Source organism: Artibeus jamaicensis, unplaced genomic scaffold (assembly GCF_021234435.1).
Source record: "Artibeus jamaicensis isolate MK-2021 breed Jamaican fruit bat unplaced genomic scaffold, CSHL_Jam_final contig_923, whole genome shotgun sequence".
NCBI classification, from domain to species: Eukaryota; Metazoa; Chordata; class Mammalia; order Chiroptera; family Phyllostomidae; genus Artibeus; species Artibeus jamaicensis.
Window position 1 is genome coordinate 13,185,029 of NW_026522014.1, and position 72,089 is coordinate 13,257,117.

At 40.6% G+C, this 72,089-nt stretch overlaps 2 protein-coding genes across 3 annotated transcripts; one reads left to right on the forward strand and one right to left on the reverse strand.

Annotated features, from left to right (window-relative positions):
• Nucleotides 1–8,150: 8,150 nt before the first annotated feature.
• TSPAN13 (tetraspanin 13) lies at nt 8,151–39,986 on the forward strand. The gene is made up of 6 exons (XM_037163884.2): nt 8,151–8,428; nt 32,015–32,182; nt 32,823–32,903; nt 33,551–33,664; nt 35,162–35,275; nt 39,776–39,986. Exons 1-6 carry the CDS (start codon nt 8,366–8,368, stop codon nt 39,848–39,850), a joined length of 615 nt encoding a protein of 204 aa, XP_037019779.2. The 5' UTR covers nt 8,151–8,365; the 3' UTR covers nt 39,851–39,986.
• A 6,084-nt stretch (nt 39,987–46,070) lies between these two features.
• On the reverse strand, nt 46,071–56,765 carry AGR2 (anterior gradient 2, protein disulphide isomerase family member). 2 transcript variants are annotated; one of them, XM_037163899.2, is made up of 8 exons: nt 56,715–56,765; nt 53,969–54,120; nt 53,656–53,719; nt 53,482–53,534; nt 52,061–52,134; nt 50,012–50,075; nt 47,531–47,614; nt 46,071–46,329 (listed from the first exon to the last, which is right to left on the reverse strand). In XM_037163899.2, the coding sequence occupies exons 2-8, from the start codon at nt 54,105–54,107 to the stop codon at nt 46,280–46,282; spliced, it is 528 nt and encodes a 175-aa protein (XP_037019794.2). In that variant the 5' UTR covers nt 54,108–54,120; nt 56,715–56,765; the 3' UTR covers nt 46,071–46,279. The 2 variants fall into 2 exon arrangements, with proteins under 2 accessions (XP_037019794.2, XP_037019793.2); XM_037163898.2 differs by having other exon boundaries at nt 56,697–56,759.
• Nucleotides 56,766–72,089: the final 15,324 nt, after the last annotated feature.

Sequence of the window (72,089 nt, forward strand, 5' to 3'; positions counted from 1 at the left end):
AGATAATATGGATTAGGGGTATCCCCAAATTTATATAGCATTCAAAATGAATTGTGAGTATAAGTATTTCTTTTAAAGATTTTACTTATTTATTTTTAGACAGAGGGAAAGGGAGGAAGGAAAGAGGGAAAGAAACATCAATGTGTAGTTGCCTCTTGCCCACCGCCCCCCACCAGGGACCTGGCCCACTACTCAGGCATGTGTCCTGACTGGGAATCAAACCAGTGACCCCTTGGTTCCCAGGCCAGCACTCAATCCACTGAGCCACACCAGCCAGGACATCAATATAAGTTTTAAAGCAGACAAAAAGAATCTAAAGTATGGATAGTAAAAGATAAATTTCAATTAACTATGCTAGAGAAAGGACAAATACCTTTCTTTTCTCTCTGTAGAAGATGTTACAACATTGTTATCATGTAGAGAAGAGATCAAAGAGTAAGAAGACAAAAAAGTAGGAAAAATGTATCATAGTCTTGTATAAGGTAGTTAATTAATAAAACCTTTATGATTTTTTTCAGGACTTTGTGAGGTTCGTAGTACTTATTATTTATTTAAAAAATGTGTAATCTGTTGCACTTCCTGTATGCATTTCAGATAAATATTTACTTTTGCACCTTATTTTGTTTCTTGCACTTTGATGTTCCTTTTCTTAAAGCGCTCCTCCAAAATTTCAAAACACTGAGGTCAACAGAACATTCTAAAAGCTTTCAAAAAGAGGAACAAAACCTACAAATTGTCATAAACAAAGCATCTGAAATCAGAATGTTTGGGCCTTGGCAGCAACACTGCAAGATAAAATTTAATGGAGAAAGCCCTTCAGACTTCTGAGGAAAAACCATTTCCAACCTAGAGTTCAGCACACTGGGAGGCCATCAGTGACATGAAAGAGAAGAATAAAAACATCTTCTGACTAGTGTATAAAGTCAAAATATTGACCATGCTTCTTTCTTATTTAAGGAAAGTGCTACACAGTGTGTTCTAGTATATTTACGCTTGTGTAAACAGGATATGACTTAGCTCAGATACACTTTTATTTCTAAAAACTGTCTTTTTGCCCTAACTTGTACCTGGCAGACTTTACCAAAAAGAAAAAAAAATCACGAAGACACAGTTGGCACTTTATGGCAGTAACAGTGAATATACAAAGCCTTCTAAAGTGAAATGACACAGGTCACCTTATTATCCACATATCCTAATCAATGGTTACTCTTCTAACAAAAACTGTTTGCAAGAAAGTAAGTTCTAAAAACACATGAGTGGTTTTGTTATTTTTTCTGTAGTAACTGTTTAATAATGTAAAATCTCAGATTAGGCATATTTAGGCTTTAAGTATTCCCCCCCTCAACTTTTTTAATCACAAAGTAATCAGTTTAATAACAAAGTAATCACCCAGGAACATTATCAACACCCCAAGAGTCTCCCACTCAGCCTTTCCACACGGGTCCCCAAATGCATGACAATCCTGACTTTTATGGTTATCATTTTCATTCATAGCTGTATTCTTTAACATTCATCCTAAATACTGTCATTAAATTTTATGTTTTAAGTTTTATGTAAATGGAATTGTACAATCTACCTTTGTGTATTTCTTTTTTCTTTTACTCAATTCTGTGTTTGTAAGACATTCATATTGTGAGGTAGCTGTATTTTGTTCATTTGGCTCTTGGACAGGTTTCCATTATGTGAAATGTACTATAATTTAGTTATCCGTTTCAGTAGTGATGGATATCTGAGTTGTTTCCAGCTTGGATGATTTCCAGGGCACTAGGAGCTGCATTAGACTCTATCAATCTCACTTTTAGAATTCATAAACTGTTTATAGGTAAGAGACAGAAGAATAAATTTTTATAAAATCTAAGAACACTTAGTCACCCGATAAATGCCAGGTTTTCTTTCATTTCCTCAAGCATAATGACAGCTTACCTAAATAAACTCAGTTGACTAACTCTAATTGCTCCTTTTCCTGTTTATTCTGATATATTTGGATTCATTAAAACAGTATTATTAGCTTTCAGATGAATTTACTGAAGTAGTCACTGGACTAAATAATTACAATACATATTGATCTACAATATTCAAAAGGAAAAGATTCAGGACTTGGAATCAAAATAGGGTAGGTTTCCAGAAAGTGTTTCTATGTGTCATATAACATTAAAACTATTGTCACTTCACTCTAAAGTGTAATATCATTCATGCACAGTTAACATGTTGATAAAAAAAAATTGGAAGACTGGGTGTTTAGAAAAAGAGGCAAAAAGTAAGCGGATCATCATGTCATTAAAGCTAATGTGGCCCCTCATCAAAGTCAGCTGATCAGTGGTCAGGTTGGACTTATCTGGCCTTCAAGCTAGTTTTGCCCGTTAGGCCTTGGAATTGTATACAGTGGTGTAAGGGCTGGATATACCGCTAAAAATGTTCGCAGGAATTCGGAATTGAGATTTCAGTGCCATGTTATATAAGATAGGTATATATACGCATACGCTTTGGTTCAGTTGGCATTATATGGAAAGGGGAAAAAGCTAGCAAAAGCAAGAAAAAACTTCAAGTTTAATCTGTGACTGAAAAAAGAAATCTTCTGAAATTGAATTATGATCTGAAGACCTTTGGTATAAATAGTGAAACATCCTGCATAGCAAAAGGGAGACTGAATATTACTATATTGAGGAAAAATGCATTGCATTTAATTGCTAAAATTTGGCAAGACATCAAAAAGAATAACAGAAAATAGAGCAAGAGATAGAGTTGGAAGGAAAGAGAGAGGTGGCTATTGATCAGCTTCTCTGTCTTATTCTTGGCCAAGAAACTCCCTTTTCATGATTCACTAAATCCAAAAGATGGCAGGTCAATGCAAAAAAAAAGCTACTACAGTTCTTTCCTTTATTTGCCAAGGAGACAGAAAAATATCAGAATAATGGACAAAATTTTTGCAATAAAATATCTATCATTAGAAATATTTTTACTGGATCAATTTTAGTTAAAACTACTGACAAACATTTAAAAGAATAGTATTTAATTTATTTAATAATAATATTGTATTGGCTCAGGAAATATACTGGGGTTTAGTGATTGCAAGGTATAGTGCAATTGAAGTGATTTAAAATTTGGTATATCACTGATATTTTATGTTACTAAAAATTGTGCATGAACAGTTTCATGTTTATTTAATTTCACATTTATATTTCTGAGGCATCTAGAAAGTCTTCTGGTAGGGTAGTTAACAGTGCTATATGAGGGCTTAGGAGGAATTTTGCTTAGGACTTATTGAACACAATCAAGTCCTGGTGCTGAATTACTTAAACTCGAATGATAAAAAAAGAATTAAAAAAAATTTGGATAATATCAAGCTAAATCTAAGCCATGAAGAGTGTTTAAATAAAGATTGTCAAAACTTGAAATGGATCACTCAGATGAGGTTAGAGAGTTTCCTTTCCCAACAAAATGATGAAGACTGAAAAATTGGAGGATGCTTTGCAACAGGGCTAGAGAAATAATTTTAGGGCACAAAGAAAAATGTCATTAGAATTATTTTTCAAGAAAATGCAGCTCTCCAAGCTTCTGAGAGGAGCATAATTGAAACCACCCCAGCGTTGCATGCCAACATCCGTGTCGGCATTTGTACTGATGGTTCCAGCCAGTGACTGAGTGCGGCAGGGATACTAAAGCGGGCTCATTACAGAGAGGCATTCACATCTCTCTGATATTATTCCTGACTTTGGCTCAGAATCCCTGTTGGCCTTGCCAAATTTTCTTAAAACTGCACTGCGGTCTCAGACCTTTTTTCCTCCCTCCCTGTCTTCCTCCCTCTTTCCTGTCCTTCTTCCCACTCCCCGTCACAGAGGTCAGACCTGGACTGTGTTCTTTTAGCTCTCCCAGCCCCCCTGCAGTTCCTTCCCTAATGTCCCACGGAGATGTTTCTCCCTACAAACCTCTCACACATCTAATCCGGTCTTGCTCTCTACTTCTCGGAGAACCTGGACTAGTGCACAAGAATTCTGTTTGCCTTGGCTCAAAAAAAATTTTTTTTTGTAAACAAAGAAGAAGGAGAAATGAGTGTAGCAATCTCCTGAATTACGTGTAAATTAAATGTAAGAAATACATGTACAACGGATTAGATTTAGTTTGTTCCTATTTAAAAACCATGAAAACTATTTGCTGAAAGACCTACTTTGAAAAGTAAATTGCAAAGATTCATTATATTGATTTTATGGACAAAGACAAATTTATTGTACAGACATAAAAGTTCCTCTTCTACATAACAAAATACACAATCTCATAGCTTAGTGTCCATGTAACTCTCTGAGAAGAACCACAGTCCAATGTTCTATTCTTTGTCTCACATAAAAAAGGCATTTTTTTTCAGCAAAGGGGCAATATGGAGACATAGTATGAAAAAAGGACATTACCTGTAATAGGTTTTATTTTCCCAAAATACAGCATTTCCCATCCTATGTGCTTTCTGCAGTATGGCCTTAACCTGCCCATCAAGAGGTGGGGTTGTGTCCTCAACTTGAGTGTCCTTGGACCAGTAGAGAATAGTGGAGGTGGCCATTCTTCCATTCTTATTTCCTACTAACTTTGGAAGATTCTCTACTATTATTTCTTTGCATATTCCTTCTGCCCCATTTTCTTTCTCTTCTCCTTTTGGACCTCCAAGCACACACATTACTTGATTGTGTCCCACAGATATCAGATGCTCTTATCCACTTCTCATTATTTTTTTCCTTTGTGTTTTAGTTTGAGTAATTTCTATTGACCTATTGTAAAGTTTAATTTATTTTCTGTTGCATCCAGACTGTTGAAATCACATTTTATTCTGATTGTATTTCTCATTTCATTTTCATTGTTTCCAATAATTCTAATCTTCCTGCTGAAGTTCTCCTGCGTTTGTGTGTTTTACATGAAGTTCTTTAACACATTGATCATGTTGAGTTTTCAGAACCTGTCTGATAATACTAACATTTGGGTCATCTCTGGGTCTGCTTCTATTGTCCATTTTTTCTTTTGACTGTATTTCTTTCTTGATCTTCTAATTCTTTTATGCTTTTGGATGTGTGTCAGATAGTGTATAAAAAAATGAGAGTGAAGTAAAGAATTTTTACCCCAGTAAATAATAAACACTTCCTTTATTCTGTCAGGCTGTTACTGTGGGTGCCCAAGTCAGTCCCATCTGTAGTTGAGTTGGGTTAGGATTTCATTTCAGCATTGTTTTCAAACATTTTAAGGGCACTATCAAGACTTTCCTGTTGCAGAAAGGAGGTCTGCATAGAAATCTCTGTGCTTTGTAACCCAGCCATCAGCTTTTTGAGCCTTGGGAGATACCTGTGCTTTACAAACCAATTGTTACCTTCTTGTTCATTGGAGAGTAGTCTTTGATCTCTGTTGATGTCCTTGGCTTTAGTCCTGTCCTGTGAGATCTCTTCATATCCTGCTGTATGTCCCCAGCCTTGAAGGGCTCTTACAGCATGCTGTAGAGGAATTTTTCTCTTCAGCAACTCCCTTAGCCTTTTGCAGCCACTACCTTAGGTCAAGACCAGATTAAAGTCCCAGGCTGCTTCGTAGGGCATTTTCTCATCTTTCCTGCCCTGAACCCAGCTTTTGGCTACTGTCATGTACTTGGAGAGAGGCTGTATGCCCTGTACACAGTTGTGGAGGGAACACTCTTGTCTGATCAGAGCCTTCAGGTTTATAACCCTTATACTGGGTGAAGGCCCATGGGTTAGAGTTGGCAAGTAGTTGTTGACTCACTTTGTAGCTGAGGCTCTCTGTGTAACAAAATGCTTTGTCTCTCTGATTCCATTGTTCAATCCTGCTTCTTCTTAGTCTTCCATATAGACTCACTTATCATTAAAGGAATTCTGTCTGCAGCTTGTGGAGATAGGAAAGTTTATCAAAGATTTGCAAAGATTTCCTGACCCAACTCACACCATCTAACACAATATTCCCAGGATTCTTGCTTGGCCCCCAGATATCTGTGATGGTCAATCACCTCTTGCCTCTCCCATCTCCCATTCCTTTGACATAAAAGAAGCCTAAACTCTGTACTTTCTTAAGAGGGATTTGAGGTACTACCAGGGCCTCCTTCTACCTTCTCAGTTAGGGCCTTCTTGATCAATAAAACTTTCCTTACTCCACACTCTGACATTTTAAGTTTTAGCCTTTTGAAACATCAGACTGGTAACACTTGGATTATAAACTGTCACATTAGTTTACATTTGGGCATTAAAAGATGGTTAAATGGTCAACTAGTTTCTTTTTATCTCTTTCTCTGGCAGTCTTCCTCCTATAGCTAATCCCCAAGAGATGAAACAACTGCGGGCTTTCTCTTCCTAAGAATGTCTCACTACTTCCCAGGTTTTAGTTACTTTAGATGTCTTCGGGGCATTAGTTCTCTGATAGGTTTTTTTAAAAAACCTATGATTTTGTAGTATATCTAGCTCCTTGTTCGCAGAAACTAAATGGTCCTTTGTAAAATTCTACATCCCAATCCTAAGGAGAAATTCACTCTGTTCATTTGTTTGTCGCAACTGCCTCCCCAACCAATTTGTTGTAGTTTGTTTTCTCTATTAGAGGCCCAACTCCTATCAACTAAAGGTCCTGGCTTCTGTGACTGCTCCCTTAAGTTGCCCCTCAGACTTAAGGGAAATGATAAGTACCTGCTTTTGCTAGGTATGAGCAGCTTAACCATCTGTTGTTGGCTTCCTTTAACCTTGTTCATACTTTTGAAGAGCCCCTTTATTAGACTCTTCTCGATCATGCTATTTGCTGACCATCTCCTTTCTGCTGGATCCCTGACTGATAGGTGACATTTCTCTGAGAGAAAAAGAGATTAAACCCACAGGGAGATGGTTAAGAGTATTATGAAGAAGGCAGAAAGGAAGTTGCCATAGTTGGTTGAATATGTTGAAGTGGTAGCAATGTTGGTGACCTCCTGAAATGGGAAGAGGAAGAAGAGATCTCCCCCTTAGTCCTTCAGTAAGCCTTTGGCTTTTAAAATGGAAATCAAAGCACCACAGTACTATTTGAGATAGAGGGTCATTTCCCAGATAGATTTTTGGAATACTTCTTGGTGTATACAAAAGGTTAATGCGGAACACAAAAGCTAAAGAATCAACAGGGCCTTCTTGATGCGGTGGGATTTGGAGAGGTAAGAAGAAGAGAGAGCAGAGAATTCCAAGGAGAGCAGAGAATTCCAAGGAGATGAATTATTCTAATCAGCTGCTATATTATTACTTAACATATATTTAGCACTTGCTATCATATATTTTACTCAACATAAATTCTTAGACTGGTTTATTTTAGTGCCTGGAACATTGTAGGTATTCAAAACTGTTAGATCTACTAATACTAGACTTCATTATTTGAGCACTTACCTTGTGCCAGGTACTGTGCAAAGCTTGACATTATTTTAGTAACTCACTTTATACGTCAGGAATCTGAGGATACTAGATGCATTTCTACACTAGACAATAAAGTGATAATTTATTGGCTGAGGTGAAGAGTGTCATTTACAGAATTTTCAGTTACTGGTGAAAAAAATTGCCATTCAGGATTTGAAGACAAAAATAACCTCTTGATTTTCTTTTGCATGCAGTCATTCATAAGTTTATTAATATTTTGCAAACCCCTGTAGGATAAATCTTGCCTGGCAAGAGTCACAACTACCTTTCCTATTTTCTGAGAGAAGCAGAGATTTCATACTCTCCTTTTCTTGTTTCATTAATTACCTTCCTTTCCTTTTTCTGCACTTCACTCGCTCTTTTCAATCTTCGACATTCATTCACTCATTGATTCATTTATGTCTTCCTTCCTTCCTTTACTAATTCAAACAAGGATTGGTGCTTTATTTTAAGATCTCATTCAAAATGGTGCCACGTCATCTGCCGGGGCCGAGAACGGCGAGGTGCTGTCCTGTTTTCTCCCTGCCAGCGCGGATCTCCATCGCACCCCGCCCTCTTCTCCTCACCTGCTTCCTGGAAAACCACTGCGAGACCGGGTCACACGCTCCGGCCCGCGGCTTCCTCCCTCTTGCCCTAGGGCTGCCCCGCCCCTCCCGGATCCCGACTGGCTGAGCGCATTTATTTGCATATTTCTACCTTTGTTCCTTGCTGGCAGCCAATCAGCAGGCGGGGCGAGGCAGGGGTGCTGGGCGGGGCTCGGGCTCCAGCTGCGGCGATCGCAGGTTCTCGAGCGAGTCCGAGTCGCCGGGGGCGCGCCGCGCACAGTTACCCCAGCCCGGGGCCCCTCCACTGGTGTCCGCGCTGCTGCTTGGGCTCCGCCAGGCCCCGGAGGCAAAGACAAAGAGGCTGTGCGGGAGCGTCCTCCAGAGCCAGATTTACCTGCAGTGCCGGGAACCACAGGCTTCAAGATGGTTTGTGGGGGCTTCGCGTGTTCCAAGAACTGCCTTTGCGCGCTCAACCTGCTCTACACTGTGAGTATCCCAAGCTCGTTCCGGGTCTGGGGGCTTTGCACCTGCTCGGTCCGGTGCTTCTTGGCTTGCCTGCTTGGACAGCGACTCTCTTCATCCCGCTCCCCCTTGCCGTCTTCCCACGCTTTGCGCGCCCCAGGCCTCGCCATCAGCCCTAGACGACGACCAGGAGCGGGCGCTTGTCGCAGTCTCTTCCTTTCCCTTATTGTGAAGCCTCTGTCTTCCTGGCTCGCTAGCCTGGTCTCTGCCACATTGCTCTACCCCGCCCCCTCACCCACTGCCTTGTCTTTCAGTTATTTGACCAGACCTTCCCACTTTTCTCTTGCTGCCCCTCTAGTACTCGCTCCTGGCTACCAAATTCATCTGGGGCGGGTGAGAAGGCTGGACAGCCGCCTCGGATTTGAGGACAATTTTTCAAAATAGAGTAATCTGAAACTGACAAGGTGGCATGTGGACCCTGTGCATCTAGGTTAGCTCTACGTGCTCCTGTTTTTTTTTAATTGAGGCCACAGAGGAGGTTCACAGGATATCCGCAGCTTCCGAAGTTTGTTTCTCGCTTACATAAAGGGATGTCTTTTGGGGGGGGGGGGTGGTCCAGTTTTGCTCATACTGGATGCTTTTTCCATATGTCTCCTCGCTTATCAATATCCTAACTCCATTTTAAACGAAATCTTCCAGTAAATACACAAGTCTCCACCCAAGTTACTTCTTTTCCTGCCAACCAGCTTGTGCCTTTTAGTTTTAACACTGCAGTCTCTATGTGATTTTTAAGGCGCAATTCTGGGTGAACAGGAGGATGGGAGAGCAAGTTGCCTTTAAATATTGCCTACCACGTCCCAGGCTTGACATACAAGACTTTCATTAGTCATCCTGACATTCATTCCAGGCAAGGGGCATTGTTTGAATCCGTAAGATAACAGACCAAAATGGGTCTTTAATAAGTTTACATAGCTGGTAGCTGGCAAGTCAGGAGTAGAACCCAGGCCGTAGAATCCAGATCTTCCCTCAGACTTCTCTACCAAGTGGAAAAAAATATGCATCTTCTGCCATGGTCCCTGCATCATATAGCCTTGCTTCCTTCTGTAAATACACCTGGCGCTTTGTAGTACCCACCCGGAAAACAAACCCAGCTCCCTTGCAATAGCAGTCAGCTGGGCCATCTGTGCAAGCTTAGGTTACATCTTTGGAATGGGGAGGCTGCCTTGTGGTCACCAACAAGACAGGGAGGCTGGGTCAGTTTACCATTGCTGGTTCTTTGTGCGTGAACAGGAAAGCTTTGAGGCAAGAGAGAAGCTGTGATAAAGTATGCTTTTCTGGGTAGTTAGGAATCTAATCAACATGGTCACCAATGGTAGACTTGTAGAAAAGAATTCTGGATATCTTGTGATACAGCTGCTTGTCATTGGAGATCCATGACAAGTTTCAGATTAAAATCCACCTTTGTCTTACCTGAAGCATGCTTATCACATTGATTATTTATTAAGTAAATGCTGACCAATACTCCAGGTGTTTTCTTTTACTAGCATGGGTGGTCTGCTTAGAACTTCAGATTGATCATTTTGTGCCCTGACCTTTGCCATCCCTCAGTGATTTAGTCACCTGTTCACAGATACTTAACCTTATAGTGCCCGTTTACCCACAGTGGCAGGTCTGCTTTCCATAGTTACTTGACTGAGGTGTCTGTATAGATTTATGTGTCATATGTATATTTTTAAAGAGGTAAGTTCTTTTTAAATCTAATTCTCTTGTTTTTAAATCATATCCTTTCTAGTCGTATTTACAACTGTACTTGAACAACAATAAAAAACTTTAAAAAATATTAAAATAAATAAATAATTAAATAAATAAAAGAAAGCAAGGTGACTCTAACATAACATATTAAGACTTTATATCTGTTTTAAATTATTGACCTTCAAAGTGTATTCTATTGATTTAATGGCTATGCAGTAAAAATTAATTGGGAATCCATAGGACTATAAAAATGGTTGGCTCTTTTAAATCCTAGACTTTGTAGACAAAAGGATATTTCTTTAAATGAATTAGTGTCTACCTCTTATACATTGTGAACAAGCTAAAATAATTTCAGCAGTTTAAGTTAGAGATGAACAAAAGGTAAAAGTTGGACCGGGTCTTAAATAGATGCTGAAAACGTGCCACGGCTATTATTTCGATTCTGCGTTTTTTCTGGTCTCTCCCTCAATATTTGAAGATGGGAGATGCCAGGTGGTTGGGGCAGAGTGAGGGTGAAGGCTTGGGAGACGTTTCGTTTTAAGGCAAGAATAGGAGAACCCTTGGTAGGTTCTGATCCCACCTGAGTCAGTGCTTCAAAATTATGCTCAAAATTGCAGGATTGGGACTGAAGTCATTTCTAAAAGTGTTTAGTAAAACCAGAATTGCATATGAAGTGGCAGGGTTAAAGGCCACGGCCTGCCGTGTCATCACTGGTGTGGAAGCGTTTTCTTGAGGAACTTAGGACTCTGACTCCACCAGCCGAGCTGTCCATGTACTCAGGCAGTCTGCTAATAAGCCTGAGATTAGAGCAGACATTCTGATCAGTCCAGAAATCATGTCACTAAAACAGGTTGGAAGGAACGTTCCCCAAACTTGTCATGGGCATTTGATCACTAGACAAAGGTGCAATTGATTTTTGTTGTTGTTATGGTTTGGTTGCTTTAATGAATAGGATCCTTAGTACTGAGCAACTTTAAATGTAACGAATACAGTTTATAAGTATGGGAAGAGGGGGAGAAGCTAATCTTCATTGTGCACCTTCAAGGTGTCGTAAGAAAGATAATGATTTGCATCAGAACGTCCCACATTTAAAGAAACTGAATGTTTCTTCTTGAGTTCCTACTATGTGCTAAAGACTGTTCTCAGTCTAGGAATACAACAATGAACCAAACTGGGCTTTGAAAACAACATGCTTTTATTGAGCCTCCTTTTTATTTACTGTATTTCCTACATACAATCTCGAGAGCTTTACTGAGTCAATAAACATGTGCTACTGGGTGCAGTTAGCTGAGAAGTGTGGGAAAGAATAAACAAATGTCAATCCATAGGCAATACCTCTCCTGTGAAGACAGGATGTAGTTGAGATTCGTGGAGTGGGAGAATTCAGTGCTGTGTAGGAGAGGGACTGCCTCAGGGTGACGTAACATCTGGGGTCGGTCTCGTGGGCTAGAGAAATTGGGGGAGTGAAGGTATGATTGAGTCGGGAAAATGTGGAAATAACATGGCTCTTTTTTTTTACAGTTTTGGATAGAAATACAAATTAAAACTACTTTGGGAAAATGGCTTATTTTATTTTTATTGTTATTTTAAAAGTAATTTTGATTGAAAATATTTTGAGAAATAGTGAAAACAACTTCTTAAAATTGTACTTAGTGATTTGTGAGAAATTTTAGGGAATACAACATAAATGATGTATATTACAATATCTATAAAATTGTGAAGATTTATAGCATCTCTCCTTGTGTTTCTTAAGCAGAGAAAAGGCTTTTAGGAATTGCACTACTGAGGTACCATGCAGTTAAGACTATGTAGGTTATATATATGGTTTTAATTAACATAAGGAACAGAAAATAAGTTAAAATATGCTCTTAAAACTAGAAATGCAATATTAAAAGTTTCAGTTGTTTGTTCTTTTTCATTTTCACTCTGACTTCTAAATGTTTTTTGTTTCTATTGACTTTTTTTTCTTTTGTATTTTTCCATACCTTTGAGTGCTTTGGTAAAAATCCCCATGCAGATAAAAAGTTATACTGATTTCTATTCATTCTAAGGTGTATATTTTAATATCTCTGAAATTGGGATTTTCTCAGAATAGCTAAACGTGCCATCTTTATCAGATAAAAAATATGTATCTGTGTACTCTATGGGGAGAAAAAGTACTGGATTCAGGAAGAAAGCCGAGGTTTGAATACTAACTCTGCAGCTTGCTTGGAATGTAACCTTGGGCAAACAGTTTACTTGAGCTTGGTCTATTCATTTATTTATTTTTCATGTATAAACTGATGATTTTTTTACTCTTCTCTTATGAAGTGTAGTGAGAATAAGTTGGGAGAATGTGGATAAATGCTTTGGGTGGACGACAGAAAAGAAGATTAAGTTGTTACACCTTCAGGTGGAAGAGTTCAATTATTTTAAATTTTCAAATTACAAAGTTGCTTGTTATAAAAAAAGATTTACACTGTTGGGATTTCTAACACACTAAGGCTGGTGTTAACTCATGTGGGCTCTGGGGAGACAGGAGCTTATACATGCAAAATAGTAATATTAATCTTGCAGCTGTTAAGACTGAGATGTCGTAGGCATAAATTTGGAATGATTTACCTGAACTCTCTTTTTTTTTTTGAGTCCTAGTTTGGTTATTAGAGCTCTCTAATTTTATTCTATCTTCACGGCAAAATGAATGAAAACTCATAGTACTTAAGCCAAAGAAAAAGCAATGGTGTTCGCATTTTTGCATTTAGCATTTTTCAAAATTCTAATCATTTTTCAAATTATTCTTGTTTGGTATTTTAGTGTGTGGTTAGGTTTATGTTACTTCTCTCTCTGTTCAAACTACTCAATGAATTTAAAATATGTAAGTGGTTACTAAATATTTACTTGCATTTTGAATTTTAAAGTGATTCATTATTTCCCCATGATGCTACATGAATCTACCTTTGTGCTGATTACATTTGTAAAATGTCCCAACTTTTGATTTAAAAACTCAGTAACAAAAATATGCCATTTATGCCGCTTCTCATTTGAAATGTTATTAACTTTCACAAAGTTTCACTACATAATTAAGAAGCATTTACAAAGAAACAATTAATTTTGGGAAAAATTATATTTCAGCCTATGTTTGGAAAGTAAGATTTGAACATCCCAGGAGCTTAATTTTACACATAGTTTCAGGTGGTTTAAAAGTGGGCCATTGTCTGCCCTGGCTGAGTGGCTCAGTTGGTTGAAGCATCTTCTCATAAACCGAAAGGTCTCAGGTTTGATTCCTGGTCAGGGAACGTGCCTGGGTTGTGGGTTTGAAGAGGTACCGATTGATGTTTCTCTCTTGCATTGATGTTTTTTCTGCCTTTCTCTCCCTCCCTCCTCCTCTCTCTAAAATCAGTAAGCACGTCCTCAGGTGAGGATTAAAAAACAATTCAAACATATTCGAATTGCTGAAGAGAACAGGCTAAGTTGAGTTTCTCTTCCCTTTTTTCTTTTTTATATCACATTTCACCCAAATTCATCCTTAACACTGTCTGATCATGGTAAAATGGATAATCCAAACCCACTTGTAGTAATGGATGGTACTCTTCGAAAATAAACCCGCGTTCTTTAGCATGCCATTCGGGGTCTGTCACCAGCTGCTCCTCCCATCTGCATCCCTTTATAGATTTCAGCCACAGAGGATTCCCATGTAGTTTGCTCTGCCTTGCCTTTCTGTCTTTGCTGATTCTCTGCCACAGCCTAGAATGCCTTGCTCTATCTTTGTGAAGTTTCTTAAATAGAGCCTTTTCTTTCTTTAGTCAGGATTGTTTCCTTAAATTTTCACTTGAGAATCTTAATCCTTGAATACAACCCCCAGACTAATTTAATCGGGATTCGGGGAGAGGGGGAGAGAGCATGTAATTATTTTTTAAAGCTTATTTTCTTTCTTTTTTAAAAAATAGCTTCCTTGCTAACTATAAGTTACAGCAAGGATAGAGAGCCCATGTTGTAGGACTTTGGTTTGCTTTGGCTTTGTGGTCGACCACGGCAGCACTGTGTTATGGGTAGCTCCGTGCTGGCTGTACCCTGCGTAGACTGCTGACCTTTTGCTGGCAGAGATGACAGCTTCCTCTCTGTTGCATCCTTCAATGAGTGGAGTTTGCCTTCTTTTTTTTTTTTAATGCAGACCTTATACCCTAAATACTTTCTGAATTGAATTTGCAGAATTGGCTAGCCCCTTATCTAATATAAATGTATTATCAGATGAACCAAAATAATTTTCTTCTATTCAGGCTAATAATAAATATCGATTAAGCATCAACAGCAGTGAACAAAACTAAACATGCTGCCTTCATGGATCTTACATTTATGGGAGATAGATGATAACCAATAAGTACGTAAATAAATTATGTATCATGGTAGAAGGTGAGAAAGGGCTCTGGAGGAAATGAGTCAGGAAAACTAAGAGTGGAGGGGCAGTGGGTGGGTAGGGGAGGGTGAGTCCACAGTTTTGTATATGGCGGTCAGGATTCGCCCGCTTGGATGAAAGACCTGAAGGAGGTGAAAGACAAACATCTGGGAGAGCATTGAAGGTAGAGGGTATGGCCTCTGAAAAGAGCCTGAGGGAGGAGTATTCCTGGTTCACTTGAGGGACAAAGAGAGTCCATTGTGACTGGGGCAGAGTGAGCACAGGGCAGAGTGGTCGCAAGCGAGTCAGAGAAGCCCTGGGACTCAGATCGTGAAGGGTCTTCAGAGCGCTCTAAGGACCTTGTGCTGTTATGCAGAGTGAAATTGGTGCCTTTGGACCTGATTTTCACCTGGCAGATTGTCTGGCCAGTGAACCAAGAAGGTACTGTAGATGGCGAACACGGAGGCAGTGGATGACTTACAAGGCCATTGCAGTCATCGAGGCAAGAGGCGAAGGCAGCCCAGACCATCTGACAGCAGTGGAAGTGAGAGAAGTAGTCAGTTTGCATATATTTTGAAGATGGGCCAATGTCATTTCCTGATGGATTGAAATGTGACATGAGAGAAAAAGTCAAGTCACACAGTACTCAGGATTTATGTGTGGCCTAAGCAACTGGCAGGATGGATCTGCTATTCAGAAGAACGGGGGAGACTGTGAGTGGAGCAGGCTTAGGGAGGAAAATAAAGAGTTCAGTGTTAAATGGGATGCCAGTCAGTTACCCAAGTGGAGATCTCAATAGTAGTTAGACTAACAGTGGAGTTCAGCGGGGAGGACTAGCTGGAGGTATAAAGGCATGGAGCCATCAACATACAGAATGGTATTTAGGGGTAAGATTGGATGAAACGAACAAGTTAGTGAGGATGGATGGAGGAGAGCAGTGGTCCATGGATTGAACCAAGGATGCTCTTAATAAGAGCTTTGGAAGATGAGGAGGAGCCAGCAAAAACGCCCAAGAAGGAATGGCTGGTCAAGTAAAGAGGAAAACCTGGTAGAGTTTGGTGTTTTGGAGGCCACATGCAAATTGTTTTAAGGACACAGAATTGCACATCTGTGTCAAATGCTGCTAAGTAAGATGGGGACTAAGGCTTGATACTTGAATTGATCAGTGAAGAAGCCATTAAAAAGAGCAAGTGCCCTTTTGTTTTTCAGGTTATAAACTATGTGCCTCTCAGCAATAAAGGCCCTGCCCAGGTGCCCCACACGGCCCTGGCACAGGGCTGGCATTTGGTTACTGGAAAGAAGGGATGACCGCAGGGCTCTTCGGCCCGTGAGTCTTACTCGTCTGCTCCAAAGAAGTAAGCAGAGCAGGTCGGAAGTTTGTTGGCAGTGGTGGGTGCCTCCTCAAACTAGTTTTCCTTGGAAAATGACAAGTCAAGTTCCCTTACTTTCGATCCCCTTTGTGTAATACCCTCCCAGAAGTTATTGCGTACCGTATTTTGTGCCCACAAGTATAAAATAATCTGCTTGACACCACAGAGAACATAAAGAAGAAGAGTATGGGACAAAGGCACGGTAGGCTTCCAGTGTCATTGGAAGAATGAAAATGAAATGAAGAACTAAGGTCTTGGCTGAAACACTGAGATATTTGGATATTTAGTAATATCTAGATTTATTTATAGAATTTTGAAATTGCCATCCAGATGTTTGGCCTCGTAGACACACAGGTTGGATCATCACTGAGTTTTTCTTCAGTATTCCAGTTAGGCAGAAGTTGAGAGGGACAGTTCAGTGTTCCGGTGTAATTCCACACTGGGAATGTTGAACCATACAGAGGGCAGACCGTCTGGGGTCTTGTTCTCTTTACATATCTGCGGGTGCTCTTACATTTTGGTGGTGTAGTCCTTCTAAACCTTACTACCGTTTTAAATTTCTTACCCTCCACTGCCACCAGAACGTCTCTCTTGCTTTGGTGCTGACAAAACCTTTTTTTTAAAATCCTCACCCAAGGAAATCTTTTTCCATTGCCTTTTTTTAGAGAGGAAGGGAGAGAGAAGCATCAGTGCAAGAGAGATACATCGATTGGTTGCCTCTCATATGCTCCCTGACTGGGAACTGAACCCACGACCTAGGTATGTGCCCTGACAGGGAATCCAACCCTCAGCCTTTCACTTACAGAATGGTGCTCCAACCAACTGAGCCATACTGACCAGGGCTGACAACACATTTTTTGAATCATTTAATGACAGGGGCATTGACTCCAGTTTTTTCAAATGTTCTAGATTCCTTTCCTCCTCAAAGTAATTCACTTACCCTGTACAATTTGGATGTTCAGGAAAAAAATGGAGCTGTCATAGAAATAATTCAGGTCTTTCTTTGCCTTTTGTTTTTGAAATGTGGGTATTTGACAAAGGAATGAAAATCCCTTTTATAGGTTACTTAGAGAAAGAATAATTAGAACATCATTAGGCTGGATTTCTTCCCTGCAAATATTATATAAGTTGGAATAAGTGTTTGCTGGTCCTCAAAACATGGTAAGTGAGATTATGAGTTCTTTCATGCAGCAGTATGTTTTGAGTACCTTTTCTGCACCAGGCACTTAACCAGGTGCCAGGGATATCAGATCAACCCGTGCCTTGATTGAGTGGCACTTAAAGTGTAGAAGAATCCGAAGAATGGCTGGAGGTGGGGAAGAGTGACTCCGGAATTACCGCAAAGGTAGTCTGGGCCCTTTGCACCCTTGGATTTGTCAGCCTGGGGTTTGGACTTTATGCTAAGATTAGACACAGAAAGCAGCCTGCGTGGATGGGATCTGATGTCATTGGCTTTAAAAAAGGCCATCAGAGACTGTGATGTTAGGAACAGGGTCCAGCTGCAGGTAATAGAAACCCAGTTACTGCTGCTCGGAATACATTGTTATTTTCATGTAGTAACACGTCCGGAAGTAGGTAGTCCAGAGCAAGTGCACAGTTTGAGCATGTTATCTAGTCCTAGTCTTCATCCCTCTGCCTCCCCCATCATCCTTGGCACGTGACTTTCTTCCTTATCACCAGATGACTTCTGCAACTGTAGGCATTGTGATTTGTTCCACATCAAAAGAAAGATGATGCTATAATAGGGTTTCCATCATAAAATTGAGACTTCTTTGGGGGTGGGGAAGACAGTGAGGTATTGACATACAGTAAGCTGCCCATGGAGGTATAAATTGGATGGGTTTTGACATGCATATACACCTGTGAACCCATCCCCACATTCAAGACCTCGAAGATACCCATCACCCCCTGAAGTTGTCTTATCCTCCTTGGGAAGCCCTCTCTCTGCTCCCAGTCTGCAGTCAACCACTAACCTGCTTGGCAGTAATATTTAGGCTGGAGTTAAATTAGGTACGAGTAGGGAGGACGTTTGCAGAAAGAAGATGGCCTAGGACATTTCTGTGGCTCTTGGTTCCCTTGTTGTTTTGCCTTTAGAGTAAGAAGTTTTAGGAAGGTTTTTTCAGCAAAAAGGGGGTGCTTCTATTTTTAAAAAGCCCATCGATGAGGTGAAGGATCTAGAGTTAGTCCAGGTAGGAAGGTTGTCACGATAGTGAAGGTAGACAGGGTCAAAACAAATTGGCAGGTATTAAAAAATTTATAAGTGCTTGCAAAATGAAACTTCTGTTAACCAGACTTCTTCATGGGTTATAGATGAGCTTAAAAGAGCATGTGGGTGAGGTAGCATGAGCTTTTAAAAGAAATGTAATTGGACATCCAATAGTTGGATCATCAAGTATGGCTGGATCAAGGGGCTCAGGAAAGGTCCACACTCTCAGCTGACCTTGTCTCTGCTCAGATTATTTTTGAGACTAGATCTTTACCTGTGCCAGGTGGCAGAATCAATTTTAATTGTCCTTACAGCTTGCTGTGCCAGAGGAGCTCATTTTAAAAACCTTCCCAATATCCTATGGGACACACTAATGGACCCTATTGGTTTATGGGCCCATCCCATGGATCAGTCGCGGTGGATAGGGGGATGAGAGCACCTCGACTGGTGAGGCCCAAATCCTGTGACTTGCTGCTGGTGGTGGTTGGGGGTGGCCAGTGAGACACTGTGATTCAGAGATTTACAAGAGATATGTGTGCTGACTTGTAAACGCAACAGCTATCCACCACAGAGGTCACTTTTCAGGGCAGCACTTTGTCTGGTTCTTCTGTTCCTAAATCTGAACTATTCTGGCAACTTCTGTATTATTTGAAAGGGTTAGTGTAATGGTTTAATACTTCAACACCCACTGAAGCTGGATTAAAAAATACATGGGCAACATATTTTTTTCTTTGTTCTGTAATGGCATTGTATATATCAAGCCAAAAGGTGCATAAATGCATGTTTATGAAACCATTTTATTTGCTACTGTGAGCTCCACGATAAAGGCTCTTCGTCCTGAGTACAGTTTCCTGCCGCCTACTGCAGGCACTGCATGGCGTGCTTGTGTGTAAATGTGGGCACATGCGAAGAAATTTTAGGTCAGGTAGAAGAAAAATAAAAAGCACAAAAGGAGTATGGTAGTTAACTAGTGGAAAACTTGTGTGACTTAGAGGACTTGACTGTTCTTTTATCCCTGACTGCAACCAGGTCTTACAGGGAGTGAGTTAAAGAGATGCCGTGACTCAAGTGCATCTCGATCGGGCTGTGGAGATAAAACTATGGTTTCTTATGCGGTATAATATTGTCTTTGGTGTTGTATCTCAGTGTTTAAAAATATTTAACCATATTGTTAGGTGCTATGATAATGATCCTACAGGGAGAAAAAAAATGCACCAAGCCAAAAGACCAAAAAGCCAGTTGTGCTTCTGTGTCACCGGCCATGTCTGTTCTGGTTTGTCACCTGTGAAGTGGAGGGAATCGATTGAGATCACTGGCCCAAGCTTTGTGCCTTGCTGGCCTGCCCTCTCGTGAGCCTTGACTGAGAACTCTGTTTCTTTACCTTCATCAGAATCCATAACCTTGCTCTGACGTGATTATAGTCCTTGTAACCTCTCTTTTAAAAGCTGTTTTTGTGGTTTACTTTTCTTTGTTTTACAGAGAAAACAGGAAAGGTCGGCTCTTCCTGCTCACAAAAACATTGCTATCAACTAGTTAACAGATCCATAATCTGTTTTTATCGGCATTCAGTCTGAACGGAAGGAAACTATTTGTCATAGGTCCAAATGTATTTTCCATTACAATTGTCTCATAAGGAAGCTGTTGTTACTGTTAAACAAAAGATTCTTGCAGTTTCTTTGTCTACCAAGTTCTAGTGACAAACAGAAGCTTTTAAATTATACAGTCGGAATTAATTTTATTGGAATTAATGATGTGTAGATCACTAGCTTGGGAGACTTCATTATAACCCCATTCTCTTCAAGATTACATACCAACCATAACATATAATTACCACTACTCAGAAATAGTATCATTATTATCTTTAAAAGTTTTCCTTTATGGTAAAAGTTAAAGAGACACTGATAATTAAATCTACTTACAGGCATATCATAAATCTTCAGGTTTTACTTTTAATTTAAAAAATGAATTATGACTATTTGGGGGAATTTGCCTAACATATTTTGGGGGGGCTTATCAGAAAATTATTAATTCAAATAAGTTTATGTTTAGACAGTTTCAGTGTTGTGCTCATACATTCAAAATTTGTTTTGGTTGGACATTTAGATCTCTCTTCCCTCTCACCATACAAAGGAGAATGCATTTGCATGTGTGTGCGTGCTTGGGAATTGGGTATGAGAAGGGGGTGGAAGGGTGGCATCTTGTTCCACATGTAAAAGCACCCAAGTGTGATAGACCTTGAGCTTTGCTTACTGTCATAAACAAGTGGAGGTTCAACAAATCGTCGCCTGCTGACTGCAGGTACGTGCCACTTTCGTTTGAAAGCCTTTCTTTTTTCTAAACGGAGCAACTTATCGGAGAGACTGTGGACAGTACTTGAAGATGCACCGGTAGGAATTAGTGTGAAATATTTGAGAGACCAAGGAAGTGTAGCAGCGTTTGGGGAGTAGTAAAAACAAAGTGGAGGAGAAACGCTGGACCTACTGACAGAGGGATGCAAAGCAGAAGAATTCAGAATTGGTGCCCTACCAAGAGAGGGGGGCTATCACTACGTTTTCATGGCTGGTTTCAATCAGGAAATGTTGCGTGTGCACAGAGAATAATGTGGTAGACTCTTGTGAACAGAACTGCCTGCTTTCACAGATGCCAGGGTTGGGCCACATCTCTTTTTTAAGAAGTTAAGTGTTACATTTAAAGGTGCACGGTCCTTCCCATTTACCATTTTTCCTCTCTCAAAAGTAGTCACTATAACGAAATCAACATTGTTGGTTTCTATGCATATTTACATATTTATGACAATTTGACCTAGTAATCAACCACAAAGAAAATATTGTATTATTTTTGTGTGTTTGAAAATTATATGTAATCAATATTATACAATTTGTTTCATTTCTTTGATTTTTGAAATTATCAACTTAGTAGAAATGGGTCAAAATCATTTGTATTCTACTGTGTGATCACACCAGAGTTTATGAATTCCCTAGTCAGGGTGTTTAAGGTTTTCAGCTTTTGCTATTTCAAGCAAGGCTGCTGAAGTCCTGAGATGTGTCTCGTTGGGGACACGGTGCTCCTTTTGGGCATTAACCTAGAAGCAGAATTGCCTGTTTAGTAAGGGATACATGTCTTTAATTTTGATAGGTGCTGCCAAATTGTTCTGTAAAGTGGCTTCAACAGTTTACCCTTCTAGTAGAATGTGAGGTTTAGAGTCTCCACATCCATGGAGTCCTCAGGCTTAATTTTTGCCAGTCACATAATTCACGTGACATGATATCTCATTATTCTAAAATTTGTCTTAACATCTGTCATGCGTTGAGCGGTATTTTGGATTCTTTTTCTGTGAATTGCCTCTTAAATGAACTCTGACCACTTTTTAGTGTATCGATTTATGGGCATTCTTTCATATATGTTTGTGCTGGAAATATAGTCCTAGGCCTAGCCTATGTTTGTCTGATGTTATTGTTAGATGTTATTGTTAGAGACTTGAACTTTTTAATGTGAGGCGTGGTGTGTAGGTAAGAACGAAGAATCTGCAGCCAGGCAGCCTGGGTCTGCATCCCGATTCTGTCCCTTCCCTGCCATGTGACCTTGGGCAAGTTATTTCACATCTTGGCATATAACTTTCCCATCTGGAAAACGGACGCTATCGTACTCCCTACTTCTTGCAGTAAAGATTAGTTCATAAGTGTAAGGCACTTAGAATACTTCCTTCCACGTAGCATATGCAAAGCTAGTATTGTTCATGCTTTTGTTTTGTTTTGTTTCTTGTTAAAGAGATTCTGGGACAGACTGAGTCATGTGGCTCTAGGATGGGAGGAATTTTTGTCTCGCACACCCGACCAGTGTAGAGCCTTCCCTTCACAGGCCAAATCTTGGTCTGTTTGGGCCCGATAAACTCTGCTGGCCTCACCCTGACAACTCCCTGAGACCTCACCCCACCACAAAAGCGTGTGAGCACCCAGCCAGTGGCAGCTAGACTCGTTACACCCTCGGACATTTGCTGAGTGATCTCGGACCCAGCACTGGCACTGGGTTTGAGCCTATATTGGTCTGGTGAATACCCCTCGCCCCTACCCAGTGACTCACTGAGAACCTATCTCATGCAACTCAAGTATTGCCAGAGGTTCTTGTAGTGCCTGACTCCAACAGGCAGCTGTTGGATGGAGGCAGGCAGAGGCTGATCTCAGTGTTCCTTGGGATTTTGCTGTCCTGCCCCCAGGCCCAGCGCTGGTAAAAGCCAGCCTGGGTGCACAGCACGGTCCTTCCTGCACACCTGGGCCCAGCAGAGGCAGCCACAAACCGTGGATCACTTTGTAGCTCCAAACCAGTTGCCCAGGACCAGCCATGGGCAGTAGCAGAGCCCCTCCCAAGAGGCCTTAGAACCAACCCATCCGGCGGCCAGCTTCAGACGACATCAGAGCAGGATCCAGTCAGCTTCACAAGCAGCATATCTAAAGGGAGGTTTCATGCTGGCACCAGACCCTGCGGAGTCAAATTCCACCCTGTATGGTCAGCACTCGCACAGCAGCTCACACACTGGTCGGAGTTGATTCTTGCAGTCAGCCAGCCTGAGGGTCTGCCCCCCACACAGATGAGTCCGTCTCAATTGAGACTCATTTACAACAGGAGGGCCCACATAACCTACACTGGGGTCATTCCTGGAGCAACTAGTACAGGTAATCAAGGAGAATGTGCCACGGGGTCCCACAGGACACCTACTACATAAGGCCACCCCATGAAGCCTGGGAATCATAACATATTTACATAGAAGCAGACACAAAGAGGCAGCAAAGTGGGGGAGATAAGGAAACATGCCCCAAATGAAAGAACAGGAGAAATCACCAGAAAAAAGAGCTAAATGAAATGGAGGCAAGCAATGTATCAGATATGGAGTTCAAAACAATGTTTATAAGGAATGCTTAAGAAACTTAATGAGAATGGCAAGGAACTTAGAACTACAAAAACATGAAAAAGGACACAGGAACCACAAACAAAAGAACCAGTCAGAAATGAAGTATACAATGTTAGAAATGAAGTATACAATGTCAGAAATGAAGAATAATACACTCGAAGGAATAAACAGTGTGTTGGATGAAGCAGAGGATTGAATCAGCAATTTGCAAGACAAGGTACTAGAACATACCCAATCGGAGCAGCAAAAAGAAAAAAGAATTTTAAAAAATGAGCTTAGTTTAAGGGTCCTTCGGGACAACATGAAGTGAATCGACATCCACATCATAGGGGCAGCAAAAGGAAAGGAGAGGCAAGCTTGGGATGAACAACCTATTTGAAGAAAATAAAGACTGAAAACTTCCCTAATATGGTAAAGGAAAAAGACACACGGGTCCAGGAAACAGAGTCTCAAACAAGACGAGCTTAAAGAGGCCCATACCAAGACTGATCATAACTGCAATGGCAGATCTTGAAGACAAAGAGAGAATCTTAAAAGCTGCAAGAGAAAGACAGTTACCTACAAAGGTGCTCCCATAAGACTGTCAGCCGATTTTTCAACAGAAACATTTCAGGCATGAAATATTCAAAGTGGTGAAAAGCAAGGACCTACAACCAAGGCTACTTCACACAGCAAAGCTGGCATTTAAAATTGAAGGAGAAATAAAGAGCTTCCCAGAGAAGAAAAAGCTAGAGGAGTTTGTTACCATCAAACCAGTTAAAAGGGCCTCCTTTAAGAAGAAGGATGAAAAAAAAGAGGAATATAGTTAAAAGACTAAAATGACAAATACATACCTATCAGTATCACTTTAAATGGCTTAAATGTTCCAATCAAAAGACATACGGTAACTGAACGACTGATTAAATGTGTCAGACATGGTTTGTGAAATTTCGTGCTGGAGATTTCTTGCTGGATGATGCTCCATGGTAGGGTAGACCAGTTGCAGTTGATAGTGATGAAATCAGGACATTAATTGAGAACAATCAATGTTATACCACACAGAAGATACTGATAGACTCAAAATATCCAAATCAATAAAGTTATTGGTGAAAATAAAAATATGTTTTTTTTTTAAGATTTTATTTATTTATCTTTAGAGGGAAGGGAAGGAGAGAGGGAGAGAAATATCAGTGTATGGTTGCCTCTCATGCGTCCCCTGCTGGGAACTGGCCTGCAACCCAGGCATGTGCCCTGACTGGGAATCGACTACGATCCTTTGGCTCAATCCACTGAGCTGTGCCAGCCAGGGCTTGGTTTTTTTCGGTTTTTTGTTTTTTAAATGGAAAAAACTACATGGACTTTTTGGCCGACCCAGTAAAAAACAATCACAAGAAAAAAACTGAAGACACATGAAGACATGGAGGCTAAATAACACGTTAATAAACAATGAATGTGTTAAGAAGATCAAGGAAGAAATCAAAAGATACCTTGAAACAGGTGAAAATGAGAACACAACAACCCCAAGTCTATGGGACACAGTGAAAGCAGTCCCCGGAAGGAAATTCATAGCATTGCATGCCTAACTCAAGAAACAAGAAAAATGTCTGCCCTGGTCAAGTGGCTCAGTTGTTGTGGAGCATCATCTTGTACACAAAAATGTTGCAGGTCCAATTCCTGGTCAGGGCGCATGCCTAGGTTGTGGGTTTGATCCCCACTCAGGGCATCGACTGGGAGGCAACTGATTGATGTTTCTCTCTCTCTTTCTCTTTGACTTGGTGTGGTGAACACACAATATAATATATGGGTGATGTATTATAGAATTGTACCCTGAAACCTTTATATTTTTATTAATCAGTATCACCCAAATTCAATAAAAGAAAAGAAAGGAATTGCTCTTCTTTCTATGGACAATAGCTTAGAATTTGCTTGTTTGTTTTTATTGCCATTGTAAAAAAGAAAAAATTCTTCTTGAAGCACCAAGTCAGGACATTTTTCTGTATGTTTTTTCCTAAAAGTTGAAATTTTGCTTTTTAAATTTGGGCTTTAAATTTATGGTGTGAGGTAGCAGCTGCTACTAATCTCTTTGAAAATGCTGGTAGTTGTTGTAGGAGTATTAATTAAAGCTCGCTGTTTCCCCACTGGTTTAGAAGCCTACCTCTGTCCAAGCCTACCCTGTCGGCTTCTTCAGATCTGCGTCAGTTTCTTGGTTTTAATTACCGAAACATTAAAATAAGTGCTGATACTGATTCAGATGATTTTTAACTTCTTTAGTTGTTTTAGTTTTATTCATGTATTCACTAGTTTTAAAAATTAAACGTGTCCAAAAGATGTAGAATCAAGTTCGGTTTGGCAGAATATGGTGAAAACAACAGCAAAGAGAATTGGGGGCCGTTTGCTGGGGGCGGTGCCTCTGCGCTGAGAAAAAGTGCAGTGAGGAACACGTCCTTCTTCTTAGACTTAAAAATGTGTGTAGCTCTTTGGTGACATCTATTCTTCTATGCAATTTAATGGATCATTGTATGAAGAAGTTTCACCCAAAATCCTGTTGAGACTTCGACTAGGAATTGACGTTGCAGGCTAAATTGGAAATGAATTGGTGCTTTATTGTTACGAGAGTTCCCACCCAGGAACATGGTATATCTTTTCACTTAATTTAGGTCTTTTTCATGTTCTTAAATTCATTGCACAGTTTTCTTCCTGAAGCTCTTGTGATACTTCTGTTAGTTATATGTACCTTATATTTGGGGTACATATATTTGGGGTACATTTGCAATTTCCTATTGCAAATTGCATCCTTAAAAATGCACTAACATTTTTTTGATGCAGCACTTTGCTGTTGATTTTGCATATTGACCCTTTTCTAGCAAATTTTTCTGGTTCTTACCAGTGTTAATAATATTTGCATTTTCTTGGATTTGCTACATAGATTCCCCCTGTTAATTTGCATGACAACAATTTGGTTCTCCCCTCAGCTTTGTTTTATGTTCGCTTTTACTCATTTGTCTAAGGCCTCCACTGCAATGCAGACAAATGCTGATAAGCTATCTCCCTTGTTCCACTCCTGAACTTTGAAAGAAATGTTTCTCAGGTTTCATTATTAAGGATAGTGTTTGTTTTGGGGTTTTGATAGCCATCATTTATCAGTTAAGGAAATTTGGGGGGTTTTACTGTTTTTTTTTCCCCCTTAAAAATTAATTTTGCTGAAGGCCTGTCAATTTTTTCTTTTTCAGTGAAGCTTTATCCTTTATATATTGCATGTTTCTCTTCTTTCCATTTTCATTGAATTTACTCTGTTTGGCTCTTTTTCAGGTCTGCATTTTTAAATATAGTTTTTTTTCCCCATGTTGTTTTTATTCCTTTTACCTTCCTAGTAAGTTGGATTTTAGTCTCATTTATTTGGTTTTATTACCTCAAGTTCTTGGGAATGCCAATTCTTGTTTTGCATCTCTGTCATGATAGATATTTTTTCTTATGTGTTTTGCGATTTTTGATTTACAACAAGTTTTCTCTTTTCCTTTGGGAATGGCATCAGGCCTAGGATTCAGAAACGCCTTTCCTGAGTCATTTTGAATGTTTCTCTGAGTTTTTCTCATCTAGCTTCCTCAGGGCCTGCGACCAGCTTCTATGTAAATTGCTCGGTTTGCAGACTGCTGCGTGCCTGGCTGGTATACATTTGCACTCCAGACACGGGCAGGCATGGTGGCCTTGACCTTTCTCACTGTAGGCTTTCCGAAGAGACTCAGAAATCTCTGCTGGCTTCTTGGGTGCAGTGGTGCAGTTTTCCCATAACCCCCGACACCAAAACCCCCGCTTTCTGGAGGTCCTGGCCACAGAGAGGTTTTAGTTCCACTTCTCAATTCTGCCGAGTTTAAAACGCAAGTTGTTCCCCTGGAAGGGTCTGTTCTGGTCCAGAAATGCTTTCCCACCCCCTCTTGGGCCACCGCCGCAGCACCAGTTACATGCTTCTAGCTCTGACTTTCAGTTCTCTCTCCTTTCTGGCCCGTGGGAATTACCTGTAGTTTTTCTTTGCTCAGCTGTGTATGTAAATGTTACAGTAGTATTCAATGTTTTAATGTATTTGTGGCAGGAAGGATTCTATGTAACTCAGTTGCCCATGTGCACAGAACCTTCTATGGCTGGCTGAATAATATCCCTTTGCCCACAATGCTGTATATCCCAATCCTTAGAACCTATGAATTTGTTACTTCACATAGCAAGAGAGACTTTGCAGATATGATTGAATTAAGCATCTTGTCCTAGATCGATTATTCTGGATTATCTGAGGGAGACCTGGATAATCACAAAGGACCTTGTAAAGGGCATTCAGGAGGGTTTATGCAGAGAAAGGTTTGCTTAGAGAAGCAAGTTGTAGTCTGAGAGATTTGAAGATGCTACGCTGCTGGCTTTGGAGATGGAATACTGGGTCTGCTGGCTTTGAAGATGGAATACTGGGTCGCAGGCCAAGGCCTGCAAGTAGCTGCTGGAAGCTACAGAAAAACAAAGAAATGGATTCTCCCCTGGAGCTTCCAGAAGGAATTAAGGCTTACAGATACCATGATTTCCGCTTAGTGAGACCCATGTTCCATGTTGGACTCTAGCCTCCAGATTTGCGAGGGAATTTGGGTTGTCTTAAGCCACTAAGCTTGTGGTAACTTGTTAAAGCAACAACAGGAAACTGGTAACGTCTTCACTGTTTTTGGAGGAGGGGTGCCTGGTATCAGTGATGAGTATAGACTGAAAATTGTATTAGAGACACAGCAGAGTGAACTTGATGAGGAATACATACTCTTGACCAAGAGGTATAGAAGGGTATAGCTTCTTTCTTTTCCTACCTAGGAAAAAATTCGTAACAGAAACATTTATGAATGTTCTAGTAGTGTTTTCAATAATAGCCCAGCCTGAGACCTGAAACTTCTCATAGAAGGGATGAAGTGCCCCCAACCCCCACCTTTTAGTAGTAGACATTGTTTTTCAAAGGGGAAAAGATTCTCATCATGAGTGAGCCTGTAAGTTGGTAGGCGTGGGAGCAGAGAATAGTGTTCTTGTGTTGCTGAAATTCTGCTCACGTAAATGAAGGATTCGTTTTGCTAGGAGGGTGCTGACAGGATCCCCGAGTGCTTCACTCCAGGTACATGTAGGGATGCCATTGGTGGTAAAACGTTAATACCAGGCAGCTTTCCATGACAGCCAGAGGTTCCCGACCTGTCCGACTCCAGATGTGCGAATTGTTCTGTATTGGTTTCCTAGGGCTGGGGTGACAACCCTACCACAAACGTGGTGGCTTAGAAACAACAGACATTTATTCTCACAGTTTAGGAGACCAGAAGTTCAAAATCAAGGTGGCAATGGGGTTGCAGCCCCCTCAGAAGGCCCTGGGGGAGAATCTGTTCCTGCCTCTTCTACCTTCTGGTGGCTGCTTGCATTCCTTGCCTTGTGGCCACACCAGCTTCTGCCAGCTTTACATTGTCGTCTCTTCTCTGTGCGTCTCTCTACTCTCCTTTTGCCTCTCTGGGTTAGGGTACTTGTGATGACTTGTCCTTTTTTTTTAGCCTACTACTTGCTCCTTTCTTGCATTTTTGCAGTCATTGGCCTATTTTAGTTACCTGCATATTTTGAAAGATTGTCCTCTGCTCTGATCCACCTTTAGAAAGTCCCTGACATAGCAGTTGTCTGTAGGGACTTTGAAGTTCTCATTCTCTCTACACCAACATGTAGAACACGAGTCAGCGGACTACAGTCCACGGGCTGTATCCACTCCACTGAGTATGACTGAAAAGCCTGCCCACTGAGAATGGTTTTACATTTTGAAATGATTCGGGGGAAAAATTCAAAGGAAGAATATTTTTATTACACATGAAATTTATACACATTTAAATTTCATGTCTTTAAATGAGGGGTTACTGGAACTCTGCCCTGCTCATTGTAGTGCACTTTTTCTGTTGCTGTTTTCCTGTCACCATTGAGTAGTTGTGGCAGAGGCCATGGGATCCGCAAGGCCAGATAGGAACTCTCTGGCCCTTTGTGGAGAAAGCTTCCGACCTTTGTTCTAGTCAACAGATATTTACTCTTTGGCTTAGTGCATAGTGGATACCAACCGTTTGTTGATGGATATTTAACTCATGCTAAGAATTTCATTATCTAGTAAGGATTTGTTATGAGTCCCAAAAGGATTCTTTAAAGCTATAGAGTTAGAAGAATTTTATGCATCATATCATCACGCTTCAGAACTTTTTGGCTCTAAGACTCAAATAAAGCAATATAGTCCTGCCCCTGAATTTAATTGAATTAATAAACAGAGGTCATATCCAGGGGGTGAAGCTGGCATGTGTGTTGGTTAATTTCATTGTCAACCCGTCTAGGATGTGATAGTCAGGTATTTGTTCAAACGCTAGTCTGAATGTTGCTGTGAGGGTCTTTTTTAAGATGTCATTAACATTTACACTGAATTGACTTTAAGTAAAGCAGTTAGCCTCTATACTGTGGTCCTCATCCACAGTATGAAATATGGAAACATTAAGAACAAAGATGGAAGTTCCCTAAGGAGGAAGGAATTCTGTCCAGCGACTCTATCAGAAATACTAACTTCACCTCCAGCCTGCCACCCCGCCCTACAAATTTCAGACTTGCTAGTCCCCACAATTGCATGAGCCAAGTCCTTGAACCAAATCTCTCTCCGTCTAAATACCCTATTGCTTCTGTTTCCCTGGAGGCCCTGGCTGACACTGCAGGTCACTGTGATGTGGTGGAAGTGTGGCCCTGCTTAGTACTCGGCCCGCAGTGCAGTGAGGGGCGCGGCCCAGCCTCCCTCCCGCCGAGACGAGAGGCCCTTCCCTGCAGCATCTCACCCTTCTTGCTTCGCACCTCCTTCGGGCTTCTGCCTTCTGCACCTCATGAAAGCAAACACATTATATTTGGATACCACAGGGTCGGAAATAAGCTCGCTTGTGATGGGGCAGAGAGGACTTTTTCTTAGTCCAAGGTCGTGCGAAGTTGTGAGAAGACTGTGAGATGATACCAAGGAGAGGCCAGCGGCCCTGCTGATAAGCAGCCAGTGAGAGAACGGGAGGGACTGGGCGGGGTTCTGGGTGCACAATTGGTGAGAAGTTTTCCCTCCCCTGTGCCTCTGAGAATAAAAGCGGTCTGGGTGTGCACCCGGCACTGGAGAACGCCAAGTGCATATAACTCTGTGACCTTGTTCTGTCATGCCACGGCTAGTTTCTCCCATTCTCGGGTTTTGCTTCTTTATAATAAACGAATAAAAACACAAATAGATGCAGGATTTGTCACTACTTAGTAGTTGGACTTGTATCTTTACATGGGTATGAAGTTTTTTATCCCAAGACATTTTTGAAATTTGTGTTTAGTAACCTGTGGTTACATGTATAAAAATTACACATTTGAGTATAAAAGATTCACTGGAATGAATTGCGATTTGCTTTTTGTATTTTGAAATGAAGCTGTTATTCAGCCTTGAAATGGTGCTAAAAATATATTTTATACATTTTGATTTCTCCCAAGTGGGTATTATATTGTCAGCTTGCTCCAGGAAATGGTTGACTTCACTGAATTGAAGATACTATCTCCTTCCTATCTCCCCACCCCCACCCCTCCCACATACCTGTTTAAGCTATATTTTCTATCAGCTAATTATAATCTCTATATGGCATGCTATTTTTAAGTGATATTTTAAAGAAAAATTGTAACTTTGAGTTTTATAGGTAATGACCAATTCTATCTCTTCACTTGCTTTAGTTTTATAAATATATAAAGTTATTAGAATATGAAATGATTTCTTATTCAGAATGCCTTTTTTACTCTGAGTACCTAAATCTCATACACTCCTCATCCTAATCTAACAGTCTCTGTCTGTACAGCAGGTCCTTGCACAGTGCAGGGGTTGGGGTACTGCCCCTCTGCTCAGATGAAAATACATGTGTAACTTTTAACTCCCCAAAACTTTTAAAAAAAGATTTTATTTATGTATTATTAGAAAGAGGGGAAGGGAAGGAGAAAGAGAGGGAGAGAAACATCAACGTGTAGTTGCCTCTCACGTGCCCCCTACTGGGGACCTGGCCGGTAACCCAGGCATATGCCCTGACTGGAAATTGAACCTCTGACCTTTTGGTTCACAGGCCTGCACTCAGTCCACTGAGCCACACCAGCCAGGGCTTAACTCCCCAAAACTCAACTAGTGACAGCCTACTGTTGACCAGAAGCCTTACTTGAGAACATAAACAGTCGATTAACACATATTTTGTATGTTATATGTATTATATGCTGTATTCAAGTAAGCTAGAGGAAAGAAAATGCTATGAAGAAAATACCAGTGAAAATACATTCACAGTACTGTAGGTATGTACTGAGAAAAGTCTGCATGTAAGTGGGCCCACACAGCTCAAACCTGTGTTACTCCAGGCTCAAGGGCCAAGTGTATGGGAATTCTGGTGGCATACACAATGGCACCTGACACAGTTTACTTCAGCAGCAACTGCATGGGAAGTTTTTTATTGTTCCCAATGACCAGGTTCTGGGGAGATAAATGAAAAGATGGGGGGAGGGGGTCCTCTCTCTCAAGTTGCCCAGAGAAGGGTACAATTAGTTCAGTTTGTTGGGGACTACGAAGGCATCACAGAATAAGTTACCATCTAACTGGACTTGGAAGGAAGTGATTTCCACGTGAAGAAATCAGTATGGTAGACCGAGATGTCAGATTGGAGTCTCAAAGTTTTATGTATGCTGTTATTTCAAAAACTTAAGTAGAACTCAGTTAGACTTAGCATAAACCAGAGGACCTCTGAGGCTCCCTAATAATTGTATAGGTTATTGTTGGTTTTTTTTTAAAGCATGCCTGAGGATTGATATAATTTGTTAGAACAATGCTGTCTCCTGAGATCTGCGTATTCTAGGGTTGAGTATTAGCGGTCATTTGTACAATACTAAGTAGGTGCCTGAAAAATGTTCTTGTTATTTTATCAAAGTGACACTTTCCCCTCTCTCTTCCCTCCCTTTTTGCTTGCTTTTGCAGTTGGTTAGTCTGTTGCTGATTGGCATCGCGGCATGGGGCATCGGCTTCGGGCTGATTTCCAGCCTGCGGGTGGTCAGCGTGGTCATTGCTGTGGGCATCTTCTTGTTCCTGATCGCCTTGGTGGGGCTGATCGGGGCTATGAAGCACCATCAGGTGTCGCTTTTCTTTGTATCCTTTTCAAAAAGGGGTTTTTCCCCCATTGAGTTTGTTCTTTTTATTGATTACTCTTTAATAACTACAACTAATTAAAAATTATCATGAGGAAATTATCAGAAACTCCTAGCAAGCCCTGTGTGCATGTGTTCAGCCCACATGAGGAACATTCTTAAGGTGAAGTTATTATGCGTTTACCACACATTCCCACTCTGCACATCGTGAAGAATGTCTTTGCAGGTTCAGTGTAGTTCTGTTTATATTTTGCAAGTGCAGTTATATTAAGCTGATTCAGTAACCTCTTTGCCCTTTCCAACATGTTAATATATGGGTGAGAGTTTCACAGTGATATGTGTGTTTACCTATTCTTATGTCCTATTTTATATATGTAAGAATTTTATTTTACTCAATGAAATTCTAACATCCCTGCTTTTAGTTAAATACTTATCATTGTTGTCAATATTTTTCTATCTGAATTTACAGCTACCGTGAATTATCGAAATGATAATTATGTGTATTCTTGTTGAATTTTCTCTTAAGTGCCATTTTTTGTATTTTCCGGGTGAATTCCTGGTAGTGCATTCTAAAGTTGACTGTACCCATGTTTTATGCTATTTTAAGAGTGTTGAGAAATACCCTTAACTGTCATTCTCAGTACATGATCATTCTCTTACTTGTATTTATTGTTCAGTTTTCTGTGTCATGCGCTTGTTTAGCCCTGAACCAGGAGCAACAGGTAAGCAAAGACTTTTTCATTCTACTTCCTTATGCCACATAGTGTCTGTAGAAAAAAGGGGAGAGAACAATTGGAATATAAAACAATTGCATTAGGCGGAATGTCATTTACTCTAGGTAGCTAAAATCTTTTGTTCCTGATTGTATTAGTGGGACTGATGGGAGCCCTAAATCTGTTGCTGTATTTTTGCATCTTTTAAATAGGATTTTGCCTACACTGGGTAAAAAGTGATAATGCTAACAGATGTTCAGCAGTCTTTCCTCACTATAATGCTATGAAATAGTTACTCTAGAATGTTTTTGGTTCCATTCTAGCAGTTAATCTTTTAAAACCTATTTGTAGAAGCATACGGGTCACAGTCTTGGGGCAATGGAAAATTTTTCTTGTTACACTCTGACAATTATGCCTTTCAGCCAGGTAGGTGGTGCTTTTAAATTGCATGCAAAATTTAAGACTTTTTATTCTTGGGATAGAGACAGTGCTTTAATTTTTGTTGCACACGGAGAGATAACCCTTTGAAAAGTTTTACTGATCTTACAAAGAGTATTTACTTTAGATACATGCAGCATTAAGAATCGCAGGCTGCCAGTTTATACACTTTGTCCAGGGATGGCGCACGTGATGTTTATGTGAAATGGATTTCCTAGGGCCAGCTTCTGGAAGTTGGTTGGAACAATACAGCAAGTGCTCGTGATGACATCCAGAGAAATTTAAACTGCTGTGGGTTCCGAATTGCTAGCCAAAATGATACCTGTCTGGCTGTAAGTACAAAGTATAAAATATTTTTTTTGGAGATGTATTATATACAAGTGAATAATGATGAACGTAGAAGAAATGGACTTCCTCATGCTCAATTGTGTTGAGCACGAGGCAAAATGCTTTGCTTATTCCGTGTACACTGCAGCACCACTGGTATTCAGACATCTACTTCTGAGAGTCCTGAATATTCCCAGGTCCTGACAAACACAGATGCTCTCGGTTCTGAGCCCCTTAATTCCTTCCCATTTAGTTCCTCCTAGAACAAGTTGTGAAAGAGAAATCAGAGCAGATGAGCATCAGAGATAGATCAGAGGAGGCATCTACATATCTGTTTTGAAACATACCCGGGTAGTAGGTGGTTTATGCTAAATTGGGCTTCTTTTTTTTTTTTTTTTTTAAAGATTTTATTTATTTATCTTTAGAGGGGAAAGGAAGGAGAGAGGGAGAGAACTGGCCTGCAACCCAGGCATGTGCCCTGACTGGGAATTGAACCGTGGTTGCTTGGTTCCCAGGCCCGCGCTCAATCCACTGAGCTACAGCAGCCAGGGCTAAATTGGGCTTCTTAAAGTAAACATTCCCAGGGTGGAGGACATCTGAAACTGGTATTTTTTCTGTCTCATTTCTTCCCCATCACAACTTCTTGCTCTTTCTTTTTGGGAGCTGAGCCAGTAAAGGACCAATGAGAGCCATCCTTTCATCCCAGGCCAGACCTGTGACCCTCCAGATGGAGGCTGAATCTGCATGAGGATGGACTTGGAGTTTGGCTTTCTTAGGAAGTGCACACATGTTTATCTTTGGGGGAAACTCCTCTTACCACTGCTCTGAGCCCTGAGCTGGATATGTCCTCAGTGAGGTTTCTTTTGTGGGATTATTATTTTTCGGTTGCTGCGTAATGTATTATCACAAATGTAATGGCTCACAAGAACACCCATTTATTATCTAGTTTTCCACGGGTCAGAAATCTAGGTGTGGCTTAACTGGGTCCTCTGCTCAGTGTCTTACCAAGACGAAACCAGGGAGGTGGCTGCAGCTGCAAACTCACCTGAGGCTCAGGGTGCTCTACCAAGCTCAGCAGTCATTGGTAGAATTCACCTCCTGGTGATCATAGGACTGAAGTCTAGTTTTCTTGCTCAGTGTCTCTGCGCTCCCAGAAGCTACTGTCAGGTCCAAACTCTGTGGCCATCTCACACCATGGTGGCATCAAGGCCAGCATGATAATGTTCCCATTCCGTTAAGATAGTTTCTAACCCAGTACAACATAAACATACATGTGACTGCCCATAGCACTCAAAAATCCCAGCCACACACACAAGGCTGGTTATTCAGGGCCACTGGGAGTGGGAATGTTGAGAGCCACTGCAGAATTTTGGACACTCTGAATAACCAAGGCCCCAGACTGGGTAAAATACTCCAGACATTAATTTTTATGTGGGTGCAGTTGTTCTCCGCTCTTTATAAATGTACTTTGAAATAAAAGCTTTTTTCTTTCCTTGATTCAGCGTTGTGTGGAAAGTGACACCGGTTGCCCACCATGTGCGCCAATAATAGAAAGCTACGCGGGGGAGGTTTTGAGATTTGTCGGGGGCATTGGCCTCTTCTTCAGTTTTACAGAGGTATGTGCAAATAACTCTGTCTCCTTCCTTTCTCAGGGATGCTGTTGTGTATGGCATTTTACCGCAGCTTGTCACTTAACTTGAAATGTATCAAGAATGTTTTCATTGAGAACCGGTGTTGTCATAGGAGGAGCCCCGGCTTGAAACCAGAGGCCACATAGATCTGGCATGAACGTCATGCAGGGCGAAATGCTTGATCGTGAAGTTATATAAAATTGAATGAGCCAATGAAATACAGAGATGAGATTCGGTTACTGCTAGGATCTCTTGTGTTTTTAGAGTTTCATAATAAATTATACTTTTATTTAAGTTGTTAGTATACAGTGTTGTCGTAGTTTCAGGTATACTGTATAGTGATTTCATGTATTTATACCGGACAATGCGATCACCCCACTAATTCTGGTAATCATCTGTCTCTAGGCTAACTGTTCACAATTTTACTGACCACATTTCCCTTCACTTTTTTCACTCATCCCCCTACTTCTCCCTTCGGGTAACCATCCCTTTGGCCTCTGTCTCCTATTCTTTTTATTTTTTTTATGCTCACCCAAGGACATGCTTATTGATTTTTTTTTTTAGAGAGGGGGGAAGGAGGAGAGAGACTGGGAGAGAAACATGGATGTGAGAGAGAAACATTGATTAGTGGCCTCTCACACACATCCTGACTAGGGACTGAACCTGCAACCTAAGGTGTATGCCCTGACTGGGAATCAAACCCACAGCCTTTTGATTTAAGGGATGACATAAATTGCAGTTTTAAATTGGATTTTGGAAGAGGTAGGACATTGTTATTTAACATATGTGTTAATATATAATAATGTACATATACAGGGTGTGGCACGGTAGGTTTGCTGGTGTATGGGAGAGTTTATTTTTGTGTTACTTATTAATGATTGCATTACTTTCCATACAAACGCTGCACACCTACTGTTGCCCCACTCTGTATAGAAAGGTCCAATTCGAAAATTAGCCATCCAGTCCCATCCCTTACTCCCCTTAGTCCCTAGCCTACAACATGCAGGTAACCATATGGCATTTCTTTTCTATAGAAATTCATATAGAACATCTTGCCTATATGACATTTATACTGTATTAATATACTTACTATATTAATACATTTATATATAGGATATGATGCTGTAAGCCAAACCATGTATATATTATTTGATAATTTTTGAGGAATGCTAATTTCTTCTACTAAACTTTCAATAGCCACGGACATCGTTGCTGGATCAGAGTTGACAGTATGTATCAAAATGAACATTTTTTTCTTTAACTCATAAATTCTACTGAGAGCACTTTATTTCATGGAGTTAATCATGATAGACATGATAATTTGATTTTATCAAATTTCGATTCAACCATTAATTCTAGATGTTCTCATTTTAAAAACTAGTTCAGTTTGATAGGTAAAAATAGTATTACAATTTTGTCCTTTTGAAAATGTTCTAGTGAATTTGACAGTGTACTTATGTGTTTTGGCCATTTGCATTTCATGTTTTGTGAATGGCCCATGTACTTTCGTCTTGGTAGAGGCCCTTTGGATCACATGTAACAAACCCAAAGGAAGGAGCTCGCAAAAATGGAATTTAGTGTGCGAGTACCAGGGAGAGTCTCAGGGCCGGTCTCAGGGCCTGCAGCGGAGAGGTCAGGACCCAGCCGGAGGTCACGAGAGGGTCTGAGAACCCAGGCACACAAGACTGCTCTCCACTCCCTTTTCATTTCCTCCATTCCCTCCTCTCCCTCTCCCTCTCACTCCTCACTTTACTTGGCTTTTTTTATTCTTTTAATTTCCTTGGTATTTTTTTTTTATTGTTGTTCAAGTACAGTCGTCTCTATTTCCTCCTTCCATCCTCCCTCCCCCCCACGCCCCATTCATTTTTGGCATTTATTGAATTTTTTAACAACCTTAAAGTAAAATTTATAGAAGATTTTAGTTTTCATGTAGATAAATTTATTGCTTGTTTTCCTCTATGGTTTATCCATTTGGTTTTTATGCTTCGAAAGCCATTCTCATTTTGATTATGTATGTTCCAAAATGATTGAAGAAGAAAATCTAGGTGGTACAAACTGTCATACTTCACAAAGAGGACAGTCTCCTTTCGGAAAACTACAAAGTGGGGCAGAAAATTATAAGCTGTTATGGGATAAGAAATAAAGAACAAGGAAGAGAAAATATGTGATTGGCTGGAGCCCCGGAGTCAGCTGCTTTGGGGTGAGAAGGGAAGGAGCTGGCTGAGCGCGGGCCTGGCCGACTGGTGTAGCGCGTTTCTGGTCCAGCGGCGCATTTCTGGTCCAGCGGCGCGTTTCTGGTCCAGCGGCGCGTTTGCAGGGCCGGGGAAGGTGTCCGATCCGAGGCCCCTGTGTGGCAGCATTTCTGGGGCGTCGGGTCAGGGAAACGAGGCGTGGGTAGGTTGGGGGTGTCAGAGAAGCAGCTGTTTGACAGTAGGGGGTGTAAGTATCTCAGGATTGTTTAACAACCAGCAGAGCTGAAATGTACGTGAAATGTCAGCCAGAGAATGGCAATGACTAGTAAGTAACACATTAGATTGGCACCTAAGACCGCAAATGCAATTAAGAACCCGGATTTCAGATTTGAACCCCAGCTCCACCTCTTGGGGCCTGTGTGACTGCTCCCCGGGTATTTAACCTCTCCATGCCTCGTCCCCTCACTGCTAAGACGAGGGTGATGAGTGCCTATCACGTGGGGCTCACGTGGGGTGTTCGGAGGGCGGTGAATTTGTGAAGCGCCTGGATCAGCCTGTCGCGAAGGACTCTGGGTGTTGCAGTAAATCCGTTTTTGCCCCGGTCGTGTAGACTCCACACCAGGCTCCACTTCCTTAAATCGGGCTTAGTTTTTTTTTTTTTTTGATTCAGTTCACAAACCATAGTTACATAAGCCCTCACCTGTTGTAGCTATAAACGTGGCCAGTCGGGAGTTACACAGTGACTCAGCAGTTGTCTTATGTAAGTCGGGAAAATTGGGGGCTTCGCATAATTTGCAAGAACTAGTGTAAGGAACTAATGAGTAGTTATGAAGTCAAATAAACAAAGTTTGGATTAAAAGTTGGCGTAGACCAAAAGTGAAAATATAATTTGAAATTCATTTGTTTCATTAGAATTGTGTACCTTTTCAAAGGTTTTTTTTTTTATTATTTTAAGTAAATTAACTTCGAGGTAACAGAAGCAGAATGAACATATTTCTTAGTTTTTTTTGAAAAAATATATATATATATTTAAAGAACTTATTTATTTATTTTTAGAAAGGGGAAGGGAGGGAGAGAAACATCATTGTATACTTGCCTCCTGTATGCCCCCTACTGGGGACCTGGCCCACAATCCAAGCTTGTGACTGGGGATCAAACTGGTGATCCTTTGGTTCAAAGGCCAGTGGTCAATCCACTGAGCCACACCAGCCAGGGTACATGTTTCTCAATTAAAAAAATAATTAGTAGGGGGGTAAATGATGATGGAAGGAGACTTGGGGTGGTGAACACATACACAATATACAGATAAGGTATTATAGAACTGTAGATCTTAAAACTGTCTAATTTTACCTAATAAATTCAATAAAAAATAAGTTACATTGGTTAAGTCTTTAGTGGAACTGGGAGCACATGGCACAATAACAACTTATTTTCTAAAATTATAAGCCCCCAGCCCCATCAACCTTGGAAAGATAGGAATTAAAACATCTTTATGATCTCTGTTAGAAAATTTATTTACTATAGAATTTTTCTTATTACCTAATTGTTGCTGAGCCCAGTTTGTTTCTGAATTATCAAAATCTGTGATATTTTAGCTACTTGGACGGTTCAGTGTTTGTGTTAGTTTCCTATTGCTGTTCTATCAAATAAACACAAATGTAGCAGCTTGAAGCAACACACGTCTATTTTACACTTCTGGAGTCAGAAGCTTAAAACAGAGGCTTCTCCTGCAGGCTGTAGGAGAGAGTGTGTTCCCTTGCCTTTTCTGTCTTCTAGAGGGGCCCGCACCCCTTAGCTTGTGGTCCCTTTCTCCATCTTTAAAGCCAGCAGTGTAGCATCTTCTGTCCCCGACTCTGCCTCCAGCTGCTTCTAGAAGTCGTCACGTCACCTGTTCTACAGCTGTATCTCTGACTTTATCCTTCCTGTCTCTATCATATAAGGAGCCTTGCGATGATATCACCAAGCCCACAAACGTAACCTCCCAACCCCTGCATCTTTAACTCAGCCACATCTGTAGAGTCCCTGTTTTGTGTAAGGTGACATTGGCAGGTTATGGTGATTGTGATCTGGATATCCTTACAGGGCCATAGTCAGTCTACCACGGTGTTTATAATAATTTTTCTTAGGACCTCTCTTTCGGGTTACTTGACTGTGTTTTAAGAAGCAAAATGTCTTCCTTTTTGAACAGATAATGCTAAGTGCTTCAGAGGTTCTAGTTTATTTTATCGATAAACCAAATGAACAAATACAATGCTTACTTTCTCTTCTTCTTTTTTTTCCCCTTTCATTCCAGATCCTGGGAGTCTGGCTGACCTACAGATACAGGAACCAGAAAGATCCTCGCGCTAATCCTAGCGCATTCCTTTGATGGGAAAACACGCAAAAAATTTCACATTCTGATCTTGTTCACAGCTAACTTTAGGTTACACTAATTTGCCTGTTCTAAAAAAATGGTATCTGGAGAATTACGTTACTGACAGTGGAATTATATATTTTTACTCTTACGTTTCTCTAAATGTTTTTCTTTTTCCATTGCTGAAACAAAACCAATAGAAACGTGTGGTCTCCTCTGAACCTCAGTGGTACCTGTAATCTACTGTGTTCACAGTGTCTGGCACTGTCCACTGTGGCCTTTCTTAGCATTTTTACCTGCAGAAAAACTTTGTATGGCACTACTGTGTTGATCTTACTGTGATTCTAAATCTACATCTCACTGAAATAACTCACTGTATGTGGCGCCGTGCTGTGTAGATAGTTCCTAGGGGGAAAAAGAGTTCAAGTCTATTAAAGCCAGTAAGTTTGAGATTCTAGTATGTTAAGTTCAGAATGGAAAATCAAGTTCCCAACTGCTTTGTCTTTTTAGGAAGTACGTATTATGGTGACAGTTAACACAAAGGTGGTTATGTAGTTCTAGTGGTCCTTTATGATTACACTAATGTATTCTAGAAGTAGCTCTGTGTTTAGGAAAGCGTGGTTTAGTTTTTTATTTTTACAGGTAAGTGCAAAGGAGAACTGCTTTGATGGTCTGTTATATAGCATTTGCTTTCAGCCTTCAAAGTGGAATGAGTCTGAGTAATTCAGAAAGTGTATCTGTGTGATCCTGGTATTCTTTTATAATAATTTGAAGTCTAAAAGACTGCATTTTAAACAAGTTACTATTAATGCATCAGCCCATGTAGCAAAAAGATATTTGATTATCTTGCAAATTGTTAAATACCTTTTTCATGATTTTTCTCAGTATTATAACAGCATCTTGTCAAATCCAAGCATATTTGAATGTGACCTTCCATAATTTGAATTTGAAATAGTATGTGGTTCTGTATATATGTTAAAAAATTAAAGGATGGTAACCTTTCTTTGTGTATGAGTGTTTGAATTAAAAGAAAGTAATACAAGAATTGACACATGAATTAAGTGAAATGAAATTCTTTTTGCATTGGGTTCTCTTTGATCTAGAACTGAGTATTGCTACTTTGCTGTATAATCCCGCTATAGATGTGAACTTTTAGAGCTAGTATCTACTGGTAGTCATCCCCAAAATCTTTTTTTAAAATGTTTGAGTTTACTGTCTTCTCCATAGTGAGAATTGTTTTTAAAAAAGCAGTCATTCATGTTTATGTGGAGAAAATATGTTCTTTCTTGTTACTGATAATTACTCATTTCTTGTCTTGCATTTCTATTTATGGTATTTTATTGGCAATTGTCCTGATGGGTTTTAGACCAAGAAAGAGAGTAAATCGTTAAATCTGTAGAATTTTAGAGTTTTGTCTGTGAGAGAGAATGTGTGTATGATGGGGGACCCCCCCAAAAATGGAGTTATATTCTGGAAGGTGGGCCCTTTGTAGTACGGGCTTCTCCTGCTAGGTCCTTTTTTCTTCATTTAAATATTTTATTTATTTTTTGGGGGTGGGGGATAAAGGGATCAATGTGTGGTTGCCTTTCAAGTGGCCCTCATTAGGGACTTGGCTTGCAGCCCAGGCATGTGCCCTGACTGGGAATCGAACCTGCGACTCCTTGGTTCACAGCCCATGCTCAGTCCACTGAGCTACACTAGCCAGGGCTTGTTTGCCGATTTCATGATGGGTTATTTATGAGTGTACCTGCCCACATTGTGCTGAGTATTCAGCAGTTTTGACCAAAAATAGGGGACATCCATTCCCCACCCTCCCTCTTCATCCCATTTTGCCCCAAGTGACCTTTGTTTGTTTCACCATGTGAAAAAAGTCCTCAAAGGGAAATGTTTTACCAGCAGGGAAGAGGTGAAACAACAAAATTGCAGAAGCACTAAAAGACAACAAAATTGATAGGTTCCAAAACTGTTTTGCATTAAATAGGGAATATTTTGAAGGTAACTGAAGTCTAAACACGTAAGAATAAATACACAATTTTAGGACTCTAAACTATAGAACTATAACGGTGGGTAATAATAGCAGGTGGTTAGCCATTCAAGAAACAAATGCACTTTTAAGCACCTGGAGCAGTGTCATCAGTTAATCTAAGCTCTCTGTTCCCTCGGGGAGATTTAAAGGTGGTAGGTCACCCAGCTTCTTCTAAGAGGGCTCCTGCCAGCTTTGTGTCTGGGTGCAGAGTTGCAGCTCCCCTCGCACCGTGAATCACACGCCTGCTGGAAAGGCCTCTCTCTGCACAGGTCTGTCCTGCATCCCACGTGGCCGCCCGCGAGCCCTGGGGGAGTCAGGCTGAGGTCAGGGTCCCGGGAGGGCCACTGCTGTGTGCACAAAAGGCCACCACAGGCACATGGTGTCCGAGGAGGGTGAGTTTTAGATCAGCCTGTCTTTGAATGACAACAAATGGCTGTAAGGAGCTCCTCTCTTCTAAACCTAGCATTTGTTAAAAAAAAACTATACTACTTTTATACATTTCTCTTATGCCCTGTTTATATATTCCATTTAGATTATTTTGTAGAACATTCACCCAGTCAGCCTTGATATTAAAGGTGAAGTTTTAGAGAATATAATGCTAGTACAAAGGAGAAATGTTAGACGATAAATTCTATCATCTGAGCCCATGTGGCATAAATTCATCCCAGATACTCTTTTAACCAGCAGTGAGCTTGGGATGAAAACCAGTTGTGCATGTTCAGCCTGAGCTACGTGCTGCCGAAGGACCTTTCAGAGACGAGGGGAAACGAGTGGCGTTTAGCTCTTAGCGTCCTTGGACCGAAATCCTCCTCCTGTGTTTCCCATAAATACTTGGAGAACCCTATTAAAGTTTATTCATCCTTTTGAGAGGCACTGAGCAACATTATGAAACGACTTTACTTTTTACTTTTTAGCTGGTATGGAAAAGTTAAAATCACATTTTTACATAATATTTCATAGGAGAAAGCTGCTTTCAGGCATCGTGATCATACAGACATGATCATCCACATGTTCATTGTTTTATGGGAGATGATCGTCATGTGAAAGACCAAGTTGCCCAGTCTGGGGTAAGCGAGGTGATTTGTGTAGAGCTGTTCTGCACTCTGTGTGTTTGGGGCAGGCAGTTACTTTTTACTCCTGACTCTATGCCAAGTACAATTACAAGACGTGCCACTTGGTGAACGTTTTCTAGACTGTTTTAGGGGGGCAGCGGGTGGGGACTGCACCTGACACCAGTGTGAGAGACAGGCAGAGAGGAAAAGAGGACAGAGCTCTTCACATTGAAGTTGTTCTGGAATGTTGGAACTGGCCATTGTAGTCATGGAAATAGCTCTTGAGACAGTGGAAGGGGGAGAATCGGGCCCACCTGCATGTGCCAGGTTCTTCTCATCTGCTCTCGGGAAAAGCGGCTTTGGGAATTCATTTTCCAAATGAAGGTGTGAGGGAGTTGCCTTTGAGTTAACAATATATGTCGAAGAATGGACTTTGATATCACTTGGAGGGTGAACAAACTTTTATTTACTTTCCTATCTTGCTTTTTACAGGTAGATGATGTCACAGCTTGACGAGTGGCTTTTTAATAGGTTAGGATGACTCGACTTGGACTTTGAAGTCCACTTCGTTCTTGAGGCACTAAAGAAAGTTTCGTTCTTTTGAGCTTAATGTGGAAAAGCATACATAACAGCGTACCATTGTAACCATTTTTAAGTGTGTCATTCAGTGTCATTAAGTACAATCACATTGTCCCACCATGCATTTCCCTAACTCTTTCATCCTCCCGAACTGAAAATCGACACCTGTTCAACAGTTGCTCGCCATTCCCCCTCTCCCTTCAGACCCTGGCCCCCACCAGTCTACTTTCTGCCTGTGGATTCGGCTGCAGTAGGTACCACACGTAACTGGAATCATAGAGTATTTGTCTCTTGTTACTGGTTTACTTACTGTAATGTCCCCAAGGCTCACTCATGTTGTAACACACGTGAGAATTTCCTTCCTTTTAAAGGCTGAATAATATTCCATTCTATGTATGCAGTACATTCTATTTATCCATTCATCCATCGCTGGACATTTGGGTTGCTCCCACCTCCTGGCTCTTGTGAACAATACGGCTGTGAACATGAGTGTACAAATACCCTTTCCTTGCTTTCATGTTGGGAACCTACTCAGAAGTGGAATTACTGAATTGCATGCTCATTCTGTATGTAAGTGAGAAACAGTTACATTGTTTTTCTATAATGGCGGCACCATTTCACATTCTTGTTATGTTACCAGCATTGCTATTCTGTATTCTTTCACTCCTTTGTACTCAGAGAAGTAGTCCAGAATGCTTTCATTTACATTTATATAAACATATAGGAAAGACTGTGAGATTAAAGGATTCTATAGGGCCTACCTTGCTAATATTTCCGTGAGACTAAAACAACAGTTTTGATGTTTGCATCTTCAGTTCTTTCTGACTTGTATATGGCCACATTTCCTGTAGTTGCAAAGTGCAAAACAATCTTAAATTCTTCACTTATCCTTTTTGTTTCACCATAATTTTTATTACATTTATAGATGTCAACATACTGCACTATGTGTTAATAAATGTATGTGATCTCTATATTTGGATGCTTTCAGTGTTTTATTATTTTTGGTTTGTTTTAATAATGTTGCCATTGGCATCTTCCCAGAACTGTTTCGCTTGAGTGACTGGTTTCTGTAGGACTGATTCTCAGAAGCTGAGACTGAGTCAAATTCAATCAGGTTTCTTTTTTTCAATGACTTGCTCCGTGTTTAAAACTTTTCTAAGGGTGATTCATTTTCCTTGCAACCTTGACATTTGACTTCCCAAAGATTTATTTACATTTTAAAAATTACATGTGTTGTAAAAATAACATTTTGTCATTCAGTAAATTTTAAGGACTTAATCTCATTTCACATCAGCCTTTTCTATTGAAAAGTAAACATTATTTTTTGTGTTATAGATGAAACCTGAATAACTTTAAGTTGTCATTTAAAATACATTTTTACACAAGTGAAAACTCTTTTTCTCTCATTAACCCTCAGAAAACTTTCTAAATGAAATATTTACCTCTTTAAGCACCTGTAGATTACCTAGTAGGTAACCTCATATGTGAAAGGACCCCAATCCCTGTGTCGACATTTTTGCTGAAGATTTGTATGTCATTAAATCAACCATATAGTTACAGAACCTATTAGTGCATAGCTGTTTGAGAGTACTATAAGCAAGAAAAGTATTTAAAATATTATCTGCCCTGGAAACATTAATACATAATGGCAAAGACTTTATTCAGAAAAGGACCTGTCTTTAAAAAAGCTATTCAAGACAAGCAATAATAATTAATATGCAAAGCATTATGCAGACCACCACAGCTGTTCGTGTAACACAAGGTCTAAATAATTCCATGGGGCTGGGTAATAAAGAATTCCACATAATAATGAGTGTGAGATAATTCACTATGTAGTGAAGAAATTAATACAGTTCTAACTTTTGTCAAGCAGAATAGCATAAAAGTAACTAACTCTGCTCCCCTATCTGATGCTACACCCTCTCAACTTTTCCAAAGATGGAGAGTGGCGTCCGATCTTTACTCCATATACAGGATATCGCTGTCCTTTGCTCTCCCTTTCTGATGATGAAAATGGGAACAATTCAACTGACTTTATTCCAGGCCAGGACTCTAAGACCTCAAGAGACCCAGTGTACTATAAGGCCACTCTTCAGGATTTCTTCACCATGGATTCATGGGTGCGGATGTTCTTTGAATGAACTCTTCACAAAATTAGTTTTCTAAAGGGGACAGCTATGTGCCAGAGGCCTTCTCTGAGAGCTCTTTATTGGGCAAAATCTGATGAAAACTGAATTACGAAAGTAAGTATGTGCATAGGAGTTTCTGGCTATAGTTGCCGGATGTCTTCCATTTAGGTAGCTGATTTTCTTAGGATGCCTTTCTATGTGTTTTTCACACTAATGTATATTCTGTTTGATGCTACTGTTGATTAAACTAATGCCTACTTCCGTCACCACTGAGAAACTGTAGTGAGCTGAGAAAACTTTGTCTTTGGTCTTCACTGCTTGAACAATTTTCATTTTGCCCTCGCCCCCTCTTTGAACATTCTGTGTTTCAAAAGATTCTATTTGGTGAATGAAGCCAATAGCTTTTCTGTGAAAAACCAAGTTGGAAAAAAACAGTTTAACACCCCCAAAGGATTTATTTTTTTAAAAAGTATGGCTCACTATGGTAGTACACAATATTGTTTTCATACATGTATACTTGAAACCAAATTTTTTAAAAAAGTAACTTGTAACATTCAACTGTAGGCTAATGAGCATGTCCACCGGCTCCCGCCTTCTCCAGAGCCTTCTGAAATCCCCTCTGGCTCCAGATCTCATACTTGCAAACTTTGTTTTTTCTCTACAATTCTGTCTTCAGCAACTTGAGTGCTTTCTTCATGTTGTCGAGAACTAATGGGCAAAAAAATTATCAGAGTCAAGGCATGACCAGAAATTATATTAATAGATACAGTAAGCCCCCAAACTTGGGTATTGTATTTATTGTTTAATACGGTGCTGTTGTAACGTAAGGTGAGAAGTTGGTCATCTTGTAATTTTTTTCTAAAATTATGTGAAATGGCTTTTATTACAATCAGTTCTCTTACATTTGTTAAATGCCTTTTCTACACAATACCATGATATTACCTGTGCAGGATACCTGCTTGAAGGAGTCCAAAGTCTTATTAAGATATATGCTATTATCCTGAGAATGATCAGTTCTTGGCATGTGCCTCGCCTGATTCTCTTAGCACCCACTGTGGTGTTGCTAATGGACCGTGGTAATCTTTTTGCCCAGGCTCTGCCTCAAAATCCTTCCAAAAATGATGAGAATTTTTGTGTGTTGCCCAATGAGAATTTCTGTGATAATGGAAAATACTCAGTGCCTTTGCATTCAGTACTTGAAATGTGATCAGTGTGGCTAAGGAACTGAATCTTAAAGTGTGAGAAATTTAAATTTATTAAGCAGCTACATGTAGCTAAAGGCTAACATATTAGGCAGTGGGTGCTGTCCTAGGCAGCCACGGGTCACTGAGCAGAGTTGGTTCCTAGGACAAAATCCAACTTTCCTCCCGGAAGGACTAATGAAGTGTCCCCAGCAGGTCCAGTCTCTCATTGAGGTGCCTCATCCCCCTTAAGTCTCCCCCCCACCCCTTTCTCTCTCTGGGGAAGTGAGTTCCTTGGCAACTGTTGGGAGCCATTTGGGGCCATCTTTCCTCCTGGTTTTTAAAACTGAACTTGAATCCAACGTCCACAAGCTAGACTAAAGTATTCCACTTTCATTATTGGGGGAAAAAATATTTAACAAAGCATGCAGATTACTGCAACTCGTGCTCAATTCTCTGATACAAGGACTTGTACGTTGGTGTGCCTGAGAGAAAAACCTGAAAGGCAGATGCCATCGTCACAGATTCTATATCAAATTTAAATTATTCGACTTCAGTTAAATTTTTTTAAGGAATCGGGTCAAAGTAATGACTACTTAGTCAAACCGATTCCCTCGGTTCCCCGAGCTGCAGTCCCAGTGTCCGTCATCGTCACGCGGCCTCTTCCCCACCCCACACCGCCCCTCCCACCACCACCGCAGCCACAGAGATGTTCAGGTAGCACTTACGCAGAGCTAGGTCCGAAGGTTCATAAGCATAGAGGCGATTTGAGTATCTTCCTGTGATGTCGGCTCGGACTGTCAGAGATGGATCTACAAAGGAAGAGGAAAAGGGGATGCAGTGCTACGTTTGCAGTAGCGCTATTTCGGGACAAAGCCCGTGCATTTGCCCACGTCCTGTGAAACGACCACAGCTGAGTCCCACCGGGCCGCTGCACCAGCCTCCGGCAGTCAGCACCCCCGGCAGCAGTCAGGATCCCTGGTGGTGCTGGGAGCCGGCAGCAGCTGTGCCCACTATTTGTGCAAAAGGTTCGGAACCCTGCTGTCCTATCTGGAGCAACCTGGAAACAGGATAATGCATATTGTTGGGCTGGTCTTTTTCTTTTGGGCAAAAACATTGGCATTCTCTACTGAGGAGTTATTTTATACTTTTGAAATCATTATGTTGTGATTGAAATGTGTTGCTACCAAGAGGAACTTAGATAATTAGAAACCCACATCCAATGTCATATCTATATCTATCTATCTACCTACCTACCTGCCTATCTAATTTTAATAAGTAAAAGAAGGTAAGCCCTAAGGACAGTGAAAGCCAAGTAACCATGTAGTACCCCTCCCTTTTTACTTATTTAAAAAAGAAATTTATGAGTCACCCCTTGTGCATTGTTTAAATCTACTTCATCATGTTCCATATCAACTTGAAATTATCAGTGAGGCAAAAAGTTATCTTTAAAATAAGGCACATCCAAAACGGAGGGAGCGCTGGGATGCACAGGGGCCTAGAGAGCTTCCCTTGATAATGGTGACGACTGAGGAGCCTACGGTACACGTCCTCAAATCCAGGTGCAGAGGACACGGGGGAAGAAGCACCTGTACATTTGCAACGTCTGTCCCCAGTATTTGAATGGTCGGGCTCTGTCATTTCAGAATACTGGACCGGGACCCACATAAATTACAAGAAGCAGACGTTCTTTTGCTCAGCAAAGACTTAAGACTTAGTACAGGTGATGCCAACACCTGGTCTGATGTTGGTAATGAATTAGTATAAAGGCTTTTAACCACCCAGCCATTGGCTCATAACCCTGCACCATGGAATCACGTGGAGAGCTTTAAAATAAAATACGGTGCCTGCTTCCCACCCCAGACATTCTGTTTAATTGGTTTGAGGTGTGGCTTGGGCAGCTTGTTTTTTAAAATCTTCCAGGTGATTTTAATGTGCAGGGGACGTGGAGAGCTACTGAGCGGGACAGCAAGCTGCCTCAGAGTTGGAGTTGGTTCTTAGGGACTGAGGGGACCAACCGAAGGTTGTGGGTTAAAACGTCCTTCACTGGGAGTGCTGGGAACAGAATTCATGCACAAGGTAGGCCTGGAACCTATTAAGTCTCTTCGAATTCCAAGGATTCTACATTTTCTAAGTCCTGACTGCATCAAATCTAGAAAGCTGTAGTTCGGCCTTTTTCCTTTCTCCCTTCATGATTTCTCTCCCTTCTTTGGTACATTTAATATGAACTTGGAGGAATTACACAGGTGAGCTACGTGTTTTATGTGATGAATTTAATCATGGATTCTCTTTAAATCATGATTTTGGTCAGAGGCAAACTCAATTAATTTTCTCAGTTATCTAAGAACTATTTATGTGGGCCCACCAGAGGGTCAGGCTGAAAATATCACTGTGGTGAGCGGAGACACATACAGTGCCTGCCATGGAGCTTGTACTCCCCTGGGGGAAAATATTTATTAAACAATTACCTAATGATTATAAAATTATAACGGAGGAAAATACAGCTATTGAAAGTAACATGTGCCACAAAAGCACGCGTTTTGGGGGCTGCAGCCGGTCCATGAAAGGCGGCCACATCTGGGGAGCCCACTGGGTGACAGGTCACAGACAGGAAGAGGAAAAACTCTCCAGCAGCAGGGACTGCACAGAAAAGGTTCCAGGGGCAGGAAGGGGCGTGGCAACTCCACCTATTTTGAACTCATATGCTTAACTTTCCTAAAATAATTATCAACAAAGAAAAAAACATCCAACACACAAATTGATAGTTTGCCTGATTAAAAATAAGTGTTCACAGGCCGAATGTACAGGGATGGACAAAAAGTAGGTTTACAGTTGTGCGTACATGGAATAGAATTGTATTATTATTTATTAGTGATTGTACTATTTCTTCTTATTATTAAGCTACTTTTGCCAACCCCTGTATTTAGGAAAGTGATCAATCAGTTAACAGGGTGATTTCTTCTCAGATGTATGTGTGGCAGAAGATGAAAGGTTAAAATTGGCACAGGAAAAAAATTGGCATCTGTGGAAATAGCTGGAAGCTCCCATTTTCCTAATGAAAATGTCTTGTGAAACTTCAGAGACTGTTCAACCATTCACTGGGGCCACGGCGGAGCGACAGATGAGGGTTGGGGCGGGCAGAGGAGGGGCCGTGACCACACTCGTGTCACTGTCTGAGTGTGTTTCATGCCCCTGTCACTTCTGCTTACCAACAAACATGATCCTGGGCACGTACTGGCCGTCCGGGGAGAGGTGCTTGTCTGTCGTTTCATACTAAGATTAAAAAAAAACAACCAGCTTTTAGTTTGTTTACTCTTTAATTATTCTCAAACTTGTTACTACAAAAATGCATCCATTATTGGGCTACACATCTCAAGATCCCGTAAAGCACATTGCTTCCACAGTGATAATATAAATATAGAGATAAGTTATATGCATGAAATAATAAGTTAGTGCAAAATGTGAGGCAGAGCAGGAGGTAAAGAGCTGAATGTATGTGATAAAGAGCAGAAAAAATTCATGAAGGAGAATTCGGAAAGAGTTACTGTGTTTGGCAAAATGTCTTTTAAAAAGTAGGAGGAAATAGATTAATGGAAAAAGCAGAAGTCACTTTTGGAGAAAGTCACTTCTGTAGAAAGATGCACAGGGTTATCTTGAGCTTTCATCTATTTGTTTCTCAAACTTTTATTTAGAGGTGGTTTTTTTGTTGTTATTATTTAGCAATACACAGCCCGTATCTCTCACTGATGCACACTCCATTGGGAACCACAGGTGGTGAAATGGGTACTGGGGACCCAGTGGCTGGAATGTTATGATGGAGGATGCACAGGTGCCATTGGTGCCCAGAGCAGGACATTTAACCCAATACGCAAGTGCTGCTTGGACTTTATGAAGTGGCTAAAGAGGAATCTTGGAAAAAAATGAAAGAAGTCAGTTACATGGAAAAGGGGGTCATACCAGGCAGAGCGGAGAGACTGGGCAAGGTAGAGGGAGTGTATAGCACTTTCTGATATGACCAGTGCTTGGAAAAGGCTGAAACAGAGGGGACCCAGGAGATGGTGGGTACAGAAGATGCTGGAGACCTGCTTCAGGGGTCGGCTCACAGTGGAGGGATCTGAGTGGAGGTACCATAATTCCAGTTGGTCTTCCAAGTGATCACCCTGCTGGCATGGGGAATTAGATGGAATTTATCTTGTGGGCATGGAGCCATTTAGTAATGGTGCAGTAAGCAAAGCAAAGTGAACAAGTCTTACACAAAACCGATGACCCTCAGTTCATAGGGAAGTGACCAATAACCAAAATATTTAAAGTTAGAACCCCAGGTCTAGACTGCAGGAGGTGAGTAGCAGAGTCCGATCTAGAATAACACTTGGGATGAAATAGAGCAGAGAGAGAAATGCAGTTTGAAAAGCCTGGACCAAGCTGAGAAACTCAGCTGTTGAATTTAAGTTAATTATAGGATACCTGGAACATGGTCGCTACACCAGTTGGAAATTGTGGCATGTTTGGGTAAGATGTGGGAGTCATCAGTGTGTGGGCATTGATTAAAGACAGATAAAGCTGATGTTGTCCACGGAGAATATGCACCGTGAAAGTAAGAGAGGAGGTTACATAGAGATTCACCCAGTCACTTAATATTTCGGGACAGGGAGAGGAAGAGCAGCCTGTGGAAGGGAGGTGAGGAACAACGACTGCTGCGGATGCTCTTTGAGGAACCAACCTGTCAACCTGTGAAGAGAACGAGAGGGAGAGACGCGGCTTGAGGGCTGATGGAGGGAGGCAGAAAGCTTTGAACAACATCAGAAGGGGTGGCGATGGGAAGTCAGTGGAAGGCAGGAGGGTAAAGCACGGTGGCAGGATTCGATGTGGACAGCCAGAGAGCTGTCCCTTCCAGGGACAGAGGAGACGAGGACTAGGAATGGGTGAGGGGCAGCCAGGACAGACTGCAGGAAGGACACAGGAGGTAATCGACCAATTACAAAAACCTTCCAATTATTACAGCAACAGAGAAACTCCTAACCACAGGAGGGCGCTTTTCGGGCACTCTAAAGTTATCCATGGCTAAATAAAAACATTAACCCGAAAGGTAGATTATTAATAAAATAAAGTGCCCTTCTTCTCTCAGTCTCTGAGACGAGTGTTTGGAACAGACCCAGCTCACCCTCTACGTGGTTAAGAGGTATAGGAAAAGCTGACTCATCCGTGTGGAATAATGAGCCCGGGGAAATGTCACTGATGAGGGAAAAAAGGAAACTTACAACCAGATTGATGAGGACAAACTGCTCTGCCAGTTTCTGGATTTCTTTATTTTCAGCAAATGCTTTCTTTAAAGCTATGATATAAAGAAAAATCATTAAGCATCCCTCTCAGCACCAGTTAAAACCATTGTTCTCTGCTACGTTTTAAGTGGAACTATATTTTCAATACAGTGTTCAACTTTGCCCTTTCAACAAATGCTTAGTGTGGTATTAACTAGGCTATTGGCTGCTTTTGCTTCTTGCCATTCACTCATTCATCCATCCACCATCCACTCAGCCTATAATTAATTTCTGAGTGGCTACTCTATGGTAGGCACTGTTTTATGCCCTGGAAATAGACCAGTGAATAACAAGTGATGTGCTTCCTTCACGGAGCTCAAATGCCTGTGTAGAAGCAGATCATAAGGAAGTAAACCAATACACATCTCAGCTGGAGATGTGTACTCCAACATTTCAGTTGGAGATGTGTACTTTGAAGAAAATTAAAGCCATGCAAGGGGTTTAAAAGCTATAGAGTGGTCAGGTTACATCTCTCTGAGGAGGTGACATTGCAGCGAGAGAGTGACCTATGCAAAGATTGTGGGAGTATGTTCTACTAGGTGGCAGGGACTCTAAGAGCCATAGTCCCGAGGCAGATGTTTGAGGCAAAGCACAAAGGCCAGGCCCGATGGAGTGGACAGTAAACAAGAGGAGAGTGGTAAGAAAGGAAGGGGCCGAGGCCAGATCATGTTCAGCCTTGTAGGCCATGGTCAAGATCTGGATTTAACTTTAGTTGCGAGTAGCAGCCACAAGAGCACATGGCTGCTAGGATCTGGTTTATGTTTAACAGCTTTCTTCGGGCTTCTGTATGGGGAACTGGCTATGGGAGGACAGGTAGGTGGCTGTTAACAGTATTCTAGATCTCGGGTTGGATCCAGGCATCAGCGGTGAGACAACGAGATGGGTTGGATTTGGGCAGGACCTACACAATATACGGAGCCCCGTGCAACATAAAAATATGGGGCCCCTTGCTAAAAAAATTATTAAGAACTTGAAGACAGTGACTGTAGAACTGTCAACCAAGCATGAGAACTTTCTAAGTGCTGGGCGCAGTACGCAGCACAGGTTGCATGTCCTGAAGCTGGCGCTGGCTTTAGCGTGGATTTTGGAGGCAAAGCCAATGTTCTTTGTGGATGTTTTGAATGTGGGATAAAAAAGAAGAATGCCAAAGATGAATCCTAGAGCTTGTTTTTTCAAAATATGGTTGAGGGGTTAACACACAACATGGCATTATTTGAAGTTACTTTACATATTCTTTGACTACATGAAATATTATTTTTTATACAACGGTGCTAGTTGCTAAGGGTATCAAGATGAGTGATCCAAACCTTGGCCCTTAAGCTAAAAGCCTATAAAGAAAATAATTGGGAAGAATAAATTACCTTGGCTGTGTGGGCATTCGTCCAAGTGATGAATAATCATCAAGGGTTTGTTGCTTTAAAAGAAAAAGGGAGATTGGATCATTTTTACTGAGTAGGATTTCCTCTATAGCTAGTACCACTAGATGGCGCGCTTGAGAGCTTTGAGATTGCTGTGAAATGGTCAGTCATCTTTACCTTGTCTTGGACTTGTATAACGCTTCTTCGTATGTCTGAGTCCAGATGAGTTGGTCACCCCAACCTAAGACAGAATGAACCGGTATGTTTAAGGCTATTTAATTTCAGGCCCAAAGCTGTTGAAAAGTGATGATAATGACTGGGATACACACTTGATATTAAAGAAGGAAAACCTCTAGAGAAAGTAGAAATAATGATACTTCTATCATTTTGATAACTCTAGAAAGAACACACACACACAAATCTGTTCAGCACCTAAGGCTCAGCTTCCCAGCGAAGCGGCATGGGAAGCTGCTGAGACACTGGCTCCTACCTCTGGAGAGGGTCTGGGGCAGTTTGGGTTGGGGGACCTTCGCGTCCTTCTTAGCCCCGGGTTTGACTGTGGTATCTCTGGCCAGCGTGTAGGAGAGGGCCACGAGGAGTAAGAACGTGGGCACTGAAATCTTCTCCATGGTAAGTCTGAAACTGGAAAGCAAATCGGCAAAACGTCAGTAACACGCACGGGAATGAGCAGTCTTCTCAGGCCTCAGACTGTGGATCACAGCAGGAAGTGAGGGGTAGCTGAGATTGGGAACACGCAATTGGAGCGGAGAAACGACCTCCCACTGAGTTTCCTATAAATACAGACTGAAAGACTTTTTTGTTTGTTTGCTTCTTTCTATCTCCATACAGATATAAATATACTGATGTGCATCTCCATAGAAATCTACAATATAGGTATAGATATATTTTAAGAGAATAGGGGATGTATATATTCTTATACCTAAAGGAATCTGCACTTTAATTTTATGTTTCAAACATTTAGTACTGGAAGGTACCTTATCAGGTACCTCATCTTTTCCAACTTCTCCAAAGTCTCATTTTATAGATGGAGAATCTGAAATTCAGAGAGAGAAAGGTTTATGAGATTGTGGCTGAACTCAGGCTCCTGGATCTCGTCCCTTGGCTGCGCTGGCCCCCATGTTTCTGTCCTGAAACAGTTACCCTAATTGTACAAACTTCTGTAGACATTGCCATTAAAGTATAAGATCTGAGTAAATGGATTCCTTATGGAAAATCTGTCAACTTTGTTACTTAACTGAAAACTCGCACCCACACAATTCTTTCCCCAAGTGTAATGTTTATTCAAAATCTACATATAGTTCTGAATTGATTGAAATGTATCAGTGCAAGTTCCTTCTGCTGAATCAACTCTGACTCTCGCAATGGGGCCTGTATAAGTAGGGGTTGTGGGCACGCACCTGTGTGCACACAAGTGTTCTGTGGGGCTCAGAACACAGAGAAAGCTGCCCTGGGGGGTGTCTCTTTGTTAGTTTTTTTTTGTCTTTTCCAGGATTCTACAGTTAATTCTTAGGGAAAGTCACACTGCGGTGAAGCAGGTGCTGGTGGACAGGAGAGTGAGTGACAAGAGAAGATCTGGAGGGAGTGAGGGAGAGAGCAAGCCAGCACAGGGAGCTGCATTATCCGGGGACCATAACATGCAAAGCTGGACACTTGGGATTCTAGTAAAGCCAAAGACTGAAATTGCTTGAAAAGAAATATCCACTTCTAATACCTATATTGGTGTAGGTTTGGAATTAAATCAAATAAACTACACCAAAAAAAAAAAAGCAGGATGGACTCTAGAGGCTTAGGACTCTTAAAGGGGAACGTTTTTTATGATATGATAGCTTAAGTGGGAACCTTTGCTAATTAAAAAAAAAGTTGCTAAATCACTGCATCCAGATGATACCTGAAACTGGCCAATTATTGTGCAAGTGGTAGCGTGTAACCATGAAATGTCTTACACAAAGACAGACAGAAAGCAAGGATACATTTTCTCCATTTTCTCCACTGACAAGGATGTGGAAATGCCAATAACAATGGACATATCCCAGCTCTGCAGAAACGACTCGCATGTACTGCAAGTCGCCGATTCCCAGCCCTTTTAGAACAAAGACTTGTTTATAAGATTTAGTCATACCAAGAATTTTTACGTGAGCATAAGTGTACTGTTTGAATATTAGCCAGTTTAGAAACATCATGTCAAATAGATACTTGGAATTTATGAGCATTTGATTTTGTATTCTACGTAGGCCAACAACATCTATGGGTATCAAGGAGACAGCCGTAAACGGACGATGAACCATTTTACCTATTTAATCCATTGACAGTTCCTGCTGTTCAAGTGGCCCTGAGGAGCCCTTGCGATAGCTCCACAGCTTACAGGCAGGAACTATGGATATATTTACAAGTGTTTTATGGCAGAATGCCTCCATTTCACCTAATAAACCTGCTGCACAAACATCCTGCTGCGGGCTGACTCTCTGAGACTCTCTATTGAGTTTTCATCATATGAATAGACTGCTCTGCAAACTTCCTGCACACCATCTCAAAACAGAGGCTAACTGTGGGAGCCAGTGACCACTTGGACACACAGACAAACACACACACACAGTGAAACCAGCTCTTTTTCTTGTTCACTCTATCTGTCTTCTTATCTTTAGTGAGGAATAAAGTTGCAGGAGGTTTTGGTGTCCCTCCTCATAAATGTTTCAGGAAAGCACCCAGATTTCTCTTATATCTGATCCCAGGAAGGTAAAGATGCAACAGGAATCTCTTTACACCAGACAAAGAGAACTGGTTTTCTGATCTGCAATAAAATTCTGAATTGCAATCGCCAGCGGGCAATTGGAGCTGAGGTTTCCCAAAGCTGCAGGCCTTGGCTTTAGGCAGTGGGAGAGAAGCAGAGCGTTAGATGGTGCACAATGCACCATGACAGAAGACTGAGCCTTTCCCACACTTGAAAACACCTAGGGTTTACCCACTTTCAAATCTGTTTTTTTAAGGGAGAAGGCATTACCTTGCACCAGCCCAGGAACGTAGTACTCTGCCACCCCAGGTCAAAGAAAGGTCCCAGTAAATGTTTGGTGCAAGTGCCATTGACTCCCTCTCCAAATCTCATTTCATTGCCTTGGACACTAACTTTCATGCAGTAATCAGAGGCCAGAACTTACTCCAGTGAGTGCCCTTCCGACAAACGTGATTGTCAGGAGTCTTACCTGGCTTTCCCCACCCACCTGTCTGTGGAGCCAGGTGGCCTTGATGTGTCCACGCTTCCTAGTGTGCCAGCTCAGCCCAGCCTCTATTTATGCACCAGAGCACAACCCAATCCCACCCACTGGCCTTGGATTTACATGCTGCAGACTCAGAAAGGAACTTCCCTTTTCCCAAGTGATTGCTTATCTTTCCTGGGCTAAAAAGTTACTTCTCTCAAAAAATAATGTTGCAAAGGGTATGCTGTTTTAGGATGCATGTTTTTAAGTGTTTGTGAAAGTACATTGTTAAAGGATTTGGAGAAGATGGGCAGAGTGCCAAATCCAGGTCAGCTTTAAATGAAGACCTTTGATTTGCCTGAAGGCTGATTTGTCTTTATGTGATTGGACGGAGTGTGTGGTTTGTAGGGTTTTTTCTACCCCTTGGGCAGACTGCCTTTACTTAGTAATAAAGCACACAAGGGATGATTCACAGCTCTGACCCCTACGGTCATATAAACTGCCATCCTCTGTTAGGGTACAAATTATTTTCCATGATATATTTTTCTCTTCATGGCAAACAAAAGGTGCATTTATTATAGATAGCAACCACATGCAAATCAAGCACTCAATTAATATTTTTAAATTGAGGAGGTTACTGAAGATGCCCTAACACTATGAGTTTTTAATAATTACCTTGCAGTTGAATATATGCAGCAACTTCCCTCCAAAGAGTTCAAAGACATTTCAGTTACTCTCTCTCATGTGATGCTGAACTTTCATTCCAGGCAGGCAGGGAGCCATTTGCTCCATTTCTCAGACCTAGAAACTGAGGTCTACAACTGCTTTTTATTTTCAATCAAGATTATGCAATTATACATTAAAGATTTTAAGCCTACATTCAGATTTTCTGTAAAAAAAAAAAAAAAACCCACAGTCAGCCCTGGCTTGTGTAGCTCAGTGGACTGAGCATAGGCTGTGAACCAAAGGGTCGCCAGTTCGATTCCTAGTCAGGGCACATGCCTGGATTGCAGGCCGGTTCCCAGTGGGGGGCATGTGAGAGGCAACCACACACTGATGTTTCTCTAACTCTCTCCCTCCATTTCCCTGTCTAAAAATAAATAAAATCTTTAAAAAAACTGCAATCATTCTTGTGTTTGTTCATGAAGCAATGTGCAATTCTTAAAAGCTCAGAATGCAGAAGTCTTTAAAAACAGAAATGAACTAATGGTATGCAAGCCCTATAAACACTACTTTTTAAAATTAGTTAAGTTCATTCTATTTCAAATCACTTTGAAGTATGTATGTTTTTTGATAGAGATGTCTCTGGGAAAAACAGTAAGTGATTCCCAAAGTACTGAATTTCCTTTCAATTCTAAATGAGTTTACAGAGATGGTTTCTTTAGAAGTTTGGAAACAATGACTTAAGCTAAATTTTTAGAACTAGGAAGGCATTTAGATAGACCTTTAGTCCAATCATCCCTTAGAAATTTAGTTCAATCCCATTCATTTTACAGATGAAAAAGCACAGATGTTTAAAAAATGAATAACTCTGAAGGTCCCACAAATGGTTGAGGACACTGCTGGTGTCCTGTCACCAGGGCACCTGAGAGTGGAAAGTCAGCAGGACTTGGGGACACAAACTTCCAGTCTGAGTCCTGTGTCCCTGTGCTGGCTCAGTGGATGATATTGGAGGCATCACTTAATGTCTTTGAAGTGTCCATTGCCCCAGCCATAAAACAGGAAAAATATTACCAGATGTGGTTGTTCTGAGCATTCAATTAGATTTTAATGAATTAAGAAATGAGAAGGGACTTAGTGTATTAATTAGCGGTCTAGGTCTTCTGTAACAAAGTACCACAGACTGAATAGATTAGACAACAGAAATTGATTTTCTCACAATTCTGTAAGCTAGACATTTGAGATCAAGGCGTCTGCAAGTTCGATTTCTTCTGGGGCCTCTCTCCTTCGCTTCTACTGAGCAGATGCCATCTGCTCTCTCTGTCTTCACCTGGTCATCTTTGCACTCATCTGCGCCCTAATTTTCTCTTCTCATGAGGATACCAGTCGTCTGGGATTAGGGCCCAGCCTAAAGCTTTATTTTAACTGAATTACCTCGCTAAAGACTCTGTCTCCAAATATAGTCATAGTCTATGATACCGAAAGTTAGGATTTCAATACGTGAATTTTGGAGGGATGCAACTCAACCCATAGCAGTTGGTAATTAAAAACATCTCAGGCTTATCATAATGCATTATAATGATGTTATAATTTTCTACTGTATTCCTGTGCTTACTCTCCTGTCGGTAAAAACCCAGCATATTTGTCTTAGTGGCGAAGGCATGGCAAGGAGGGGGAAATGACTAGAACGTGCCCTCCACGTGCCATGGTGACTGTGGGTCCTTGATGCCCAGAACTGTCTTGGTGTGAAGCAACCGGGGTGTTGTAGATGGTACAGGTTTTTCCTGTATTTTATTAAACATCAATACTTTCCACTGTGATGTCATATGATCAGTCTTTGGGATTTGCCTGCTATTGTAAAAATCCATGTTTACTAAATAGCTATTTTTGATTATTTTTTCCCCTCAGCAGGAATTGAAAATCTGTTAAATAAAATGATGTTTGGTAGTGAAACTACGCATAGTACTAATGACCCTGACAATGCCCTAATTATGTGAATGCATGTATTTGTGTTTTCTATGTTCATGCTGCTGTCATTTAAAGAGGCTATTATTCAAGCACATTTTAAAGTGGGTTATTCTCTATTTTTGAATAAAATTTGGAGACTTATAGTCATAAGAACTTGTAAATATTACTAAATATTATTATTTTTATTCATTTTTTCACCAATTATCCTTTGAGCCTATTTATATAGCAAATATTACATGAGGCATTAAAAGCTCAATGATGACGGGGACAGTCAGTTATGGAAGTAGCCAGACACATTCGGAGAGAACTTCCGCTCAGGGTGGTAGGCCATCCCTTGGGAAAATATGAAGAAGTGGAAGATGTTGTTACTGCCCTGGGGTTCCTTACAACCTGATAGAAGAATTAAGATAGAACCATACAAAAAATTAACCATTCTCATAAGGAGAGCATGCCATAAGAGTCGGGTCAGTGGTATAGACATGAGCTGTTACTATTTTTTTTCAGAGGATCTGGGGATAGGTGTCCACTGGGATGCTCAAATTGGTAGTAGAAAGCAAGATTTTCAGATGGAGATGGTGATTTAGGATTTGCAAAACATTTTTGTTGGATATTTGATGGAATTGGCTTGGCTGTGGTGAGAGCCGCCTGAGTGATTTATAAATATGATCGGAAAAGCATGTGGGGGCTTTTTGCCTGGAGCCTTTAACACCATTCTAAGAAGTCTAGACTTCAGTCTCAAGGAAGCGTTGTCTGGTGGTTAAGAGGGCCAGGGATAGTTTCAGGCTGGTTTGAGTTCACATTGACTTTATGACTATTCCATACTTTCCTGACCTCTTCAGACTTCACTCTCTGTGATGAGGTTGTCTCACTTGAACAGTGGGGACAGTAAAACCTACTACACAGGACTGATGGAAAATTATATAAGATAATAGAGGTGGAGTGCTTAGAATGTTACACGGCACTAAAAATATTAGCTGTTATGATAGAATGTGTCATTGGCTTCTCTGTATTATAATCATTTAGGTCTCAGTCTATTGATTAACTAATACTAAGTCTGTTAACTCCATGACAACAGAATCATTGATTCCTTTTTTCAGATAGCCTAGTATAAGGCTTAAACTTTTAACACATATTCTTGAAAAAATAATCTGTCTTCATAATAACCTCCAAAGACATCATTATTTTCTTTAAATATAAGGAAATAAAACTCAGATATGTAGACATAATTGGCCAGAGACACAAAACTGTTAAGAGTAGAGAGAGGACCTGAAATCCCCCATCATCGCTGATAATTCAGTATCCCTTCCAGTCTGCCAACCTGCCCACTGATGTTAAGAGGCAAAGGCATAAACCTGTAAGCAAATGTTAACCTCACAACACTGAATAATGATGAGCCTTATTAAGAGAAAAGTCAGTACTCAAAGTACTCAAAAATCAGCTTCTTAAGTACTCAAAGACTTTGCCACTAAAAGAGCTTTTTCAAAAACAAACCATCAAAGTACATAAAACTCAAGACCAAAATATAAAAATAAAAACCCAATTAAAAATGGGCAAAGGACCTGAAGAGACACTTCTCTAAAGTGGACATACAGATGGTCCATAGACATATGAAAAGATGCTCAATGTCACTAATCATCCGAGAAATGCAAATAACTACAATGAGATACCATCTCACACTTGTGAGAATGGCCATCATCAATAAATCAACAAACAAGTGCTGGTGAGGATGTTTAGAAAGGGGAACCTTTTTGCACTGTTGATGGGAATGCAAACTGGTATGGCCACTGCAGAAAGCAGTATGGAGACACTTCCAAAAATTAAAAATGGACCAGCCTTTTGACGCAGCACTCCCACTTCCTGGAATATATCCAAAGGAACCCAAAACACAAATCTAAAAGAACGTAAGCACCCTATGTTCATTGCAGAATCATTTACAATCATCAAGATATGGAAGCAGCCCAAGTGTCCCTCAATTGATGAGTGGATAAAACAACTGTGGGACATTTACACAATGGAATACTACTTGGCTGTAAAAAATAAGAAAATTTTATCCTTTGCAACAGTATGGATGGATGTGGAGAACATTATGCTAAGTGAAATAAGCCAGTAAGAGAAAGACAAATACTATATGATTTCACTCATATGTGGAATCAATGAACAAACTAAACTAGCAAGCAAAACAGAGACAGACTCATAGACAGAGAGCAGATGACAGCTAGGGGATGGGGGGTAAGGGGATAGACAGATTGAACAAAGAGGAGAAAAGACTCATGGTCATGGACAACAGTGTGGTGGTTGCTGGGGGGAGAGAGGTATAAGGGGACTAAATGGTAATGGAAAAAGACAATAAAGATAACATAAAAAACTCAAAACAAAAAACATGCCATCAGTCCTTCACATCTGGAAGTTCTATATTCATAGATTCAACCAACCACAGATGGAAAATATTTTTTTAAAAAGGTTACGTTTTTGTTGCTGATGTACTATGTAGTTAGACCTATTGATAGTTGCGTCTGTACTAAACATGTACAGACATTTTTTGTTTTGTTATCATTCACTAAACAATACAACTACTTTCATGGCATTTACATTGTGTTAGGTATTATACATAATCTAGAGATGATTTAAAGTACACGGGAGGGTATACCTAGGTTACATGTGAGTGCCATGCCCACTTTATATGTGGGACTCGACCACCCTTAAATTTTATTACACACGGGGGTCCTGGAACCTACCCAGGCAGACACTGAGGAATGACTAAGTATCTATCTGCAGACTAAGTTGCTGAGTGAATAAACCCCTGCAAACTCTAACTTAGAGAGATCGGAGTCTGACACAGAGGAAGATTTGATTGCCATTGAGTATCTTAGTGTCCCCTGATAGGGGCTTTTGTGTACCAAAGCGATTGGTTCTCACTGCTTGGGGTTTAATTGTTATTCATTGCTTTAAAGGCAAAACCGTAAAACCTAATTCTCCTATATCCATAAGTTTGAGTTTAAAAAGATATGAAATTTGTATACTTGTATAAAATATACAACAATATTTTGCTTTTGAAGATAGTAAATTGGTACAGAATTGAAAACATTTTTTGACTTGTTTCTTTTTATCATTTGTGGTGTGGTAAGAACAGATAACATGAGATTTACCCTCTTAACAAGTCTTAAAGTGTACAGTACAGTATTGTACACAATGTTGGGCATAAGATCTCTACAACTTCTCGATGTTTAATTAGAATAAATTTCAATAGATTGAATTTACCTTAATTAAAAAGATTTCAATAGATTAAATACAATCAGTTAAAGAGCACTTTTGCAAACTTTGTTAATAAAATTTCCTTAAATATTTCAAACTACATTTATGGGTTTAATACCAATATATCTAATTCTCTAAAACTCTTTGAATGCTCAAGAGGACAGATTTACAAACTTCATTAGCAACACCTTTCTAAGCATACTAGCAATTCTTATAAATATCACAATAATACTTACCGAATAGTAATTTGAGTTCTATTGTTCATATACTGTTTATAAACCATGAAATATATTATACTTTTCAAGTTAAAAACCTTAATTTTAGTCACATTTTAAGTAGAGTCAGACTAATACTCAGATTCTCTAAAATTTAAGCTCCTCTTACATCTTAGAAACACGTGAAGGTTATTCCAATATTTAAAAAACTTCTTGCTCAACTTTACATAGAAGTCTTAATATTATGAATTTGAATAACTTCGTTAGTTTACTCCTAGTTTAAGACTGTGATGTGGGTCTTTTAAAAGCTTTGTAATTAGATCCCTTTCTCAAGGACAGTGTGGAGCAGAAGGCTCAGCTGCAAACCTTGGAGATATGCATTCATTCAGAAGGGTGAAGAAAGGAAGTGATTGTAAAGCACAAAAAGAATCATAGAAAAAAGTGGGAGGACATCCAGGCCAGTGGCATGCACTGAATCCAAGGTTAGTGGGAACTGCAAAGCACAGGGTAACAACCAGTATCATCAAGTGCAAGGGCGAAAGTCTAGGACCGGAGAGAGTACTCTGAGGCTTAAAAGCTTTGGGATGGTTTTCAAAAGCTGTCAGATGCGTACCAGGCACTTGGAGAGTCCAGCTGATTGTGTAAAAATCAATTGCCATAAGTGAAAATTCATGAATGGCTCTTGAGTTGAAATAATGAAAAGCCAATTCCCTGGTACAGCAGTGTGTTACCTTCTTGGGGTGTCGATAAGGTGACTATACTACCTGTATCGCCCGGGAAAGCCTCAGTTTAAGCCTCTTGCTGAGCATAATAATTGAGAACACTCCATTTTCAATAGTATTATACTCTCAACAATAAATTATATGGTCTAGATGATGAGATCTTTCAACGTCTTTTCCAGGAAAACTGTGCACACGTGTACATGTGCACACACAATTTCACAATTATTTTACACGGCTCATTTATACACCGGCCCTAATCCAAGGAGCCCTCTGCGGGATCCACAGACCCAGGGTAAAAATCTCTTGTTTGAGTGCGCAGACCCCATGCTCAGCCACTCTCAAAGAACCCACAGCTTTAGAATCTGGTATTTCAGCTCTCTGCACTTGTTTTATAGGACAAGCTAATATTTCCCCCTGGCTATCAGAAATGTGGTACCTTATAGGAAGCTAAGGAGTCCTGATTTCACAGCCGTTCACATCTCTGGTTTCACCCGAATAAAGGCCCACGTTCAGCAATCCTTTTAGATCACGGTGGAGGTGGGCCTCATAGGGAAGGAAGAATCAAAAGTAATATAAACTGTGTCGACATCCAAAGTGGTTAAGTAGTTTTTCCAAGAATGTTCACGTCTTTGAAGATGAGTATTTATAAAGGACATACTAACATTCTTTTGGAATTTGGAGTGAATAACCTCATACATATTTAGAACTTCCCTTCGAAGTGACATTCTACTCATGAGTTTGAATAGGCTGCAAATAGGTGTCATTTAAAAACTGTACCTGGATCTAGCCCTGGCTGGTGTGGCTCAGTGGATTGAGTGCCGGCCTGTGAACCAAAGGGTCACACATACCCTTTGATTCCCAGTCAAGGCACATACCTGAGATGCGGGCCAAGGTCCCCAGTAGGGGGCACTGGAGAGACAACCACACGTTGATGTTTCTCTCCCTCCCTTTCCTGCCTCTAGAAATAAATAAATAAAATCTTTTTTAAAAAAGTAACTGGATCTAGTAACTCCTTTAGCCATATATGAAAGAAGGGTTTCAGGTACATTAAGGAGACGTGTCCTTAGCAGCCGGAGTCTGACTCTAGAGTCAATATTGTGACATGGCAAATACACTCCTTAAGGTGGGGCCCTGAGCAAGCAGAGATGCTGTCAGCCTCTAAAGCATGCCTGAGATAGGTTCATTTTGCCTTTAGCCCTATGAAAATTTTTTCTAATAATTCTTTTCACATTTACTCCTTTAAAAACTATTGCATCATTATTTTATTAACTAATATAAGCAGACTATCTTGTGGTCCTGACTAGAGTTTCTTATTATTTAGCCATCTGTATACCGAAGTGGCAGGTGTTTTATAAGAGATAATGTTAAATGAATACTAACTTAGTATGTGAATAGTAAATACACATCAATATTGTCTTAGTAGATATAACACATAATGTACTATACAAGTATCATGTATTATAATTCTTCAAAGTTTGTAAAGTTTTTTAACAAGCAAAACCCCCTAAGTTTTAATATTTTGAATACACAGCAAAAAACAAGTAACAAATATGTTCAAAAGTAAAGTACTATTGTGCTTATAATCTTCTGATCTGTGAAATAGTAATAAATCACATCCCCAATAGTAATAAATAACTCATTTTTTGTGCATTTAAGTGCACATATTTCTCGGAAGATCAGAATAGTCTTTCTGTGGTCTCTGATTCCAAATATGCCTTTGCGTATCCTTGCATGTGTCTTCTGTACTAATCGAGTCTGTGACATTATTTGTCCAAATGAAGTAATGGGCTTCAAAAATCAGAAGTTTGGGTCATTTGGAAGTTTTCAGATAAGCTTCTAGAGTTATTTAAAGAAATACAATAACTTACTGCTTTTACAATTATGTTTTTGGGACACTTTGCACTAGCCAGTTTTTATGTTTTATTCTTAAAGTTAATTACCAGTGGAAGAATAATATGTACTTATATTCTCGGTATTCTTGTGTTTGCCTGTGTTTTCCATCTGACTCACTCTGCAATAATAACCTAATTCTCATAGTCCTCAGCAACAGGTCAGCCCTGAAAGCAAACGGAAGAGAAGGCTGCCTCATTTACTTTCTTCCTGATTTCCTTAAGACCTCGTCATCACTTCAAGAAGACTAAGTTTTGCTGTGTTCACCACATTGCATTTTTTTTCTAATCTCTGCTCTACAGGAAAAGGTCACATTTGTTCATTATTTATAGGCTTTTAGACTCTGCACGATGGGGATGCATGGGTTCCAATTCAGTGAATATTTAGGATGTAACTTTAGAAGTAGATCCTCATTACAGTTAAACCAGTTTTCTGTCATTCCTATTTCATATGGGGTTGCCAAATTAAAGTCTTTCAGTACAAGAAATTCAAGCAGCTAATTACTATTAATGTTAAACCATTTTGGCAAATTTCTTGAGGCTTTATATAAAGATGGTTTGAGAAATATCCAAATTTTTCCAGAGCACAAAATAGAGACATTCTATAGGGAGATTTCCATATGAAATCTATTAGGTCACTTTGTTTAAAATAATAATACTAGGGTCTGGCTGATATGGCTCAATTGGTTGAGTGTCATCCCACAGACCAAAAGGTCACTGGTTCGATTCCTAGTCAGGGTGCATGACTTGGTTCTGGGTTTGGTTCCCTTTCAGGGCACATACATGCAAAAGGCAGCCGATCAATGTTTCTCACGTTGATGCTTCTCTCCTTTTTCTACCTCCCATAAAAGATAAAATAAAATAATAGAATTGGGACGAGGGTTATTTTTCATTTTTTAAGCACCAAACTGTGCATAGGAAATTTAAAAAAATTTCAGACAAATATATGAACGTCTTATTTATGGCTTAAAGATTAATCTTATCTGATTCATTTCACTGGCCAGGCACAGTCTCTTTCTGCACTGCTCTGACGTGAAAACCTTCATTTTCTCACAGTGCTTTCAACAGACCTTTATGTAAACAATAAATAAATAAATACATAAAAATAAAATTAAATGAAAAGATGTCTATGTGACCCATCTAAAATGTGTATCATTTACAACTCACATTCGTTTAGAAAGCTGGGATTAATGGTTTCCTGAAGATGGGAAAGAAAATAAGCAAAAAAAGCTGTGAAAATTATTAAAATTTCTAAAAGACTACCATTCAGTGGATTATTAATCACATTTTAAATTGTGATTAATAGCTATAGCTGTGACTTCTGACGTTGTATTATGTTGCTAATTTACTGAGCACAGTATTCTCAAAGGAGAATTTGCCTCTCATCTTATGCTGCATGTTGCATCTTATGTCTTCTTTGAGGCGGATGGGTTGCCATAGTCGGATTGCTCTCTGTGCAGCTCCATTTGTCAACTGTCATTGTGAGCTCTTCCTGCATGATTTTGTCTGTTAGAGTCATTTAGTTAGTTTAGCACTACTGGACTATGGGAAAGTGAATAAAAGAACCTAAAGTAATTTCTTTGGGATTACTAAACTAACACTGAATTTTAATGAAGATTTTTTTTTCCTACAGAATTACTCTCCTAAGTAAATTTTTATTTCTGTTGGTTTGGTAGCTGTTTCAAAGAGCATACATTTATGAGTGTTGGCAAAACTGTCACCCCCTGTTGACTAACTACATATTCTGAGCTAAAGCAGAGACTGTGGATGAAGTAATATAATACTTATGCTGGCACTTGTGATCCATGAAAGATTAAATTAATAAAAAAGCTAATCCCCAAACCATATCATACCAGAAACAACAGTACTTCCTTTGACGTCTTGTTACTCGCAAATACTACAGGTTTCATGGGAACTGGAGACCAAACTAATTCACAATTTTTTAAAATGACAGCTTTCTTAGGGAGCTTTGCACAACATCCTGAAGTTCTGATTTTGTGGTTGCTTCCCCCTTTGCAAGGGACTCTACAGGACCATTTCAGGTTAGGCAGCAATGCAACAAAGATTTATTAAGCTCGAAGGAAGTTTGCGATGCAGAAGTGGTGCCTTGGGGGCCAGTTACGCTAGCCCGTTGCCAGAATTATGATGTGATGCATAAGTGCAAAGAGTTTTATATTTGATTTCCAACCACAGGTCAGCATCACAGATATGGCCACACGTATGTACTGTCTTGTTGTCTAAAGTCCAAGAAAGAAGCAGTCCTGGGATCACATCTGTACTCGGTTCTTAAGGCAAGAGAAGAAGAAATAAGATAGTGCTTTCCCCATTCAGTGGGTCTCCCTGGAAGAGCCCTGTCCCTCTCTTTATTCTCAGCATCTGTCTCAGCAGCTAGACTTGCTCTCCTCAAAGCCCTTCTTCCGAGGATGCCTGTTCAGTAGGCAGAGCGCTCTGTTAACAAGAAGTTGTGAAACCAGCAGAGTCTGGATTCCTCTGTGTTGTTCTGGTAGCACAGGGCCTCTGGGGCTCTGACACAGTGGTGCCTTCTCGGTGCCAGAATTGGTGCTGAGCGCTCTTTTTGACATCCTTGGGAAGTTTTCCTTTTATTGAAAGTGGTGGTTCCACTTTAACCACCCCAGCTCATGGACCTGGCATGCTCTGATCATTTTTAAACAGTTCATTTTATTTTTAGAAGTTTTATTGCATTTTCTCAATCCACCTGTCTATTTTTATAGCATTCTGCCTTTCTTCTTTCCTTTTAAATATTTCTCTAATAATTTTAAACATATTTATTTGAACTGGCAGTGCAAAACTAACCTGTTTGTTTTGCTTTTCGACACTCACTTGGGAGAATTTTTTTTTTTTTGCAAAGGTCTATACTTTTAATCTGTGAACGTACCATCCTCTGGGATTATTTTTCTGTGGGACTCCAGTGTACTGGGTAATACAGACAAGTTTCTGCAGAGGATTTTTGAATTTTTGTCTGGCAAGTGCCTGGGTGGCATCTCCGGTTCAAGGTCATCTCCTCTAGAAGCACAATGAGAATCGTGTAAACTTCATCTCCACACTCACACATAGGACAGGTATAGAGTTACTCTTTTTCACATGACTGTGTTTGTTTTATTTTTATTTTCTCTAGCAGATCTTTCCATAAAGCAAGTTGCTTTCCTTTTTTTTCTTTCCATGGGGTGGAGTTTTCTAGCACCTTCCTCAGGGCCCTGGCTGCAGCAGAGACCTCAGTTTCAGCTCTCTTCCTTGCACGGAAATCACTTTGCATAAACCCACATGGCACTTCTGAAGGGTCCCGGAACTGTCGGCTGGAGAGGAGTGGCCCAGTCTCCTGCAGTCTCCAGGTCTGAATTGATGTGTGTTCATTCATGCTCTGGTGGTTACTTTTTACTCATATTTGCTCCCTGGAAAACAGAGTCCCGTGGGGCAGCATGAAGAGTGTCGTCTGAGAAGTTATTATTAAGTAGTGATTATCACCATGGTGACATGGGAGTGGCTTTATTTAAGGTCCTGGTGGAGCCATCTCTGGCTTTACCCATATTGATTGGTGAGAGGGAGACTAAGGAAGAGACGTAGGTAAGGTGGGGAGCCTGGCAGGAGCCTGGGTGTAACAGGTGGTGATTCCAATGTACGGGGCAGCAGATGGGTGCCCAGACAGAGGCCTGATGTGGGGTGGGTAGAATTACAATACCACTAATTCCTTCTGGAGAGGTAGAAGAAGGCTCTATTTCCTGCTTTTATATATTTATCCTCAGAATGAGAAGTGATAACATTCAGGATATGTGTACCCTAGTGTAAACATCTAAGAAGGTAAGCTGATCAAATAGAGGATGAGTTAGGATATTTCCCAGGATGTGCAAGAACACTCAGTGTTTAATATTAACCATGTTCTTAATATGGCTAATGTACTATCCAGGCAGGTATATGTGTATACACACATATATGCACATATTGCATACATATACGAGGTTCGTTCAGAAAGTGTCCAGCCATATAATATGAAAGATAGAGACATTTATTAAAGAAGATACAAGATACAAGAAACATTGTACATAGGACAATGACGCCTCAGTCCCCTTCAAAGTAGACACCTTGGGACCTCACTCAGTTCTTCCAGTTGCCATCAGCTGCCCTGTCATATTTTCCTGAATCTCATCAACGATCTGAAATCTCTTCCTTTCAAAAGTGATTTTAGTTTTGGGAAAAGCCAGAAGTTGCAGGGTGCCAAATCTGGGCTGTAGGAGGGCTGAGTTCCGTGGGTGATTTGCTGTTCAGCCAAAAAACTCTGCATGAGATGTGATGCATGAGTGGGTGCATTGCTGGCATGAAGCTGCCAATTACCATTTGCTCATAGATGAAACCTTCTAAACCATCTGTATAGTTACCACAGAGGAATGTTAAGCTTAACACAAGATTTGATACAGATTCATTGCTCTATTCTCTCAGTAATTTTGAATGTGACGGCCACACAGGACACATGCTCACTCACTCAATGACACCTACCACCCCCACTGACTAGTGCAGTGAAGTCATCATTGTTCACACATGCACATTTCAGTACACTCTTCATGGCTGCCAGGCTACATCGATGTCCCACAAACCATTCTCATTATATTAACAATGGGTGGACTTTTTCCAGACAGGCCTTATGTATGCATATATGTATGTGTCTGTGTGTATGTCTCTGTCTATGTCTGTACCTGTCTTGTCTATATCTACACCTATGCATATACATGTTGAATGCTTAAGTACCTTTGGTGGTAATGAATCATTAGTAAAGGGCAAGGAGACTCCATTCAATCAAGAAATAATTGTGATGTGCTGCCATTTTCAGGTATTTTTATAGGCACAGGACATTCAGTGGTGACTGAAACAGAGCAAAATTCCTGGCCTCAAGGCATTTACATTTTTAGTGCAGAAAGTCAGACAGTAAACAAACTATGTCAGTAAAACATACAGTGTGTTAGATGGAGGTTAGTAGGACAGAAGAAAATAAAGGAAGTGAGGAGAAGAAAGTGTTGGTGGTGGATGTCTGTAATTTTGAATAAGGTATCTATAGAAGGCCCCACAGAGAAAGAGGTAAGGGTACCAGCCTGGCAGAAGCAGGAGCATCTGAGGGGACAAGAAGATTAGAGCTGAGTGAGGCAGGAGATGGAGTAAGAGAGACTGTGAGGGGCTGTGCAGATTTCAAGGTGTGGCAGAAGGTACCACATGCAACCCCCATGGAAGCGAGAACATTGGGCAAAAGTGCTGTGATGGTCCTGTGAACTAATTCTTTGGGTTAAAGGGCAGAGCGGAATTCTGGGCGGGTGTTGGAAAGGACACATTTTGCTCCCAGTGTCAGCCCTAGGGATGGCAGAGCCCACGGGGCTCCACTCTGCTCTATTTTGTCCACTGTCCAATGGCTAATGCCTACTGTGGTGCCTGGCATGCGGGAGGAATTCTGTGAATATGCATTGAAAGAATGAGGGAAGAGAGGAAAATGCACAGCATCCATTTGGTTGGAGATCGAGATGACTGAATTTGGGCTACTAAATGACAACAAAAAAACCCAGTTATATTGTGTTGAAAGGGGAGAGTGTGTAGAGGAAACTGTTTTGGATTCTAGACGAAACTTTGACAACAGCTTAAATTGGGTTGTGCCAGTGCAAATGAAAAGAACGGGACAGAAGAGGTGGAGCAACCGGACTGGCGAGCAACTCAGTGTGAGAATGGGGGCAACGTGTTTGACTAACATTTCGAACCTTATAGAGAGTGAAAGTAAATACGGGGTGGGAATATAGGGTCTGAAGGGTGACGGAAGATGAAGACTGAAAACAGAGCACAAAATCTGGCAACAGGGAGAGCTTTGATTTAATCTTTGAAAGAGGAGTTTTAAAAAATATTATCATCATTTTTTTATCTGAGCTTTTGCATAGTACAAGGTCAAAGATTTGGAACAGAAGCTCAACTGTATCTATGTCTCCAGGACCAATCCTGGTCTAGCAGAGAAGGGATGAGGAAGGTTCTAGCTGAGCACATTGAAACTCAGACTCCAGCCACAGATGCTTCTGTCTGGTCCTAATCTTCTTTCCTCATTGAGTACTGGTCTCTTGCTTCATGCTCAGCATCTCCTGCAGTTTCAGCAGTTACCCTGCTTTTGGTAAATGGATTTCTGTGTTTTTTCCTATGCCTCCGTCTTCACTGTGGTCCCTATGCCTAAGGTTCACTTCCTGCCTTGATCTGCCTGAAGCGGAGCACCAGTCTCTCTCTTCCAGACTTTCCTGGAACTGGCATTCAGTTACTAGGGCTCTGCTGTCTGCTCATAGAATTCCCTCTTGCTGCCTGTTGGCATCTTCGACTGTTGCCTGAATCTGGGTATTTTCATGCTGTATTTTACTCATTAGGGTGTCCTCGTCCTTCATATTGGACCTCTGTTCTGCACGTGCTTGGCTGAATTTAACTGTCACATCTGGATAATGTGTTGTGCCTGCCAGACTGGATTTCTTACTGAACTAGCATCAGAATCTGAGTATGCAACAGCTGCTGGCCTCCAGAAGGTCTATTCTCAGGGTCCCTGGTCCCTCGCTGTACATCCTACCTGCTGAAATGGAAAGAGCTCTTTTATTTCCCCGCTCTCTCACCCAGGCCTTTGTAGATCTAGGTGCAATCTTCTAAAGTGTTGACGTACATTCTTCTTAGAACAAC

Coding starts and splice junctions, on each gene's coding strand:
- TSPAN13 (XM_037163884.2), top strand. CDS start 8,366: ATGGTTTGTGGGGGCTTCGCGTGTTCCAAGAACTGCCTTTGCGCGCTC. Junction 33,665..35,161: donor AAAATGATACCTGTCTGGCT/GTAAGTACAAAG, acceptor TCCTTGATTCAG/CGTTGTGTGGAAAGTGACAC. Junction 35,276..39,775: donor TCTTCTTCAGTTTTACAGAG/GTATGTGCAAAT, acceptor CTTTCATTCCAG/ATCCTGGGAGTCTGGCTGAC.
- AGR2 (XM_037163899.2), bottom strand. CDS start 54,107: ATGGAGAAGATTTCAGTGCCCACGTTCTTACTCCTCGTGGCCCTCTCC. Junction 53,720..53,968: donor GCCCCAGACCCTCTCCAGAG/GTAGGAGCCAGT, acceptor ATTCTGTCTTAG/GTTGGGGTGACCAACTCATC. Junction 52,135..53,481: donor CGAATGCCCACACAGCCAAG/GTAATTTATTCT, acceptor TTTATATCATAG/CTTTAAAGAAAGCATTTGCT.